The sequence below is a fragment of the Lipotes vexillifer genome, unplaced genomic scaffold, assembly GCF_000442215.2.
Source record: "Lipotes vexillifer unplaced genomic scaffold, Lipotes_vexillifer_v1.1 scaffold240, whole genome shotgun sequence".
NCBI lineage: Eukaryota > Metazoa > Chordata > Mammalia > Artiodactyla > Lipotidae > Lipotes > Lipotes vexillifer.
The window spans coordinates 9,184,660-9,246,966 of NW_006797481.1; the positions used below are offsets into that span (position 1 = coordinate 9,184,660).

General features: G+C 41.9%; 1 pseudogene; it reads right to left on the reverse strand.

Moving 5' to 3' along the window:
- Window positions 1–43,355: 43,355 nt before the first annotated feature.
- On the reverse strand, window positions 43,356–45,656 carry LOC103069349 (cytoskeleton-associated protein 2 pseudogene; annotated as a pseudogene).
- Window positions 45,657–62,307: the final 16,651 nt, after the last annotated feature.

Consider the following 62,307-nt stretch of genomic DNA (forward strand, 5'->3'; position numbering starts at 1 on the left):
AGAGGACTCAATTATGTGCCGGAGAATGAAACTTTCACTGAGCGATTCCTGACTGCACTGATTCTCCAGGAGAAAGTGACTCTTCATGTCTGTAAAGGGTCATAGTCAAGCATCTCTGAGTCTGACATATACTGTATGTATACACTTATCACGGTGAAAATAGTTACAATTGATTGATCACCCGTGTGCAAGCACTTTCCATTTATGCCTTCATTTAAGGGAATTCTCACTCACATTCATGTTGAGCGGGGTTTAACACAAACCTCACACCATTGAAAAGGAAACAGCTTCACAGATGTTAAGACCTGAGGTCTCAGCTGGATTCCAAAGTCTGTCTTTTCACCCACGAGGCTACCCTGCCTCCAAGTAGACCGTTCTATAGATCAGGTTTAATTAGGAGACAAAGACTTTCCCAGTTTCATAACTTCAGGTTTCTCTTGAGGGAGCCCATTATTTTTTCTGCTTTTCGCTACTCACGTGTCATTGAGGTTAAATGGCACCACTGAGTGTTTACAGTTACATTTAGGATGTATTGCTAAAGTGATGATTTGAGGAAAGCCAGTAGCCTCATAAAAGTCCTTTATGTGGCATTGGGAGATTTACAGAGCTGCTGTTTTGCGGTACGCGGGCCTCTCACTGTTCTGGCCTCTCCCGTGGCGGAGCACAGGCTCCAGACGCGCAGGCTCAGCGGCCATGGCTCACGGGCCCAGCTGCTTCGTGGCATGTGGGATCTTCCCGGACCGGGGCATGAACCCGCGTCCCCTGCATCGGCAGGCGGACTCTCAACCACTGTGCCACCAGGGAAGCCCAAGCTGCTGTTTTTAAAAGCATCTCATTAGTGGAAGCATCTATACTGGTTTCACAATACAGAAATGAACACTGTTAATTGGTGACCTTCTAGATGCATGAAAATAAGTTTTTAAGTGAAAGACTTAGTAATAAGAGGTGGGTTTTCTTCCCAATGATATATTGCAGATTAAAAGATATACCAAGTAAATGATTGATATGAAATATCATCCGGGCATCAAATGCCCCAATAGATACTGAATAAAACAGGTTGTGTTCCTAGGATGTACTCAGAGAGGCAGGAAGGTAGAGAGCCTCATGGCTAGCTATTACTGAAGGCTTACTAAGTGCCAGACCTTGGATCAAGGATTTTACATGTGGTCTCATCTAATATTCACAGTGGCCTCACTCTCTAACTCTGCTCCATCGGCCTGGAGGCCTCTCTGACTCTTTCTGATTAGAGACAGATTGTTTTTCAGGATCCTCTTCTGCCCATCATGCAACTGTCTTCATGCTGGTGGCATCCCTTGAATCCTCCCTCTAAGCAATTTGATACATCTAGTGGCTGCAGCCTCTGCAGTAGACAAGATTCAGTTGATTGCCCACATGAAGCATTGGGGAGCAAGGAGAATTAGGCTACTTTTTCTGAGCCAGGACATCAGGGCCCAGGGAGATTATTTGCAGCGGTTACAGTAGCATTTCCCCAGGCAAGGAATGCTGTTTCCCCATCTTCCTTGATGTAGTTAACTCTTGCCTGTCATTAAATACCCAGGTCTGGTATCCACCCCCAATCCCTGCCCTGGGGTCTTCCCTGATGCCATCTCAGGCTTCCTTTCTCTTGTACTCTTTTAAGTGTTCCCTAAAATGTCTTTTACAACCTTATCAGATGAGCAATGTGTTCTTTTGCTCTATGTTGAAATGTATGTAGCCAGATCCCAAAGATTCCCTGCCCCTCCTTCTGTACGCCCCGTCATGTCTACTCCACCAAGGAATACCTTGAGTGTTTCACAAATGTTTGGTTTCTTTTTTTTGTTTTATTTTTTTTTGCGGTACGCGGGCCTCTCACCGTTGTGGCCTCTCCTGCTGCGGAGCACAGGCTCTGGACGCGCAGGCCCAGCGGCCATGGCTCACGGGCTTAGTTGCTCCGCGGCACGTGGGATCTCCCTGGACCGGGGCACGAACCCGTGTCCCCTGCATCGGCAGGCGGACTCTCAACCACTGCGCCACCAGGGAAACCCATAAATGTTTGGTTTTGATGTACACATCTAAATGTACAGGGAAGGAAAAAAGTACAGAATTCATGACTCACATTCAAAAATTGCTCTAAGTTAATTTTCGTTCTTTGAGGTTTGCCAGCAAGCCAGGCTGCCTAGTGAGGTTGTTTATTCGCCCTCTTGTCTGAGTGATCTGCCCTTGGCAATAGCTCTTTGAGAGTGGGGAGTCTTAGCACTGTGATTTTGCTCTGTTAAGAATCGCTGCGGCTTGAGGTTCCCATGGTTTCTAGATGTCTCCACAGGATCTCTTTCCCACTTTGGCAGAGTTCCCTGAACCAGACCCTGGGACAGGATCCTGATTCTCATTTTAAGGCAGGCAATGAAATAGAACAGGTTAGGAAAGAGACCAGAAGGGCTTCTAGATAGGTTGTCCTTTTAGCTGAGCCCTTCCAGAGACATCTCATCCCACGTCTTGCTACTAACGGGAACAATTGTGAAAGACTCTGAAATGGACCAAAGGTTACTTGAAATCCTTTTGATGGAACCTAAGTTTTGTCTGAGAATCCTTGCAAGGTTGTCCGGATTGCACAGGGGCCTGAGCCTTTCATTGTCTTTCACTCTTTTGCAATTTTGTAGAGTCAGAAGTTAACCTATGGAGACCTGATGGTGATGCAAATGATTCCCAGTCATAGAAATGCAAATAAATGGAGTGAAGATGCTTTTGATATCCTTCCTATGGAAGAGGCCAGTGTTGTATCTATTAGAAAATCTTCCACATTCCCGAATACCTACAGACATACGTGTCCTTTACCTTCTCCTTTGAACCAACTATGACATCTTACTGGTTCTCTCATTATTAACTAGACTAAAAAGAAAATCTTTGATGTGTTCTTTTATTTTTGTATGTGAGTCATGATTTTTACCATTAAAAAAAAAAAAGTAGGGGCTTCCCTGGTGGCGCAGTGGTTGGGAGTCCGCCTGCCGATGCAGGGGACGCGGGTTCGTGCCCCGGTCCAGGAGGATCCCACATGCCGCGGAGCGGCTGGGCCCGTGGCCCATGGCCGCTGGGCCTGCGTGTCTGAACCCTGTGCTCCACAGCAGTGAGAGGCCCGCGTACCACAAAAAAAAAAAAAGAAAAAAAAAGTACCTTTTAAGACTCCTATACCCTATCGGTTGGTGTAGTAGAAAAGCACTAAATTCCGAGTCTCAACTGCTGGGTTTAAATCCCTACTTTGCCACTTGCAGGTTCAGTTTTTAATTTGTAAAATTATTTTACTGTTTGTAATGCTGTGATTGAGAATTTAGAAGGATTTATAGAACTTTTGGAGCTGGACTGAAATAATCTGATATATTTGTCATAACTTGGAATTCACCCCCTAGCTGCTGGGGGCTCCTGAGGCCTTTGGTGATCTAGAGGAGATACAGACAGACCTGGCAGGGAGAAATGACAAAGATTCTCTCCTTGTCCAAACTCTAGGCTCCTCTGAGCTCTTTTGCAACTAGTCCTCACCCTTCTGCACGTTCTCAAGAGCCCAAGTTTAGCAAGAATCCTGCTAAGTCAGGATTATCTGGCCACTCTTGATGTCTGACTGGATTTCTCATCCCCCCCCCACCCCCATCCTCCAGGTGATGTCTGAGTGCCCGGTCTGCCTTCAGAAGGAATCCTGTTAGGTCAGGCTTAGCCAGAATCCCGCGGCCACCTCGCCCGCCACCCCTTACCCTCGATATTTTCTCTTAGTAATTTTCCATCCCCCAACCCTCTCCCACAGAACTCTGCTCCTTGCCTATAAATTCCCCCTTCTTCCTTGTTATTCAGAGTTAAGCCCAATCTCTCTCCCCTACTGCAAAACACCATTGCAGTAAGCCCTGTACCTGTTGTGATGGTCTTGAATAATGTCTGCCTTTCTGTTGTAACAAGTGTCATGAATAATTTTTTCTTTAACAGGACATTTAAATTACCCCATGCTATCCCCATAATATCACCCAAAGACTCTATAGAGAAGAACAATAAAACCTTTAACCTCATATTGAAGGAGAATATTTTGATCTAGGTTTAGGGAGAACACAGTAGGATTTGATGTGTGTATTTCTTGAGTATCATATATTCTTTATGACCTTTAGGGCAAACAGCAAATTTGCACATTTTCTGACCGTCTCAAATATTCTTTAGAGTGAAGGTCAGCAGCTCACTTTTGAAGATCTTACTTGTATATCTCATCCTATTCTGTGTCAGGGCCAATGCTAAGTAGGGAATAAGTATACAGCGAAATTCAAAACAAAAAAAGTTGATTCCTTCTGAGTATCAAGTCTAGAGGGGAATCTAGGCCCCTAAGGCCTTAAAAGGTAAATATATGTAGGAAGACTTTGGGAAAGTAGCAGTCAGCCTATTAATATTAGCTATAGTGATCAAGGAAACAAAAGGAAAGTTTACATACAGATTTCTGGGTTAATGGGATTAATGAGAAACGGGGGAAATTCTTTGCCTGCGTTGTTTACTCTTTTCTATTTTTATATTTAGCTCTTATAGCCCTCATATATTTATTTCCTAAATTTATTCACACTGACGTTTACTCATTTATTCGGCAGCGAAATACTAAGGACCTTTTAACACACCAAGCTCTGTGCTAAGTACTGGAGAGAAAATGATGATTCATAAGGTCCTTACCTTAGATTAGCTCAGAGTCTATTGGATTTACTTGCTATACATCCCAAGAGAATTATGTGTTTTTTTTTTTTAATGCTTAGCCCCAAAGAACAAGTCGATGACCGTGGAATTTTAGGTATCAGTTACAGTCCGGGAATGGAGACATTTAGCATGTGTGCTGGTGTTATGAGTCCCTAAACTCCCTGCAGAGAGCAAGCTATCTGTTCCTCTTCACCAGTAGGCCAGTCTTGTCTTAGGGAGAACAAGAAATCGGCGACCCCGCAAAAAAAAGGAGGGCTTTGGAGGGTTTTGGCCCAGTTATGACTTACAGTGTGACCTTTGGCAAGTTACTTAATTTCTCCAAACTTCAGCAGTTTCATCTATAAAATGGGAATACAAATGTCTATTTCACAATATCCTGGTGAGAATTAAGCACAATAACTTAAGCTATTGTAAACATATGCAGAATAAACAACACAGGCCAGCTCTGGGCACTGCTCAGCATTTAACAACAGTTCCTCAAACCATTATTTTCTATCCCCACAGTAGACAGACTCCAACCCACAACTGTCGTTTTGTGGCCAATTTCTTTGGTTCAGTATGTTCATCTATGTTACTCTTGTCTGAGTTCTTGGGAGGGAATGAAAATCATCATAACATTGTCTCCAGTTGGTGTTTGACCTCTTCAGCTGGTGACCAATAAGGTCGTGCTCCTTTTGAGCTGGGAGAACGTCCTTATTGAAGACTGTTGGTGCCTCGCTGTGTCCCCTCAGCCTACTGGGAGTCAACAGATACCTACCCTGCGGCCCCCCTGAGCTTCCTTGTCTGAAGGCCTTCTCTGGGTGCACGATATAGTCTGCCTGTAGGGCAAGCTGGACACCCCAGGGAGGTCACGCTTCAGCAGGGACCCTCAACCAGTGAGGAGAGATGGGAGTTTGTGGCTACTTAATTCTCCAGCTTCTTCTTTCATCCATGGGACAACTCTAAGTTGTTTCTACGCCATCTCTTGGGCAATGCCCAGTGGGGTTGAGTACAAGTTGTCCACACAGTAAGTTGTTTAGCAATACACCCTTTCCTGCGGAATTTCCTCCCACCTCTCACAGTGCTTTATGAGATTATCTTGAACCCAAATCCTTGATTCAGGGTCTGATTTGGGGGAATCCAAACTGAAACCATCCTTAAGGCAGACCATACTGGGACAGCTAGAAGTATAATCCTGAGTGAAGGGCTTTACTTAGGTCTGGAGCACTCTCCTCTGAGCATCGCGTCTAGCAAGATTGAGTCTGCAAACAGGATCTGTGGCCAAGAATCAGAATCCAGACAGAATGGAGATTGGATCTGGTGTAGGCAGGGGTGCTCTCAACTTGTCTTTATGTCCTAGCCCCGGCGTACAGGGTATCAGACAGGTTTGAGACAAGGAACCAGTGGTGCTAACAGTGGGATGTTGGAAGTTGCAGCTGGGTGGTATGGCTTCTTCAGCCTCCTTCCAGGAGGAAGAACTGTTCCTTTTGTCCTTCTTGGACAGAACAATTGATTTTTGGTGGCGGCATTGAGACTGCAGACTTTAATATTTCATTGGCAGGTCCCATCCAGAAATGGCAAACCCCTTCTCTGCATGGGATTCAGTGCAAAAGCTGCTGGCTCATGGGTGCTTGGGGACTGCAGCAGATATTGGGATCTGTGCAGATAAATTTTTTAACCTTGATGGAATCAGTGGGAGTTTAATAAGTAACCGAGATTATGGCAAAGGAGATAAATATGTAGGCGACCAGGAAATATAATTAGAACATTTCCTTACTTCACTAGACTTGGGAAACTAGATGAATTCAAGAGTGAAACATATTCTAATTTCAAGGAAATACATGGATGAGAATGTGATGACTCTCCCCACCTCCGCCACTTTCCCCCCTTCATCAAGAAAATAAAAATGAGCATTTTGTGCCATGATGCAGGAGCAATTTAATTGGGTACTGATGATTCAATTTAGCTTGTAAATTAGCTGCCAGAGAAACTACAAGTGCCAAAAGAACCAGCTTTGCTGTCTTTTTGCTAACTTGTTGACACATTTGATGCAAATTAGGTATCGATTTATGGGACCACAGATGACTGACTTCACAAAGCTACATGGCACATGTCCTGGAGAATAAATGACACAACTCAGGCCAAAAAAAAAGTTCATCAGCTAATCTCAATGCAGTCAGCTCCTTCAGGGCTATGCTTCATGTCAATCTTACAGAGCAGTGGAGATCAGATCTCTAATCTTTGTTACCTTGTTAAGTGGTACCTCAGCTTTTAGAAGTGTCCTTTATCTACCTACCAAAACGCAGACTTTGTCATTGAGGTGTACTCCCAGCGGATGGTGAGCATCCTCTGAATATATCTCAGCTAAGCATTGGGAAGCATTCAGCTATACACTTCGCAATAATTATCACATTTAACCTCCACAACCACCCTCTGAGTTAGATACTCTTTTTGTTCCCTTTGTCAGATGAAACAGACTCAAAACAGTAACTAACTTGTCCAAGCTCATGCACCAGCAAGGGGCAGAACAGGAATTAAAATCCATGCGGTCCAGCTAGAATTCCGGTCGGCCACCTCCCACAGAGGATGCTTGCCACCCTGACTACACTGCCTGCCTCTGATTCTGCTTTAACCGGATAGCCCTACAGGCATCCTTGTTAACAGTCAGACAGCTCTCCCCGGCTGTATTTCTAAGCTGTCATTGTCCAAGAGGCCTTTAGAAATGAGAGCTAGTGGGACCCATCTGTGGTTCTGAGCCAGACCTCATCCACTGATCAAGCACTTCTTTAGTGGATGTTGAATCTCTTTCCTCCTATATTTAAAGTCTTTCATATTGGCTGGGCTTTTGATAAGCATGACAACATAGCATCCTCAGTTTGGAGAATCCACTTTGGGTAAAGGTATGGAAGGTGCAACCATGTGTCCACCACCACGCTAGCCCCTGGGCTTGAGATATTCATGAGAAGCCTCATTGCCCAACCTTGCCTCTTTTTTTTTTTTTAACATCTTTATTGGAGTATAATTGCTATACAATTGTGTGTTAGTTTCTGCTTTATAACAAAGTGAGTCAGCTATATGTATACATATATCCCCATATCTCCTCCCTCTTGCGTCTCCCTCCCACCCTCCCTATCCCACCCCTCTAGGTGGTCACAGAGCCCTGAGCTGATCTCCCTGTGCTATGTGGCTGCTTCCCACTAGCTATCTGTTTTACATTTGGTAGTATGTGTATGTCCATGCCACTCTCTTACTTCGTCCCAGCTTACCTTTCCCCCTCCCCATATCCTCAAGTCAGACCCTAGTAGGTCTGTGTCTTTATTGCCATCTTGCCCCTAGGTTCTTCAGAACTTTTTTTTTTTTATTCCATATACGTGTGTTAGCATACGGTATTAGTTTTTCTCTTTCTGACTTACTTCACCCTGTATGACAGACCCTAGGTCCATCCACCTCACTACGGATAACCCAATTTCATTTCTTTTTATGGCTGAGTAATATTCCATTGTATCTATGTGCCACATCTTCTTTATCCATTCATCTGTCAATGGACACTTAGGTTGCTTCCACGTCCTGGCTATTGTAAATAGAGCTGCAATGAACATTGTGGCACATGACTCTTTTTGAATTATGGTTTTCTCAGGGTATATGCCCAGTAGTGGGATTGCTCGCTCGTATGGTAGTTCTATTTTTAGTTTTTTAAGGAACCTGCATACTGTTCTCCATAGTGGCTGTATCAATGTACATTCCCACCAACAGTGCAAGAGTGTTCCCTTTTCTCCACACCCTCTCCAGCATTTATTGTTTGTAGATTTTTTGACAGTGGCAGTTCTGACTGGTGTGAGATGATACCTCATTGTAGTTTTGATTTGCATTTCTCTAATAATTAGTGATGTTGAGCATCCTTTCATGTGTTTGTTGGCAATCTGTATATCTTCTTTGGAGAAATGTCTGTTTAGGTCTTCTGCCCATTTTTGGATTAGGTTGTTTGTTTCTTTGATACTGAACTGCATGAGCTGCTTGTAAATTTTGGAGATTAATCCTTTATCAGTTGCTTCATTTGCAAATATTTTCTCCCATTCTGAGGGTTGTTTTTTTCATCTTGTTTATGGTTTCCTTTGCTGGGAAAAAGCTTTGCAGTTTCATTAGGTCCCATTTGTTTATTTTTGTTTTTATTTCCATTTCTCTAGGAGGTGGGTCAAAAGGGATCTTGCTGTGATTTATGTCATAGAGTGTTCTGCCTATGTTTTCCTCTAAGAGTTTTATAGTGTCTGGTCTTACATTTCGGTCTTTAATCCATTTTGAGTTTATTTTTGTGTATGGTGTTAGGGAGTGTTCTAATTTCATTCTTTTACAGGTAGCTGTCCAGTTTTCCCAGCACCATTTATTGAAGAGGCTATCTTTTCTCCATTGTATATTCTTGCCTCCATTATCAAAAATAAGGTGACCATAGGTGCATGGGTTTATCTCTGAGCTTTCTATCCTGTTCCATTGATCTATATTTCTGTTTTTGTACCAGGATCATACTGTCTTGATTACTGTAGCTGTGTAGTATAGTCTGAACTCTGAGAGCCTGATTCCTCCAGCTCCGTTTTTCTCTCTCAAGATTGCTTTGGCTATTCGGGGTCTTTGTGTTTCCATACAAATTGTGAAATTTTTTGTTCTAGTTCTGTGAAAAATGCCATTGGTAGTTTGATAGGGATTGCCTTGAATCTGTAGATTGCTTTGAGTAGTATAGTCATTTTCACAATATTGATTCTTCCAATCCAAGAACATGGTGTATCTCTCCATCTGTTTGTATCATCTTTAATTTCTTTCATCAGTGTTTTATAGTTTTCTGCATACAGGTCTTTTGTCTACTTAGGTAGGTTTATTCCTAGGTACTTTATTCTTTTTGTTGCAGTGGTAAATGGGAGTGTTTCCTTAATTTCTCTTTCAGATTTTTCATCATTACTGTATAGGAATGCAAGAGATTTCTGTGCATTCATTTTCTATCCTGCTACTTTACCAAATTCATTGATTAGCTCTAGTAGTTTTCTGGTAACATCTTTAGGATTCTCTATGTATAGTATCATGTCATCTGCAAACAGTGGCAGTTTTACTTCTTTTCTGATTTGGATTCCTTTTATTTTGTTTTCTTCTCCAATTGCTGTGGCTAAAACTTCCAAAACTGCGTTGAATAATAGTGGTGAGAGTGGGCAACCTTGTCTTTTTCCTGGTCTCAGAGAATGACGTTGGCTGTGGGTTTGTCATATATGGCCTTTATTATGTTGAGGTAAGTTCCCTCTATGCCAACTTTCTGGAGGGTTTTTATAATAAATGGGTGTTGAATTTCGTCAGAAGGTTTTTCTGCACCTATTGAGATGATGATATGGTTTTTCTCCTTCAATTTGTTAATATGGTTTATCACACTGATTGATTTGCGTATATTGAAGAATCCTTGCATTCCTGGAATAAACCCCACTTGATCATGGTGTATAATCCTTTCAATGTGCTGTTGGATTCTGTTTGCTAGTATTTTGTTGAGGATTTTTGCATCTATGTTCATCAGTGATATTGGCCTGTAGTTTTCTTTCTTTGTGACATCCTTGTCTGGTTTTGGAATCAGAGTGATGGTGGCCTCGTAGAATGAGTTTGGGAGTGTTCCTCCCTCTGCTATATTTTGGAAGAGTTTGAGAAGGATAGGTGTTAGCTCTTCTCTAAATGTTTGATAGAATTCGCCTGTGAAGCCATCTGGTCCTGGGCTTTTGTTTGTTGGAAGATTTTTAATCACAGTTTCAATTTCAGTGCTTGTGATTGGTCTGTTCATATTTTCTATTTCTTCCTGATTCAGTCTTGGCAGGTTGTGCATTTCTAAGAATTTGTCCATTTCTTCCAGGTTGTCCATTTTATTGGCATAGAGTTGCTTGTAGTAATCTCTCATGATCTTTTGTATTTCTGCAGTGTCAGTTGTTACTTCTCCTTTTTCATCCAACCTTGCCTCTTAATTTGTGAGATAACACACGCAAGCAGCTCCACTCAGCCTTTCACCCCCCTGCTCTGCTGGTTAGTAGGGACATGGTATCTGAAACCCCTGACTTTCTGGTGTCCTTCCATAACTGGTACTGTTCCTTCCTTCCTAGTTAAGCAAATTTGAGAAAAGAATCATCATCCTCACAGTTGACAGTCTGGCTTCTACGTACCTCAGTGAGTCTCCCTTTCCATTTATGAACTTGGCAACAGAAATCACCAGAGAAAAGTCTGCCTACTAATGACAGCTGACGTCATTCATCATTGCTTTATTGCTTTAAACACACTCACCTGGTAAGCCTGTGGTGACTAATGAATTCAAAGAACTGCATACCCTTTCTCTTAGGGTTGGGAGTAGTTATTTATCACTGCTCCTAAATGGTTGATATCTACTGCTTTTTGTTGTTGTTGTTGTTGTTGAAGTGCACATTTACCTGTTTTACTCCCAGGATGGAAGATTTTTAGGATTCTGATTGAGGATTCAGTGAATTTCACCCAGCCCTGGGGTCTGTATTCCCCCAGTGCTTTATCCCTGAGATAGTGAGTCCCAAGTCTGCTTGATTATCTGAATTGTCTGGGAGGAATATTTTTGTTCCCCACCTTAGAAATACAAAGAGTCAGGAACAGGGATATCTGTCATTTTGAAATGATTCCTCTGGGTTTTCAATTATAAGCAAGTTTGAACATCACTGTCCCAGGGGTCCTTGGACAGTCCAGCACCTCTGCCCTGTATAAGAGTAAACTCATTCCCCATGAAAGTGTGTAAAAATGTATTAGTTTTCACCCCAAATCATTCATGCATTGTTTCATTCATTAAATTATTTGGTTGGTGGTACTTGAGCTGATCATTGTGGGTCAAGTATGGGTAAAATAATCCTTACTCCCTCAGAGTTCGAAGCCCTATTGTGTATCTTGACAATCAGCATCATAAAATAAAAAGAGTATCCAGCCTACACTTCCAGATATAGGTATGTGATTAATTCAGAATTGGCTTGATTATTTCTACCTGTGTGAAGGGCTGAAAATTTAATAATTATGGTTGATAGAATGGCCAGATCCTCTTTCTTTCTGATGATGCTGCATTGCTCTGTAAGTCTAGGCCTCCTGGGATCTCATCAGTATGTGCTCAGAATCTTGAGATGCATACCTCTTGGTCTGGAAGACTGTTTCCCCATCTTGTTTAAGAAAGTTGGAAAAGGAAATTGCTGCTTCTTGTACAAGTGGTGTATTCTCGGTTGACTTGGCATTGATGGAGCATTCCAAAGACTCATTAAGAGAGCCAGGGGCTGAGTGGTCTTAGTGCCTTGATACCTCAGGAAGTCACTTGGACAGGTTTGCATATGCTTTCCTATGACCATTCAGCGTTCCTAGTCAGTATATTCACATATTCGAGCCTACGTTTCTCATACTAGGCGCATACTTTTGTACGTGGGTTGGAGTAGGTGTGCCTGCCATTCACTAAGCTTCCATCACGTTCCTGGCACTGTGCTAAATGCACTGCATACCTTTTTTCAATTCTTAGCACCTCTTTGTGAGTAGGTGAGTGGGTAGGTATTGTTGGCCCCATTTTACAGATGAGGTTATTTAAGTTCAGAGAGGTTACATAGCTAGCTGAATCAGCACGGCCACCCACATCTGTTTGACTCCAAAGCCCATGAACTTTCTTGTGACAGTGTCACCCCAGCTTCACACGTATACACAAGCATGATACCTCCACTGGAGACACATTCAGATGACCCTTTATAAAAAAGGAAAGCTTAATGCAAATTTAGGGCCAGAACCTATAGTCCAAGGTACAGTCTTTCATCTGAAATAAAATCTTTAATTTATTAGAGTGCTACCTTCCAGTTAGAGATAATGTACTTGAAAATTTCAAGGATGAGCAAATTGCAGTCTTGAGTTTCCAAGGACCTGTCTCACCTAATATTTTCACAGAAAAATAGTTCTCCAAATGGCACTGTTATTTAAACTGACAGTTCACTTCCCTTTGCAATAGAATTACAATAGGTCTTACATTTTATCTAATGAAGAATTCAATGAAAGCTATTTCCTGTTTACAGACATCAGTCTCAATGAGAGCTTTAATTTATGTACAGATACCCTGCACAAACTCCATGGTTCGGCTTCTCCTGACCTCTGTTCCCCAACAGAAATCAGGCCGTCTTTCCTCCTTAGCTATTCCTTCCACTTAAAAGGTCTGCCCCCTCTCTCTACTCAGTAAATGTTGACTCATCCTTCTGAACCACCAGCTTGGGTCTCCATGCTTCAGTGACACCTTCTCAGAAAGCTCTGCTCCCAGTCACCTCACCACCCCCTCAACGCCTCGAGCTCAGTAATATCCAATAGGAATATAACACAAGCCACAGATACAAATCACATACATAATTAAAAATTTTCTAATAGCCACAGAAAAATGTAAAAACAAACATGTAATGTTAATTTTAATAATTTATTTCACTTTACCCAGTATATCCAAAGTATTATCAGTTTAATATGTAATCAAGATAAAGGCCATTATTAAGATATTTTGCATTCTTCTGTTTATATGAAGTTTTCACAATGTGGCTTGTGTTTCATGTTTACAGCACACATCTCAATTTGGCCTAGCCACAAAGTGCTTGGGAGCTACATGCACCTATTGGCTACCATACTGGAGAGCACAGCTTGAACCCTGCCTGCTGGGGCATTCCCGTGGCATTGATTTTATATTCTGCTAGGCATGCCATTCTCAAGGTGGCACAGTGATGAAAAGAATGAACCTGAGTTAGAACCTCTGCCATTTACTAATTATAGGATCTTGGGCAATATTCAATCTCTGTAATTATACTAGTATTATACTACATTACAGTTATCATAACTTTGGATTCTTGCCATTGATACGTGAACATCCTCTTCTTTCACTCCTATTTTAGACTCTGAGCCCCTCTAGGGCAGAGTCTCTGTTTTGTTTTTCCTTTATCAGAGAACCTAGAGCAATGTCTACCAAAGAATAAAACATCAATACATATTTATTAAACAAATGAATGAAAACTACATTTTACTGTTATTAATTTTTCATATGTGTATAACTGGCCTCCACAATAGTAAGTGGATGGCTTTTGGAGTTATCCAATGAATTAATGACAAAAAATTAAACCATCAGGATGTATTGGTAATTAGATATGGAAGATGAAGTGTCAAGAATGGTTTCTGACTTGTGATTGTATTACTGGAGGCATTTTTCATTGAGATGCAGATTATAGGAGACAGAAGAAAGTTGGGGGGAAATGCTGGTTAAGTTTTAGACATGTCGGATTCAGGTTTCAGTTGGAAGTCAAAGTATCTATATCCAGCAGGCAGTTGGATGTTCAGGTTTGGAGCTCAGAAGAGGACCTTGGAGTGGAGAATGGCTTTGAGAACCATCCTTCAAATGCTGTCCTTGAAATCATGGGCAAGGACAAGATTCTAAGTTTCTGCCTTTGACCATCTTCTCTGCCTAAGAGAACACTGTATGCTAGGGTTGACCAGAGGACGAACAGGAGATAAAGACTGAGAAGGACATACTAGATATTCAGGAGGAGACCCAGGAATGAGTGGTGTCAGAGTAGCCAAGGGAGGAAATCCTTAACACTTCATAAGGCCTGGGTTGGTCAAGCTCATTGTTCAAGTTCTATTCCATTTTTAAATTTCTGATTTCTTAGTCTTATTTCCTTCTTCTTGGATGGCTTTCAATTTCTCACGGCTCTTTGATTTCTGATGCTGAGTGTTTTCTCCCTGGTGTAAGTCATGGTGGTCCCTTTGCTTAATGAAGAGCCTAGAGAATTGACAAGGATCCCAAGAAGTGAGATGCTGGCTTTGATCGGTCTAGGTGATTTACAGTAGCTGCCTATTGAGGTACTAGAATGGATTTCCTATAATGGTAATAAATCAATTTCCTCTACTGTTTGAGAAAAAAAAAAAAAAAAAAGGCAAGGAAAGGGATGAAAACAAACATTTGGTGCTTATAGTATTCAAAACACTGTGTTAGGAGCTTTATGCACATTATCCTATTTGATTATTACCAATCACCTGGTGAAAGTGATATTATCCCCATTTTTCATATGAGGAAGTTGTAACTTAGATAGAATAACTTACTGAGTAAAAAGTAGAGGCCGTACTTGAACTGGGATCTCTCTGCTTTAGAAGTCCAGCGTCTGTTCAGTACTTTCACCTGATGATTTGATGGTGTCATTTTTACTTTACTGTTTCCTATAGAAAAATAAATTTTGAGGACAGATGCCTTTTGGTAGATTATTCAGCCTGTGTACAAATGCAAATTAAAACTCCCCAGCTGGGATTTGCAGGAGCTCTAAATTAACAAGAGACCCAAGTGAATATATCCTGTTCATTAAAAGATATGATGCATTGTTCTTCCTCAAAAGGCATAGTTTTCTCCGGAGTATTTCAGGTCTGAGTTTATTTCCTTCTAGCTTCTCCTTCTCAATGGGCTACAATTTTAGCTGTTCCCTGGGAATGACGTTTCCGATTTCCAAGATTTCAGCTAAATTAGTGTCAAGGTTATATACTGCAGTATCTGTACTCATTTTTACCTGAGAGTCTAGAGGAGGCAAGAGGAAGTGAAGATGTACAGTAGAAATTTTACACTATAGTCAAGTTGGCAGATAAGTGTCTTAGAGCGCCATGACCAGGACTGGGAGTTTGCTGAGTACCCAGGTACTGATGGGTTATCCATTAGAACAATTTTGCCATTGGCCATAGGCTTCTGTTGCTTCTCTATCAGAAGATGAGCCATGTAGACTCAGAAACCAGCTGTGTGTCGGGTCCTACCCCACTCCCCACCTCTTATAGTATTACTTCTTGACTGGCTGTATGTTCAACTTGCTTGGGGAGTGTTAAAAAAAAAAAAAATCCAGAGTCCAGGCCACTCCCCAGAGCAATTAAAACAAAATTTGGAGGGAGGGGGGAACCCCTGCATTAGGGTTTATTTTAAGTGCTCCTCAGGTGATTCCAATGTGCAACCAATGGTTGAGTCACAGTGTCTTTGAAGTTTGAGCTCTAGAAAAATGGTTTTCAACTTTGGCTGCACATCAGAATAATCTAGGCAGCTACTAAAATACACACTCCATGCCCACCCCCCCACCAAGGATTTAATTGGTCTAGAGTGGGGTTTAAGCATCAATAGTTTTAAGGAAGTTTCTAGGTAATTCTAATATTCAGCAGGGGTGAGAACCACTGGTCTAGAATGAGCTTTGAGCTTTGAGTAGTGGTCCCCAGACTATTTCTCTTACCTGAAGGTACCTATGAATCCCCTGAGGATCGTATTTAATATAGGTGGCAGTACCTCACCCCCAGAGATGCTGATTCAGCTGGTCTTGGGTAGGGCCTGTGATTTTGTAGTTCTAACAATCTTGCAGGTGACGCTGCTCATCCCTGGACCATTCTATACACAGCTCTGGCTGAGCATCTACCTTATAATGCATAGCAGCCAGTGAGCTTCCTGGTGGGTTAGGTAGAGTTGGCAGATGGGAACACACTTTCTCCTCTTCAGATACCTGACAGATATTTCATAGTCATCAAGGACATGAGGTTTACAAGTTCCTGAGTTTGTTCTCCATCTCTGCTTCAATGTTTTCTTGCTATGGGATATAGGCCAGGGCAAGAGAAGTTATTTATGTCTCCTCAGCTGTAAGATGGAGATCATAATAGTACCTACTTCATGAAGTTATTGTAAGGATTAATAAAAATGGTGAATATAAGGTTGTTAGCACAGTGCTGGGCACATCCCAGGCATTCAGTAAACAGTAATCAATATGGTTATGCATCCATTACATCCGTGGGATATCGGATTCTTCAATAAATTTTAGCCTCAGGACCCTTCCTTTAACTTACAAAGAAGCTCCATATACCTAGACTGGATAAAGTTGGGTCCATTTTTGAAGAAGAGATGTGTGTACAGCACCTGGAATCCCTGAGCTTCTCCCTTAGACTTCTGTACCCTTAGCTAAGGCAGCATTTATGACATCTTTTTGAATATACTAAGTCTAGACCAACCTATTTATCTACAGAAAAATCCATAAGTGACTTACCCAAGGAAATGCAGCTAGTCATTGGTAGAGCCCAGACCCCTGGGTCTGGTTTTAGTAGGTTCTCATCGGTCATCAAATAACAGAGGAATTGGAACTTAAGAGCTACTACTAGAATTGTGGTTTTTTTTTTTTTTGTGGTACACGGGCCTCTCACTGTTGTGGCCTCTCCCGTTGCGGAGCACAGGCTCCAGACGCGCAGGCTCGGTGGCCATGGCTCACAGGCCCAGCCGCTCCACGTCATGTGGTATCCTTCCGGACCGGGGCACGAATCCGTGTCCCCTGCATCGGCAGGCGGACTCTCAACCACTGCGCCACCAGGGAAGCCCAGAACTATGTTCTTTTTAACAAAGAGGGACTTTTTTTTATTAACTGAATGTTAATTTATATCAATACATGCTTATAGTAAGAAAAATAATTAACACAAAAGGAAAACGTAAACCCTTTTCTCCACTTTTATGACTCCCATCCCCACTTATAAAAGGCAAACATCATACATAGTTTCTTAGGTGTTTTTCAGAAATTTTCTGTTTATATAATGATAACATATAAAATATTTACAAATATTTTATCCAAATGGGAACAAACTATACGTACTATCTTGTTTCTAGCTTTCTTGCCTGTAATAATTTATCTTCCAAATCATTCCACACAATGCATATAGATTTACCTTATTGTTTTTCATGGCTACAAAATATTCATTTTTTTTCCATTAAGCCTCTGTCTCCTTGGTGATGGACTTGAGATTGCTTATCGTTTCAGCTGTGGCAATACTTACATACTTGGATGACTATCTATAGATTCCTAGAAGTAGAATTTGTAGGGTGAGGACATCTGCTCATCCAGTGTTCCCTCAGCTTTGCCACACTGCACTGCAGTTTTCTCCCATGGGTCTGTGAGTTAATCACCCTTGGACAAAAATAAAGGAACTTCCAAGGCCAAAGTACCAGACTCATTCCACCAACATTAGCCCTTTCGTCATGGTCCAGCTTATAGAGGCTGATGGTTTCAGCACCAGTAATGGGCATTTTGTTCTGAGGACTAAATAGAGCAAATGTTCTACCCTAATTCCCACCAGAGGACTAAACAGATATTTTCAGGCCCAAATGGCCCATGTCTCATTCGCCTCCCCCAGCTCCCATTCACTCAGGTTCTCTTGTCTGACCAGTAACTCCAATGTCTCCTAAAAAGCAGAAAATTACATTATTTCCCATTAATAATTCTCTCTAACCACTCTGGGGGTTGGCCTGAAAATGAAGGTCTCTGAAACACGCACCCTGATCTGTGAACTTTCTAGTGGACAAAGGTGTTCAGTGATTTTTCAAATAATATGGCTAGAAAAGGAGGGATAGTGTAAAGGCATGATTAATGCCACTGTGTTCCCAGATGCCTCCCTTCCTAGGCTCATCACTGTAATTACCTGCCTGATCCTGGACAAGTCCTTCTGTTTGGCTCAATCAGCTATTGATCATTTATTTAAGAATTGCATACTCCAGGGAAGGTGGAAAAAAACTTCTCTAAATTAATTTCTTGAGCCCACCATGGTCATGAATAAATTTCTTTCATTTCAGACAGTTTACATCAGCAACTGCTTAGGACTGGGAATTTGTTTACCACTTCTGACCCGCTCCTCTGAAAACTGGTTTCTAACCACTCTGCAAGTGGCAGTCTTAAACTGACACATTAAATTTTCAAAACTGTGTTTGACTTATTGTCTCCTGCTTGCAATGTAACTCAGTGTGTTGACAGATGCATGCTGGTGCTCTGGGTATAAAACTGGAAGGTTCTCAAACACTTTGCTGGTGGGAGCATGTGCTTATCTCCTAGGTTGGGACCCTGGTTAATAGTTTTCTTAACTAGAGGATGCAGGCATGTGGTGACTTTTGAGTAATCATAGTTTGAAAAATAAGCAAAAAAAAAATTATCCAAGCAGACCATTTTAGAACTGGCTTATGTTTATTTTTACTGGAGCTCTCTAAATGTGAATCTTTATGAGCACTGACTATAGTGTAGTATAAAACTGCTTCTAATAATTTAAAAATATTTCTAAATGTGCAGCCTGAGTCAGAAAGGTTGCCATGATAGAGTCCTTCCTTTCTTTATAGTGTATGGATCTATGTACGTGCGTGCACTACACACCTACCTGCTTTGTAAGTGCTAGGCAATCTTAGTGTTAGCATATTCCTATTAATCAGCAAGCATTTTCATTAATTACTCAGTGCTAACAATTCCTTCAGGTTTTAAAACAATCTTTCTTTGACAAGGAATTTACTTAGAAACATAATGCCATCCCTGCATTTAACAGGCAGGCCAGAAGTTTCCCTGTGCGCACACCATTCAGGTTGGTTCAAGCACTTTCATGAGTTAATGTATATATAAAGCAGGACTAGAATATTGTATAAATAGAGCTTAAAAAAAGTTTTCCCAGATCCAGGGAAGGAATACAGACTGTGACAAGAGAACCTAAATGTGTTACAAATGTATGAAATAATTTTACTGAAGGAGGTAGGGGGAAAATGTGCTGACCTAAGTAACTTTGGAAATGTGTGGCATCTGTGAGACTAATGGCAAAAGAAATTGCACACAAGAACTTTAGTGGGTAAAGTTATTTCCCATCAAAGTATGGGTTATAAATTCTGATACTGCTCTATATGTATATGTGAACAATAAAGTTAGTGGGTGGTACATCGTGGGAACCATATTTCTCACTGTTAGAGTGATAATTTACAGATAAACAAGAGACGAGACCAGAATGATGCAGTGATAATGGATTAGAGTTGGAGACATCAGTACTAACTCATGTTTAGCTTGATATAGATACAGATGGTTGCAAATAGAAATATTCTTAAATATGTGTATATACATGGGCTAGTTTATGCTCATATATTTGTTTGCTCCATCATCTGAGAGGGCTTGAAAGAAATGATACTCCAGTAGCAGTGAGCATACCTAGCACTCAGATCTTGATGTCTAAAACCACTCTCCAAAAAAAAAAAAAAAAAAAAAAATAGAGGGCTTGAAAGAAATGATACTCCAGTAGCAGTGAGCATACCTAGCACTCAGATCTTGATGTCTAAAACCACTCTCCAAAAAAAAAAAAAAAAAAAGTTAGGGGAAACCAGGGTTTCCTGGAGAAATATCTGTTACTAGGACTGGAGCAGGAAGTACGCAAGATGATCCTGAAACATCCTGTAGTGCCTTAGAAAGTAAGGAAGTGTTCAAAAACAAAACAATGGGAGCATGTCAAAGGAGAACAGGAGCCAACCAAAAGAGCACTCAATGTACAAAGTAGGAAAAATTTGGGCAACAAATAAAGTAGATTTGAATTAGAACCCAAAGTGTACAACAAATATTCATGAGTTTAATTGACTTAAATAAATGAGTGGATAAATTAATAAATGAGTGGATAAATTAATAAATGAAGAAGAGAAAAATCTGTGTAGAAAGATTTCAAATAACTTATATAGATACTCCACCCTAAAAAGGGGAAGCATGACTCCCCACTCCTCACGTGTGGGCTAGGCATAGTGATCTCCTTCCAAAGCGTACACTATGGAAAAAAGGGACTAAATAAACTTTTCAGTGGAGAAAACTGGCAAAGACTACCTGACCCACATGATCAAGGTCAACATCTGTTGTGATGTTATGTTGGTGGTTTATGTATACTCTATATGATGTGATGAAAATGGCATTTTATCTCTCTTATCTTCCTCCCTGAATCTGTTATCATGAGAAAAAAAAATCAAACAAAGTCTAATAGAGAGGCATCTGACAATATACCTGACCAGTACTCTCCTCAAAACTATCAGTCATCAAAGACAAAGGAAGTCTGAGAAGGTGTCCCAGCCAGGAGCCTAAAGGAGACATGATAACTAAATGTAATGCGGTAATCCTGGATAGGATTCTGGAACAGAAAAAGGATGTTAGGTAAAAACAGGAAATATGAATACAGTATGGACTTTGGTTAATAGTAATATATCATTATTGGTTCATTCATTGTAAAAAATATACTACACCGATGTAAAATGTTAATAATAGGGGGAACTGGATCCAAGAGTTATGTGAGAACTCTGTACTATCAATTTTTCCATACTATCTTCTCAGTCTGAAACTGTTCTAAAAATATAAGGCTATTAAAAGAAAACCCAAATCTTAATGTCTTGAAACAACAAAGGTTTAATCCTTGTTTAATTATGTTATGTTCATCTGAGTCCAGCCAGAGGTTAGTCCATACTGCCTCATTCAAGGGTACTTGCTCTTGAGCCTCAATATCAAGGCTATAGTCAGTCAGCATGGAAGATAGTACCATAAGGGAACACTGTGCACCAACCCTTCAAAGAATTCTGGAAGTGACTGTCACTTCTGGTCAAGTTTCATTGGGCAAAACAAGTTGTATGACCACATCTAGTTTCAAGGAAGTTGGGAAGTGCAATTTCTCACATGCCCAAAAGAGGAGAAGCATTTTGGTGACCAGCACTAATGACCAGCAAACTATCTCATTGCTTTTTTTCCCTAATACTATTCTGCAGTTCCTCCTTCTTAAAAACATAGTCTCTCCCCACCTCCCAACCCAGCACTCAATCCTTCGTTTGTGGGAAATACTAAAAGAATGAAAATATAGTTCTTGCCCTAGAGGAACCTACACTTTGGTTGGGAAAAGTGAGATAATTATGCAGTGACTCGGGAGACATCCCAGTGACTCAGAAGACATTCATTCAAAAACTGCATCAAATGAGGAGTATGGCTTTATATATACTCTGACCTCTCCAAGGGGAGACTTCCCTTTGGTTGGAAAGGGGTGTACTCTTGACAGGGAGGCTTCACAAAAGAGTTAGACTGATGAGTGCACTGGGAGAAGGAAATAACTGGAGAAGATACAGGAGGTCAATAGTGAAATTTTGGGTGCCAGGTAAAAAAAAAAAAAGATGGCAGAATTGCTCCACTGAAATATCAGACCCTGGATGAGGTTGGGCTAAATACACTCTATCTGCCTGTAGCACCATGCCTGGCACAGAAGAAGGGTTCTCACAGAATTTCACTGGCTTGAATGACATTTGGATACCATGAGTATGCCAGGTAGTGATGATGTGTATGGACAGGTTGGAACCAGTAAGGGTGTTTGACTTGGGTCTCACATGTGTTTTCCCATGTAATATTCACAGCAACTTTATGAGGTGGGCACTGCTATTCGTATGTCAGAGGTGAGCAGGGGCTCAGAGAAGTGGAATGACTTGTTTACGTTCGCAGAGCTACAGGAGAGCGTCGGATTCAAATCTAGGTCTCTCTGATTCCCAAACTCATCCCTCTCTTCACTCAGTCTCTCCCATACAAAGTGGTGAATTAGACGATGACAAGTGATTGGAGTGAGGCTGGAGGGCCAGAAGAGTAGCTATTGAAGTGGGACAGGCAAGGGTGCTGAGAGCCGGCACTGAAGTGGTGGTTGTTGAGATGGACTGGAAGGGAAAGAAGTGCAAGACTTACAAAGAAACAGTCATGCTCCCTGGGGACACCATAGACTGCATTTTCTACTGGGGCCTCCAGAGACGTGATAGATCCTTTTAGGCAACAAGTGGTTCAAAAGGTGATTGGTCCTAAAGCCAGTGGGTACCAAGACATCTGTCTCTAAGGGAGAGGCTGCACAGGACACTGATGTTTCGACATTGTAATGTCTTTGTTTGACTACTGGTTAAGCAAATGCTGTACTCACTCCATCCCCACTGCCCTGACGTCTGTTGTACAGATGGATATTAAGTGAAAGTAGTTCTTACTGTTAGCTTGCAGGAGGTGCCTCTTAAGGTTTCAGTGCTTCTGGAGGACTAGAACTGGAGGATATCTGCTTCTCCTCTTTTTCTTCTTAGGGGACAAGTTGAGGCCAAATTTTCGAACTCTTCCCAAATAAACCAAGGAAAGAGTCATTTTGTTTCAAAACGCACTTCTGTATCAAAGGCTGCCGTTTATCCCTTCTCCTTCCAGCTGAACTGATTAATATTCAAGCTGGTGCTATGGCTTACTGTGTATTTTCCAGCCATTTATGCTAATTGGAGCCTCTCGGTTGTATTGAAAGATTCATAAAAGTATCAGGAGATACTTTATACTGAATTAAAAACTATTGGACTGGGTGTCTCGAGGCTCCTGCTCAGAAAAGAACAATTATTAAAATGTATTATTCAATTAAACATGGAAATCTATATCTATCTCCCAAAGTTGGGAGTAAGTAAAAGTGCTACCAGTTAGAATGGGTCCATTAAATCTGACAGGTGTAGCATATTGTATTTTACATGAAGTTGGGTAAGAGAATAGGAAGTAGAGAAAGACTAATAATGGGGTTTAGAATGTGCTACCCCCAAATGTGGCACCTGGCATCCTGAATATTTTAAGCTGAAAGGGTTTGAGCAAAGTACAGAAGCAAGAAGGTCACTCTGACCTCCTCCCTCCCTCCCTCCACTTTCTCCCCTGAAATAGGTTACAAATCCTCATGTGAGAGGTGCCCGCCCTGTATGCAAAAGGAAAGGAACATCCTTATCTCCAAAGACAAAGGGACTCCAAAAAGAATCCTATCAGACCTTTGCTAAGTTTCCCCTGGTTGACTACACTGACCTTAAATTCCTTAACCTACATATTCGTCCACAACTGTCCATTCTTCATCAAACCGAGCACAAAAATTCAGATCGTCTGTTTTGGAGGGATCTTCATTTCCTTATGAAGGCCACTGTGTCACACAAAACTTATATTAAATAAACTTGTATGCTTTTCTCCTGTTAATCTGTCTCTGTTAGTTTAATTTTCAGACCCAGTCAGGGACCCTAAGAGGGTAGAAGAAAACTTTTCCCCCCTTTACACTAACAAAAGGCGGTGGAAAAGTTCTAAGCTGTTCTGTCTCTCTACTCCCTAATAGGTAAAAACAATTCCAGTTGGGTAAGAAGCCCTCTGGACTTCTCATACCTTAAACTAGTCAGTGAACTTTCAGAAGAGGTCAGTCATCTACTCAGTTAGAAAGTCACCTGCAGATACTTACTGCAAGCAGTCAACGGCATGCCAAAGAAGAGAGTCAGAAAAAGAGGCCAGAATGAAGGCTTCTTAACTGAGAGCTGACTTCCTGGACTCAATTTTTCCTTCTCCCAGGAAACATTAGCCAAAGAAGTCCATTCTCCAAATAACCAGCATCATCCATGGCTTAGGCCTCCATCTACACCGTCCGTTCGTCACTCTGTTTGATGGGTTTTAAACTCACCTGAGCATCCTATTTTGCTGCAAACTTGTTGAGCCTAGGTATCCAGCAAGTCCAGAGTCCCCTGGTACAGAGCCCTGGGCCCCTGGTCCTGAGTACATCAGATGTGTGCTGACTGCTGCTTTCTGCTTCCTGGCTTGGCCAGAGCTTTGTAGAACACACATTACGTAAGAATGGAAAATAGCTAGGAGGAAGGAAAATAGATTGCATTATTTTCAAAATCTCTACCCAGAAGGATTGTTTGCTGTCTAAATAAAGCAGCCTGCTCTGATGCACCTAGAAATTTGGCATTTAGGACATATAATATAGAAGCCAACAGCCACTGCCTCAGGAGTCTGTCAAGTCTGAGGAATGGATATTCCCCAGGCCAAGGTATCTGGCATGTTGTAGGTCCTCAATAAATATTGAATGAAATCTGGATCTGATCATCATCTCTGGAGAACGGTCTCACTATTGGCCAGGGCTAGAGTTGCTTCAAGATTTAGCAAATACATCTGAAAAGTCTTCAGAATGAGAACTTTTGAGGTTGGCATGGCCATTGTTCATTTTCTCAAAAAGCATTTCTTCCACTGGAGCACTTTTGACTCTTGGCTTGATTTGTTTGGTTTATTAAATAGGTGTTGAGCACTCATGTAGCCCAGGTGCTGTTCCAGGCACTGGAAGACAGAGCCTGATAACCTATGCCCTTGTGGATTTTCGAGCCTGTGACCCAAATATACTAATAAGTAGCATATTTACTGAGACTTCACCAGAGCTCAGTTTTTCTATGCGAGGCACTGTGAGAACGACAGCAGAAAACAAGTCCTTATAGTTTACTGAGGTTACAAAACATACATGTGAATAATGAGGGCCAATTTAACTCTGATGTGTCTTGTGTAGCACGTGGGTGAAGGTCAATGGTGATGTCCACATTCCTAAATCCTATCTTTTTTTTTCACGTCCCATTGTGCTTGAGCTTTTATCAACAATTGACAGGGGTCATCATTCTTTTTTCTTTTGGGTGGTGGTTTTAAAAACCTGACTTCAACATTTACACACTCCTCCCATGAAGAGGTAGGGTCTGTGTCCCCTCCCCTTGAATCTGATTGGCTTTGTGATTGCTTCAGCCAATGGAGTGCAGGATAAGTTAGACTCTGTGACTTCTGAGGCTAGGTGGTGATAGGCTTTTTCTGCATCTCTGGGGACACTTGCTCTAGTGAAACCATCTGAAACTTACGATGTTCATGTTGGAGAGGCCCTAATAATAGTCTTTTCCTGCTTCTCTGGGGACACTCACTCTGGGCAAAACCATCTGTAATTCATGAAGCTCATGTTGGAGAGGTCCTGTATAGGCACTCTAGTCAACAGCCTCAGCTGAGTCCCCAGCTGAAACCAGTGTCCACTGACAGCCATGCCAGTGAGCAATCTGGAGGTGCAGCCCAGTTGAGCCTTCAGATGACTGCAGTCGTAGCTGACATCTGATTGTATCTGCGAGAGAGACCCCAAGTGAGAGCTGCTGAGCCAAGCCCTTTGCAAATTCCCAGCTCACAAAACCATCAGCAAAATAATGGTTGTTTCAAGCTGCTACATTTCGGGGCTATTTGTTTTGCAACAATAGTGACTGAAATACCCTGGCTTACATGATATCAGATTCTCCTTGTTGCCTACTAAACCTCTCTCTACTTTTGGCCTCCTATGTCAGCTCATCCAGGCCCACATGCTGACAGCATGGAGATGGCCTTAGGATCCTGGTACTTTCCTCTGACTTCCAGTTCCATGGATCCAGTTGCCTAGTTGAATATCTCAAAGATGCATTATTGCCTTCTTTGGTTCCTTGACCACACAGTATTTCCTTCTACCACAGGGCTTCCATGCTTGCTGTGCCCTCTCCTAGAATGCCCACCACTATCGTTCATGAAGCCCTCATCCCTCAGGTCTGAGATCACGTCTCTAGAAATGGCTCTTTCTCAGAAAAGCTTTCTCTGAGATCAGGTTCCCTTGTTTTATGTTCTCATGGAGCATTTCACTCCATTTTTAAAAGTACATTTGTCAGTGCTGTATTTCCTTTTATAACTAAGGTTTGGCTCTAGTACTACATGTAGTCCATGACAGCAGGGATGGCATCTGAATTTTGCTCACCATTTTTACCCCAATGCCTAGCACAGTGCCTGGCTCAGAGCTGTCACTCAATTATTATTCACTCATTCATTCCACTCCCAACTCTAGTCCCATTGCACTCATTCATTCATTCATAACTTCAGTGATTCCCTCCCTCATTCAACAAATATTAATCATGATAAAGGCTAGTTAAATTCCATTATGTCCCAGTGCCTGAGCCAAGCACTTTGTAAATGCCATCTCCTTAATGTCTCATGCTAACAACACTACAGGGAAAGTATTTATTATCCTCCTTTTACAGAACGGAGAACTGAGGCAGCGAGAAAGCAGTTATTAAGTGGCAGAGCAAGGATTTGCAGCCAAGTCTGTCTGGGTTCAAATCTCATGTTCTTGAGCACTGCTCTTACAGGGAGTAGTGAAGGGCAAGACTGAAGCCAGTGGTCACCTCCTTTGCTCATCTTGTTGGTAGAAAGCAAAACATGGATTATAGCTGCTGTCCCCAGGGATGGCTTGAAAGGCAGGAGAGCTGGTGGGGCAAGAGAGCCCTGTGCCCCAACTCCCTTCTCCCAGCACCTAGCATCTTACAAAGTCTAAACCTTGTTTCTACCTGCCACCTTGGCTTCCTGCTTAGGTAGGCCTTCAGATGTTGGGAGGAAAACTTTAAGACTCTAGCCTGCCTCTGCTGGAGTTCAGAGATTAATGGAAGCAGGAAATCTACCTGGCAAGTAGCAGAGCAATCCTGTTGCCAGATAGGCCTCTGCTCATTATTTGCTGAACCAAATGACTCCGACACAAATTTGTCAGTCTGGCTAGCAGGCTGCAGCTGCTACAGGGCCCCTGACTGCCTGGTAACCTAATGGAACATGGCATACTTCATTACCCTTCAGGTTTTACACTTATTCTGAACCTAATTATTGTTGTTGCCTCCTACTGCTCAGGGTTGAACTGGCTGACAACTTATTATGGTTGCATCAGCCTTTTCGGTCACCTAAAGATGTGTGTCAGTTGTAGCATCCAAGAGCTTAAGGGATTAGTAATGAGCAGGAGATGAGTGAGGCTGAGCAGAGAGAGATGGCCTCTGATTATGAAGTTCGATGTGTTAGAAAAGTTGCTTTCCAAGTACGAACTCTGATACGGTTTCCCGAGGGAGTGTGTTGATTCTGAGAAAAGGTTCCGAACAAATGGAACAGAGAGAATGACCTCACATGAATACAGAGCTTGGCATTTACTGTCACAAACACAACCTCATTGGACTTTCACCCTCTTATTGAAAGATTTGTTACTTTCTGGTGCCAGACCTATGTCCCTTTCAGAGAGATTCGGCTCGCTCTTTATAGAGCCACCTCCTATGCAAGCACATCTAGACAGATCACTCATATGAAAATTATTTATATCCCAAACAGGGACACTTTTTGAGAATGAAAGGGGGCATTAAAATAATCAATAGGCATTAATTGATCTATAACAAGTATAAACTTGGACTCTCCTGGGCAAACTGGAACAGTGGCACAATGGACACGTTGATATCTCCCCCCAGTAAGAATTAAGAACACCTCTGCTAGGAACCCCTAGTTTTTAAGAGTACAGGGAGGTTGTGTGGCATAAAATGTGGGACTTGAACTGACCATACAGATTAGTGGCTTTCAAAGTCAGTGCTACTGGAGATCCCAGGGTTTCCATAGCAGTCAGATGAGAAGAAAAGGTGGCGGTGGGTAATGGAGTTGGGTAAGAATCTGGGTAGGGCTTCCAGTTGCCCCTGGCCAAAAGACCAGACCAAATATAAAGCTGGTTGAAAAATGTCACCTCATCATAAATGATTCACTAAACAATACAGAACAAATGGCTTAGAGTTTTCTCAACAGTAGCCAACCTAGGACTTCAGCCTCTTCCCATCCCTTGCCATACTGGTCGTTAGATCGCTGAACCAAAAACGTAATTTATAGCATCCAGCCCTCCAAGTTAAGATTTGGGTGGGAGATTCTAAAAGCAAATAGGGGTCCAGTGAACAGGATCAAAGAGAACACACCCAACTTGTTTAAGGGCAAACATCAAGCTTGGAGAAGCAGGTTGAGATGGGAAAACAGAATGCTGCAGAGCTTCATAGAGCCTATGACAAAAAGGAGAGTATTGCTATCAAGTGTCCTAGAAAGAGGGTATTCATGAAACACACAGGAAACATGTCAACTTTAGACAAGCAGATCCTTGATAGCTTTAAAATATGTTCTCTGTAAAATAAGCTCTGCAAAAAAAATTAGATGTCAATAATAACAGTAGTTAGCATTTGCCAAACACTTATTCTGTGCCAGGCACTATTCAGAATATATTAAATGTATTTTTTTTCATTCAGACAAGATATAGGAAGAAATAAAAGGAAGCTGAATGAATTTAAATAAAATTGAAATTAAAATTGCAATGGCAGAATTTGAATCCATATTAGAAACACCAAAGCGTTGATTTGATACCTGGGAAACATCTAATCCTTTGTATAGAAGACAATTTATTTTAAAATGCATATGAAAAAGGCAAAAGGATGACAACTGTTAAACATCATGACATCAAAATACATAAAGCAAAGGCTAATAAAAGTGCAAGGAGAAAAATGACAGAAAGATGAAAATGAAGTAGGCAGCTCTCACACGGTTATTTGCATTTGAAAGGCCAAGAGATAAAAGTAAATAAGTAATTAGAGACTTTTGAAAAATAAAAGTTTAAAGCTAATTTAATAAACATATACCAAACTTTATACTCTACAAAGAATATACCTTTTTAAAATTTAAATTCCAACAAAGCACTTACCAAAAATATATATATATATTAGACCATATAAAAGTTCCACATGATTCCAAAAGTATCAGAAATCAGATAGATCATATGTTCTTTTTTCAGGCAATAATTTACTATCCTAAAGGAAATAATATTAAAAATTAATAACAAACACATATTTTGCAAATCTACTCATTTGAAAAATGCACATATTATAAATAAGTCTTGGTCAAAGAGAGAAGCAAAACAAAAATAATTAAAATTCAGAAATTAACAATAATAATATTAAGTATGGGAAAGTATAGTCAAAGCTAAACTCAGAGGCAAATTCTTATCCTTAAATGCTTCTATTCTTAAATGATACAAGAAAAAAATAAGCTAAATACTAAGTACAAGAGATTGGATAAGAAAAGCAATAAACAATAGGAAGCAGGAGATAGAAATTAATGTAGATAAAAGAAAAATTTTTTGTTTTTAAAAGTTAGATTTTTCTAATTCAAGGAAACTGATATATTTCATACTGTATAGACTATTATAGAATATAAAGTAATTTTACCAGTTCTTTTTGTGGGTTTAATCTAATACTAAAACCTGAGAGTAGGACAGATCAATCCAAATAATATATTTGTGTATGTTATGTATATTAAAATAATTTATAATGTATATTTACGTGTATTAAAATTATACTATCGTGATTTATTCCAGAAGTGTAAAAATAGTTTAGTAGTAAGAATCTATTAATCAAAGTCATCTACATTAATGGGTCAAAGGAGAAACATGATTTGATAAGAATGTAATTCAATATCCATATGCATTAAGTTACAAGTTACATATTCAGTAATTTGGGAATTTAAATCCAGATTTCCTCTACACTGGCAGAATTATTCATCTGAAACCTATAACTCACATTATATTAATGTTGAAATGATAGAGATATCCCCATTGAAGTCACAAGTAAGATGGGATATGCTCTATCACATCTGTTTAGAGAGTGATCTAGGGAGAAAATGTTGGCAAAAGACACCTCTGGTAAAGGACTTATCCAAAATATACGAAGAACTCTTAAAACTCAACAATGAAAAATGAACTATCCAATTTAAAAGTGGGCAAAAGATCTGAACAGACACCTCACCAAAGATGATATACAGAGGGTAAATAAACATGAAAAAGATGTTCACCATCATACATAATTAGGAAATTGCAAATTAAAACAACGGTGAGATATTACTACATACCTACTGGAATGTCTAAAACCCAAAACACTGACAACACCAAATGCCTGTGAGGACGTAGAACAGAAACCCCTATTTGTTGCTGATGGGAATGCAAAACGGTATCAGAAGACAGTTTGGCATTTTCTTACAAAACTAAACATGCTATTACCATACAATCCAGCATAGTAATTCTTGGTATTTACCCAAAGGAGCTCAAAACTTATGTCCATACAAAACCTGCACACAAATATTTATGGCAGTTTTATTCATCAGTGCCCAAACTTGGAATCAGCCAAGATACCCTTCAGTAGCTGGGTAGATAAATGATCTGTGGTACAACCAGACAGTGGAATATTATTATTCAGTGCTAAAAAGAATTGATCTAGCAAGTCACAAAAAGACATGAAGGAAACTTAAAGGCATATAACTAAGTGCTGGAAGCCCATCTAATAATGTAACTTGGTACATGATTCCAACTATATGACATTCTGGAAAAGGCAAAACTATAGAGACAGTAAAAAGATCAGTGGATGCCAGGGCCTCAGAGGAAGGAGTGATGACTAGGAGAAGCACAGGGGAATTTTAGGGCAGGGAAACTATTCTGTATGATACTATAATGGTGGTGACATGGCATTATACGTTTGTCAAAACCCATACAACGTAAGCTCAAAGAGTGAATCCTAGTGTAAACTGTGGACTTGATAGTGATGTCTTGGTTCACTCATTGTAACAAATGTACTACTGTTTCAGGATGTTGATAGTGGAGGAGGCTCTGTTTTTGGGGTTGGGGTGGGTCAGGGAAGCAGGGAGATCAGGAGTACGTGTGAACTGTGGCCTTTGCATTAAATTTTGCTGTGAAGCTAAAACTGCTTTTAAAAAATAGTCTATTGATTTAATAGCAAGAAAACAGAAGTGATCCTGGTAGTTCTACTCATGCGATAAGAAGAATTGAAAACATATTTTAAAGGGGGATTCAAAATTACCCTTATTTGTAAATGGTGATGGTCTTCCCCCAGAACCCCAAAGATGGCTTTTATGGGGTCAACTCTAAGCCAGACTTTCATTCTCCCCTTTCATCCCTTCTCTAAATTTTTTAAACATATTTTCTCCCTATCTCCATATCCCTTTGTTCAGTACAGCCTCTTCTCTGCCTCTCTCAGGGTACGGATACAGTGGAATGGTATGGACACACACACCACACGCATGTGCACACACCGTTCATGGCCGATAGCTCTATTTCTTCGTCTTGCCTCCAATAATGATGGTCGTGTCTTTCGGTCACTCATTCATCCGCTCAGTAAGTGTTTATTTAATGCCTAACATGTGCCACGGTTCTGAGGAGGAGATAATGAGCACAGGTAAACCCGTTCCTCCAGCTCCTGGAGTTTATTACTGGAGTTCGGTCCAGGCCAGCAGGAGAGGCAAACAATCAAACAATTGCACTAATGACTAAAGTCACTGTTATTCACGCATTCATTCCAGAAACGTTTAGCATGTGCTGTCTTTCTAAGAGCTGGTGGCACACAAAGATGAAACACTCATGAACAGCTCATGAGGAGCAGAAGAGCCAGGGGGCAAATACCTATAGAGGACCATCCATGGACCAGGGCCTGTGCTGCGTGCTTCACGGGTATTAGGCCACTGAATCTGCACCACAGCCCTGGAAGGTAGACATGATTGCCCCCATTTTAAAGATGAGGAGATTCAGACTTAGATTGAAGCAAATTATCCAGATCAAGGTCTCATGACCAGAACTGGAATTTAGGCCTGTCCAACTCAAAAGCATGCTTAATCTAAGTAGCTGTAATGTAAACTAGGACATAAGGGCATTCATTAGCTACAACGGAGAATAGTCGCTACGTGGCATGAACAGTGTGGGTTGCCCTCAGAACCCAACACTGAGTAAATAGCAAGCACGATGCCGCTCCATTGTTCCCAGCCCGTTCAGAACCGTGGAAGTGGGCAGCACCCTGACCCCTGTGCACAGTCACAACCTCTGTGGTTCCTCTCTGTCTTCACTCACCCGCAACATCTCCATGTACTGCTTGGACATGTACACTTTCCACCTACTTGGCCCAAGTGTTAATGAGCTGAAAGAAAACCAGTTGTTAATGAGAAACGCAAAACACACAAAGAGCACTTTACTGAAGAATAATAATGAAGCACATTTGGCCGTGTGTCAACAAACATAAAAACAGGAGGCTGACTGTGGTTATTATCATGTATATTCCCTTCAAAGAGTTCCATGAAACTCTTACAATTTGCAGAATTAAACTATAGTTTGCATGTAAACAAGACCTTAATGTTTCCTGGAAGATCCCCACATTTAAAATAACAATCTTGAAAACTGAAACCAAACATCAGTGCCTACAAATGCTGTGAATTTTAATCTATGTATCTTTAAGACATTTAAAAACCCACAGAGTTTAGAAGAAGATGCATCAATTAACATCTTTATTGAATATGCAAACTGTGTCAAATCACAGATACTGTGTAGGAGGTGGTGTGAACCTGCTGTTTTAGCACTTGGGCCACATTTATGGGCCAAAAATAAGTTACATAGAGATGTCTTGGTAAAAATGGCAATGAGAATTGTTCCTGGGAAGATATGGTAAGCTGCATAGAGCTCAGAAAAAAACATTGACTTAAAAATACATTTCTAGTGTTACAATTTATATACAGTGAAATGCACCAAGTCAGAGATGTTTAGTTTGCATGTGACCAAACCCACCAAAACCTTCAGTTACATTGACTTAATTGCCACGAGTGTGTTGCCTCGTGCAACTGAAAGTACTAGGGCTTCAGATACAGCTGGATGCAGGGGCTCAGGCAGTGTCATCAGGACAGTCTGTTTCTTAGCTCTGCTTTCTTTCTTTGCTGGTCTCAGCCATCCTCTCTCCTTGTGCCTCTAGAAGTTCCAGGTTTCTCTTTTCCTGAGTTGAAGTCCAGACAAGATGAGAACTTTTTCTAGCAGTTCCAACTAAAGTCAGAGGATTGCAGCTCTTTGGCTTGGGTTGGGTCATAAACTCCTTTCCAAAAACCAATCACTGTGGCCAGGGGTTAGTAGAGTCGGTTCTATCCTCCCCCTGTGCGCTGGGCAACAGGATAATGGGAGTGCTAGTACCAGAAAAGGGAGGGATGGATGCTGGACAAGAAAGTCAATAAATGTCCACAGAAACTCAGAAGGAGGCTTTGATCTTATGTGAAATGGTGATGTGATGATGATATTAGTTAACACAATCACTACTGCTTGTTAAACACCTACGTATTCCGAGCTCTCTCTACAAACAATCCTGATCACAACTCATAAGATAGGGGTTATTATGCCCATTTTACTAACAATGACACTGAAACTCAAAAAGATTAAATGAATTGCCAAGACTGAGTAGCTAGTAAGTGGGGAAGTCAGGATCCTTTTTAACACGGGTCTATCTATCTTAGGACCCTAGCTCAGTCTGTTGTGCCTGTCCCTAAGTAAGCATTTCCTGCTTCTGATTTGATACGGAAAAATGGTGTGTGTGTGTATATCTGTCTGTATTGAGAATTCAGAGACAGAGGGCTGAGGATGCAAATCATAAGGGGAAAGAAGATGCTTTCAGAGTGGGTACCCCTGACTGGGTGGGTGTGTCCCACCAGCAGCGAATTTTGCATCTCTGGAAAAGCCCAGGCCCTTTTGTGGCTGAGAGACCCATCTGTGGGAGCTCTGAGAGGTGGGCAGGCAGTTTTTCCACATTACGTATTTCCATGGCTTTGTTTTCTATGGCTTTGTCTTCCTTGTCAAGTTCCCAACAGCTGAGAAACTTATTAAGACAGAATCACGTTGCATATTCATCAGACGACTTGTTAATCATCCGCTAAGGCCCTCTGGAGAGCAGGAGTCCTGGAGCTCAAATGAAGAATAATAGGCAACATGTCCTCACCCGCTCTTGAGTGATCTGTTATCAGCAATTATGTAAAAGTTTTCGGGAAAGTGGATTTAAAGCAGAAAGAGAGTTTGTTGTTTGTGGCTACACTATGCTTTCTTTTTGATCATCTATTTGTTATCTTCCTCTGTTCCCACTATACAGGTAAAGTAGGAATACAGAAGGGAAAACTGAGACCCAGAGAGTGAATGATGGAGAGCTTCAGTGTAGGACACGTTAGAATTCAGGTCTCTTAACCCCTCATTCAGCGTCCCTAGGGGTAGGGATTGTTCATCTGTCCTTTTCTGCCAAGAAGCTGCTCATTAGAACATGTGATTCTCTAAGATGCATGCCCTTTGTCTCTTTAGTTCACCAGCAAACTACAAATTTCTAGAACAGTGCCTGGGCCATTTAAGAGAGTCAAAAAGTATTTGCTGAATGAATCCAAGTTCTCTAGACCTCAGGTAGGCACCTTACTTATGATAGGCAATGAACATAGTCCATTCTCAATCTGCTTTGATTCCCAGGAGTAGTGTCCTCTGTAAGGGCTCCCAAAGAGCCCCAGTGAATGCCACTGATTCCCACAAACCTGGTCTAATCGCACCCGCTTGTTCAAAATGCTTCTTTTGGTTTCTTGGTAGATCTCAAAATTGTGCCTCAAAATTGCGCCTCCTGTCTGCTGTGCTCTCCCCTCACCACTTATCCCAAACGATGGGCCCAGCCCCTGCCTTAATTCTTCCAAAGCACAGGTAATGCCAGACTGAGGTATTTGGTACCAAGATTTCTCTTCTGTAGAATGACTGCAGTGACGGTAGAGCCCACTTCGTAGTGATTATCAGGAGGTCATGAGATAATGTGTGTGAAATATCAGGCTCCCATGGAGTAAGTCTAGTAAGAGTTAGCCATTGTCATTATCACTGAGAGGCGCTGGAACCAGACTACTGGGTTCAAGTTCCAGCTCTGCTATTTAATAACTGTGTGATCTTGGGCAAGTTGCTTAACTTCCCTCTGCCTCAGTTTCTCAACTGTAAAATTGGGATAATGATAGAATTTGCCTCATAGGGCTTCGATGAGGCTTAAATGAATCAATATCTTGTAAAGAAGAGAGAGCATTTCCTGACACATAGTCAGTGTCATAAATGTAGCAGCGGTGATATCCGGGTAAACCCAGGACCAGATATCAGATATTGCAGCTCCTGAAGTCCTCTGCTCTCAGGGGCCCCCATTTCTCTACTTTTCTTTTACTTACCACATTCTAGGAATTCCTCACCGTGACCCTACCCAGCCTTTCACACATCCTAGGTCACCTGCCTCTCTCTTCAGACCTGGTCAGAGGAAGAACAAAAGTGTTAGAGCCAAAATGGCTTGGTCCACGGTGAGGATGGCCTGTTACGCTCTTGACTGAAATTCTCAACATCTCAGAAGTATATGCATTTGTCCATATATATGCATTTATGCCCAGAGGCATCCAGGCTTTGCTGAGCACCCATCCTTCTTATATGTACGCTTCCCGTTCCTTGACCTTGCGTCTGTCCTTCTGGGTACAGCCCTGATCCACCTCCTTTGAGAGTTCTCTCTTTCTGTGGGGAAGCATAATAGGCTAGTGGTTAAGAGAACAGTCTTTATAGGCAGACAGCCTCAGGTGGAAGTCTTGACTCTGATTTCTACCCCAGGCAAGTTGCTTTCCCCTCTGCTCCTCAATTCCCTCACCTGTAAAGTGGGTATAACAAAAGGTACCTCATTGATTGAGATGTCTAAATAAGTTATGTGAAAGTACATTTTTGTGAAAGTAGGTAGTAATATGGCAACTGTGTATAAAATTAATGGCCTGCAGTCATCCCTCTAGTTCTTTACTCTGATTCACTACACAACGAACAACAGATCAGTCATCCTCATACTTTATGGGATATTAAAATCACCTAGGTAGATGTTAAGGCTCTGAGGCTCGTGTAGTATGCCAGCCTAATTAAATTAGAATCTCTGGGGGTGGATATCAGTATATTTTATGTACACCAGTTTGGGACCAGTACTCTAGATTGCTTTCCAATCTCTTTGAAATGGTGTGAACCATGGAGTTTGGCCCAGCAGTGTGATCCAATGCTATTATATCTAAAGGGATCTTGCCCGTGAGTGGTGTTTTGCCCACGTGTCCTGTCAGCCCAGCCAGAGTGGAAGGGCCAAAGGAGCTGACCAGGGCACAGGCCTCCTTGTTTTCGCCATCCCCAAGCCTGGAAAGATAGGTGGCTTGAATTCAGCACGTTCTTGTTCTTGACAAATTAATTGAAATAAAAAATAGGCTTCAACTGGTAGAAAGGAAACCTGACAGTCCATTTCAAAGAAGTTGAAAGCGAAGAACAAGGGCTCTGAAGTTAGGCTGCATTGGCTTGAAATATAACAACTCACTAATTGTGTGACATTGGGTAAGTTAAGTAACCTCTTTATGCTTCAATTTCCCCATCCATGAAAGTAAGCAAATAATAAGACCTACTTCTTAGAATTGTTGTAAGAATTAAATACAATAACAATAAATACTTAACATAATACTTGGATCAGCAGTTAAGTGTTGCCTGTTACTATTATTATTATCCTGAAGAGTTGTTCTAACCTGCCTCAGAGTTCAGTTATAGGCCTATGTAATAAGCTGGTGTGATCATAAGATCTTTATTGGATCTTTATTTCTCAGTTTCCTTGGATGGGGTCTAAGACTGTAGAATTGCTTTATTTGAAATTCTGTGATGCCTCAGGGTATTTTTTCGGTTTTTTGTTTGTTTGGCTGTTTTGTTTTTTGTTTTTTGTTTTTGAGTACTCAATATCACGCCTGACACACATTAGGACTCAAGAAATGTTCAAATGAAAGAATATCCCTGTAAGAGTCAGAGAAGGGAATGTGTCTATTTCAAAGGGAAATACAAACACAGACAAGACTCAAGGATGGAGAGAGGAACAGATGCCCCTGGCGTGTTGTCATTTAAATCATCATAGGATGCCACATGTAATTCCCGATGCTGACTTCCCACAAGTCTGCCTTACTGTTTCAGAACAATTTTTTCTGGATGTTTATTTTTATAAAGTCTCCCCATCTCAGCCTTTGCTGAGTCCCCATGTCATCCTCACTAATTCATTTAGTCATCAAAGTGACAACGCCTAATTATAAGCTACAGTGAAACAAGTCTAGAAAGGGACTCTGTGGCAAGCTCCCCCCTACCTGAGAAGAGGGGCACAAGTCAGTGTGTGGCTCAGATGCTCCCTGCTTCTGGAATGCATCAGCTCAGCTACCAGGTCTATGGCCACGTCATAACATATTTGTCTTACAGACACTACAGGTTCTGCTTGGACTGTGGGTTTGTGTATCTTTGAAAGGGAATGTAAACTTTTTGGGGAGGGGACATTTATCTAATAGCTTGGGGTATCCAACTGGTATGGCCTGAGACCCGGGTAGATTGCGGGTGGGAGGGGACATTTATCTAATAGCTTGGGGTATCCAACTGGTATGGCCTGAAACCCGGGTAAATTGTGGGTGACAGTACAACTGCATTACAGGAGACAGTAGATCAGGGTGGGTTTTTTTTTTTTTAATTGAAGCAATAGTTGATTCACAGTGTTGTAGGGTGTTTTTCAGAGACAAGGCTTTGAAGCCAGGCATGCTTGGGTTTGAATCCCGGCTCCTCTCCTCACATAGTTCTGTGATCGGCAGCAGTGCTACACAAAGACCACCCTCAGTCTATAAACTGTTACCAGTCAGGGAAGAGATCAGGAGCTTGTGCCAGAATGTAAATCAGCTACATCACTAAAAACACCATTAGTCTGCTGACTTTTTTTTTTTTTTTTTTCCCCCAAAGCAAAACTTTCTCAATGAAGGAAGCAGCAGGGCATTGATTTACATCCTAGAGTAGGTTTCTTTTTCCCTTGCTGACTGATAGCAAAGAGCTCACAGAGCAGCATTTTGAATAGCAGCAACCTCGGGCAAGTTACTTAACCATTCTGAGGCTGTTACCTCATCTGTAAAATAGGGATAATGATTCCTCCTAAGTAATAGGCCTGCTGTGAGAATGGAATGAGATAGGCATGTCGAGCGCTTAGTGGGATGCCTGGTGCATATCAGGTACTCAATAAATGAAAGCTATTATTAAGCAAGATAAGGTAGTCCTAATACTACCAGATGATGTTAACGCTGTTATCTGAAACAACAATGAAAACAAAAACTTGTGTTCAGGAAACAAAGGGATCAATGGTTAAATAAGTTTAGAAAGCTGATTGAGCTCTGGGGGACAGAAGGAATTCATCCTAGATGTATGCTCTATTTCTGACTCTTTGGGACCAGAGCTATTTTATTTTTGGTTCACCAAAGCCATCAAACACTGTGTTTAATAAACGCGTGGAAAGGCTGAAAACAGATTTTTCCCATCCTGTCATCAGTAGACTCAAGACTGACCCTGGTATCTTATTTCTCCTATTTCCATCCCCTGGCCTGTCTTGAGCATGAGTTATTGCCTCTTCTGGGTTACCTCCACCTGGCTTCAGCTCGACACCTCCCCTCTTAACTTTCTTCTCCCATACCTTTCTGCTTGAATCCCTTTTAACAATCTGGCAGCAAGAAATCTTTACATTAGCTGCAGGCACTCTGAACATCCAAGAGAGCTTTTGACCCTGTGACCCCAGCAAATGATTCTTTTGGGGCCAACTGACCTGGAGCAGGCAAAAGTTCTTTCTGGAAACTCACAAGTCTTTGGTGGCAGATAGAAGTACTCATCTACAGGGTAAAGTTTCCCCATGAAATCTCAAAGGGGTCCGTGGAGGATCCGTGGAGCTAGAGCTGTGTTCAAACCCAGCAACTTTCAAGCATTTTCATTCTACAGTTTCCATCATGTTTTTCCACCTCAAAATGTTAGGTTTTTCTTTTCTTTTCTTTTAGTTAAATAATCATGCACTTGCTTTAGATCAGGTATATATTAATCTGGACTCTTGATTAAAGGTGACAGAACTCAAATTAAAGTAGCTTGAGCAAAAAGAGAATGTGTCGGTTTCCGTAGCTGGGAAGGACAGAGGAGAGGCTAACTGGAGGTGTGACTGAATCTGGGGACCTAAATAATAAGTATCCTCAGGGCTTCTCATCTCTCAGCTGTGTTTTTCCTTCTGCTTCTCTTTGATTTCATTTTCTCCTCCTGCAGATTTATTTCCTCCCAGTAGATATAACTTGGATGACAGCAGTTCTGGGGGTCACAGCCTGTAATCCAGGGGACGGAAGGCTTCTGTGTCTAAACACCCAATTATAAAATCCCAGAGTCACCTGCCCATTCAGGATCAGAGAATTGAGATAGAATAATCACACTGGGGCTGGGTCATGTGACACCCCTGCCCATCTTCCCCATCCCCTTTACAGCCAGGATTTGGGGGAATTGTGAACTGAAGGCCCCACCAGAAATACTTGGAGTCAGGGAATGTCCAGGTCTTCAAAGGAAGGAAGAGACTGTTAGAAATGAAGGAGGGAAGAGATGTCAGGCTGATTTACAGAACACATGTGTGTTACAGAACTCTGCAGGGGGAGGGCAAAGCTTAAGACAAAGACGTAATAGAACTTCAAACAAAAATGAGGGAGCAAGTTTAGGTCTTATTAAGGTCACTCAAATTACTCAGTATAAGCTAAATACCTTGTCTGTCTAAGGAATTGACTGGTCTTTCTGATGAAAACCACTGTTTAAGTCACCTTGATCTAGAGAGAAATCAAATTCCCCACATTTTCAACACAGGCCTGCATTTTCTCATCACTAACTAGACCTCGCTGATGAACCCAACTCTCATCTCTATCTGTCATTTCTCTTAATAAAATGCCTGCCACATGATACATGTTTAATGTATATTGGTTATTTCTGTCATTTTGACTTAGGTTATTACAAGAACAGTCTCATTAAATATTTATAATAACTATATATATATATATATATAAATATAAAATAATCTTATGTTATAATTGCTCCTAGTCTCACACGAGGAAACGGAAGCTCAGAGACTTTGTGATCATAGATCATATCACAAATGATGGCAGGGTTGGTATCATCCAGGTTTGTCAGACTCCAAAGCCAGAGCTCTTAATCTGTACATAATGAATTTGATCTTCGGTAGTTGGCACATGAGAGGAGAAAATTGTCTTTCTTGACCTAACTCTAGTTTCAGGTCCAGAACAGTAATTTGTACCACCCCAGCCTTTAGGCACTAACTACAAAGCATTCATTTTACAAGCACCCTTTACTTAATTTTTAAGACTATTTAGTAGAAGATTCTGTCTTGATATTCCAACTCAGTAACATACAAAAAATCTCCCCACAGACATTTCTTGCTTAAATACAGATGCCACATCTGATTTAATTTGAACTGCAGAAACACGATAGGGCTAGTTTTCAGCAGTTCCATTTGGTCCTTTATCGGTATCTTTTGTTAATAGCCATCTCCTCCCGTGTTGTGGATAATTTCAGCATTACTGAAGCTCCAGGTTATCTCATTTCTCTTGTTTCTGGTTCCCTGTGCTTGTTCATTGTCTACCACCTGCCAAGATGTTTGTCTTCATTTTGTATGTGTCAGCAGCTTGAGAGCCTTGAAAGATGTAATCAAGATTTTTAAAGAAAAACTAAATACCAAATTCTCTCTGGTTAAGGCAGTGACAGTGATTTTTCTTCCCCTGCTTGCTTGACTCTTAGGTCCTCACTGACCTGCATCTATATTTGGAAATGGCATTACCACTTGTAAGAGAAAGCAGATTGCCTACTGAAAAATCTTGGATCAGATGCACACATTAAATATATTACAATTTTTTTTGTCAGTGATATTTCAATAAAGTTGAAAAAAAATCTTTGGATCGGAGAGATCCATTGGATCCAGGATTCCCCATTCTGGGTCCCTTCTTTGGAACTTCATGGTTCTCTTCCCTCCTCCCTGAGTCCTTCTTGTCTTTTTCCCTGGCTCCTCTAGTCTCTGTCATTTCTCAGGTTTCTGTCTGATGTATTAGGATGTTTCAGCTGCAAGTAACAGCTTACATTGTAAGGACACGTGTCTCACATGTCAAGAAATCCCCACATCGGTCAGTTCCAGGTGGGTTAATTTAGCAGCTCAGGTCACTTCCCTCTTTTGTTCTGTCCCCCTTAGCAGGTATCTTGGTGCTTAGGCCTGTCCTCTTGTTGTTGCAATTGACTTTGAGTCCCAGGTGTTACATGATACAATCTGGCTAACAGAAATAGACATGTTTGTGTCTCACTCTCCTGTCATCATTGAGGGACGCTTACCCAGAAGCCCTCAGCTCTCACTTCAATGGGAGGAGCTACATCAATGTAGGAGGAGGGAGGGAGTAGGGAGGAGCTGCCCTAACCTTGCAGTTTTAGACTAATAAGGATTTATGTTCTGTGGCAGGGAAGAGGCCCTGAACATCTAACCGCGTGGGGTGAGAAGAACAAAAAAATCTGGGTTCTATCACTAAAAGAGCTGAGATACAGAAGGTAGAGTCTGTCTCACTCTCTTGGGCAGACTTTAGGTGTGGTTAACGATATTGGCTGTAACTAGCAGGACGATGACTCCTAATTATTTATCTTTAGCCTGGGTTTCTTCTGAGAATCAGAGTGGAAACTCCAAATATCTGCTTAGCACTTGCATTTAGATATATAGATCTTCCTTTTGGATAACCTACAAGCTTGCAGTCATATACAACTTAGATCGCACAAGCTCTTGCCTCGAAAAGATCACATGACTTTTCAATTTGCCTCTTTCATTTTTAGGACTTTATCCAGGCTGAAACCCTAAGCAGAGGTTAGTTAAATGAACATAGGTCATGCCCGTGAACCTTATTCCATGCATGCTATGGGCACCTTTTATGGGGGCATTGTTTTTGTGTTATGCCTTACATGAGCAGAACACCTCAGTGAGAGATCAGGGAAATAGAGGAAGTCCTTACTTTGCATGGTAATGTGGGACTGTAAAAATGATCCTGCAAACTGAATCCACACAAAATGGTCTTGATAATCTACGTGACAATTTACTATTGTTCTATGACCTTTAAGAATTTCCATCAAAACATTAAAAGCTCTCTTACTGTTACTTATGAAAGTATAGGGATATGGGAAAAATAGAACTAATATTCACTTAATACAGTGTTACTTAAAACATCAGAAAGATCGAGAATAAAAATGTGTTGCTTCTTGTAAAAAAAAAAAGTTATAAATAGTAGTTTGAACAGTGCCTGCCTTCTTCTCATCATATAACTCATAATACTGCCTGTGTCAACATCTTTTCTGTGCCTTGTCAAATTGTCTTGCTTCCTTCTAAGTTTGGAGTAGCTTCCAACATTTTATCCATTGCACTTTAAAGGTTGTGAAACAGCGCTAAGAGTTCTTTTGAAGTGAAGGTTTTTTTTTTTTTAATATATAGATGTTTTCATTTATTGTATACATATTAGGTACACAGTTTAAAAGGAATAAAAACCCTACTCAGTAGAACATAAGGCAATAAATAGAACAAAGATTGGCACTATTATACAAATGGAATTAATGAACATAAATAAGAGTAAGTATGTGATTTTCAACCACATTCATATTATGCAGTTTTAAAACTACCTAATCTTTTACAATGACTAAATCCTTAATTGAAACTCTAGAGTTGGTAAAGGATGTATGCCATTTAAGTATTAGTTCAGAGACTTACAAAACAATTTTACTGGTGGTATTTATGTGTGGGAAGCAGAGACCTACTTACTGTGCGTGACTATCATGTTTTAGGAGACATGAAGTTTTTATATTACAAGGAAGAAATCAATTTTAAGTATTAGGTATTTTAGAAATACTACCTAAACTAGGATGACATTTATGAAATATTATATATTCGTTCTCTAACTCCCTTCTATTAGTCTATAAACTATATCAGACGAAGTGATGGAAGTTAAAATTTTTAACATCTTAGATAGTCAAGTTAGAAAAGGAACTAAAGAAAGGAACTCAGATTTAAAGTTCTGAATGCCCACTAGGCACATTTTCTTGATTCTAACAAAGTATCTTCTCGTAGAAATGGAGTATCCCTCTTGGGGACCTCGGCTACAATAAAAAAGAAAGAGGCCAAGAGACCACAGATGCAGACTCACTGGCATTGCTGGAGAGTGACAATGAAGAACCAGGGGCAGAGTCCCAGGAACACAGGAGACCACAGCAGTCTGGGCTACTAGAATTGGGTGACAAAGCAAGCTAACTCTGTCTTGACAAAATTTACCTGTCTTAGAGAAAAAGTCAGTCTATTGAGATTGACAAGGTAGGATTAGCTTTCCGACGCACAGAAGGCAACACCTGCTATAGAGTGGACATTAGTAAGAGCTGACTGCCGTCAACACTTAGGTACTTGGCAACTCCTGACCTAAGGGACATGCAAAGCGACAACAGACCAACCAACCAACTCAGAATAATACAACCCCACTCCTTTCAGAGCTTCGGTTCTCTTCTGTCTTGTCAGTCTCTGAGTACATGCGGCACAGGGCTGCTCTGGGGCAGAACACAAAAGCGTCAGTTTCACTTTCCAACTCTGTTAACTTTTCCAATGAAGGCGCACAAGGATAATGGTCTTTTAACATATCTGGCAATTTAGAAGTCTTCTCTTGAAGACATCGAAAACGTCTAACTGGTGTGAGAAACTTTAGCTCTTTAAATGCAGAATTTGTTTAGTCAAACTGCATCTTCTTTTTCACACTTTGCACGTGTGGAGTAGTAGACACATTATATTTAATTAAGCAACCTGCCCTAATTTCTGTATTGCGGGTTTTTTTGATTTTTGTATTTTTTTTTTTTTGCGGTACGCGGGCCTCTCACTGTTGTGGCTTCTCCCGTTGCGGAGCACAGGCTCCGGACGCGCAGGCTCGGCGGCCATGGCTCACGGGCCCAGCCGCTCCGCGGCATGTGGGATCTTCCCGGACCGGGGCACGAACCCGTGTCCCCTGCATCGGCAGGTGGACTCTCAACCACCGCGCCACCAGGGAAGCCCAATGTGTTGCGGGTTTTAACATCACTGGTTGGACCTTTTGTTTTGCTATCTTGCTCTTTTTTCACAACTTTGAAATACTACATTTGTAAGATGCTTATTTGTTTTTCTGACCCCAGATTAACACTTATATCATCAATGGTGGCTTCTTGGATTTGTTCCTTGGTTGCACAAGACTCCCCAATATTTTCTCCAAATTTAACTTTTTCTTGACTCTTCATTGTCAGAATGTCAACAATTGCATGTCGCATCTCTTCAATAGGCTGAGCTCCTGCCAGAGTGGCCTTCTCATAGATTGCAATAATATTTTCAATAGGACTCGTACGTGGTTCAATACGAGCAGGCATATCCAATGTTTAACAAGTTTTTTGGCATCTGGAATATTTTTAATCAGGTCATTCAGTGTAACCAATACTTCTGCTTTTGGATATCCCTCATTAATCAGGTTTAGGCATTCAGAAAATGTTTACTTTTTCAGTAAACAATCGTTGTTTGTCTTCTTCTGCCATGGTGGTCCAGAGGTACCCAACTGGCTTTTCATTTTGTGCTTCGGGCTCAGGCTGGGTAACCACTGAGCTCGGAGGCCTATTCATCACTCTTCCTTTGCTAGCTTTCCACTCACTCAGACGAGCCTTTCTCTCCTCTGCAGTTTCTCTGCGCTGAGTCCATCTACTATCAATAGCTGCTTTCACCGTGGTATATCTGCACTGGTCAATGCTTTTTGACTTTTCTCTCAGTTTTGTATTAGAAGACGAAGCAGGCCTGGCTACCATTTCAGGTGTCATGCTTCTTGACAGTGTCTTATTTCTATGTCCTGAGAAGAACCGGTTTTGATAATAGACGAAACTGTGTTTAACTGTAATAATTCTTTCTCTCGAGGTCCTTTCCAAACTGTAACACTGGCAGACGTCCTACTGATGCCTTGTTTCATGGCGTCCTGGTTATTACTGTGGTGACTTCTAATAGAAGGTCGCACAAGTTGACTGCTCTGAGATGTAGTGCTCTCAAATTTAGTGGCAGTCGTCGTATGTGAGGCTCTATCACTTTTCACTGTTACACTGCTGGTGTCTACAGGCTGAGACTTTGTGGCTTTAGAGACAGTAGCTGAAAGTTTCTTCATTGTTGCAGAGCTCATCTTTGACTTGTGGAGGTTTTCTAAAGGAATTAATCTTAGACTGAACAGTTTGGCCACGATAAGATCCAAGGTTTCTTGGGCATGTTAGCACCTTGCTTTGGTTTTTCTGTAGTCATTTGTTTCTATTTACTGTTTCTAAGGTGAAATGATTGGCTTAACGTCATATGTTGACTTTGGGGGTCATCTTTAATTGGTAACAACGGCAGAGTTTGATTATTATCCTCAAAATTAGGTGTATCAATTGCTGTAGTTGAATTGGTTAATTCATTAGAAAGTTTTAAAGGAATACAGTTCTCTTCCATTGCTATATTATTCTTTATCCCAGTAGGTCTACCGACATTCTCTTAAGGCAAAAATGGCTGATAAAGTTTCAGAATTTTTGTCTCTTCTTGGATCTGGCCTTCAGATGTCTTCACTCTTTTGTCTCTACCACTGGATAATATCTGATTTTCCTGTTTGTATGCAAAAAAAAGTTTTTCTTTTTAACAGATGCTCCTTGAGTTTTTGTCTTCTTTGCTCTCTGAAAGTGGACTGGGCCGTCTGACTCGGGGGCAGCTGCAGGTCCTGGGGCATGGCTGGGGTGCTCATCACAGCTCCGGACAGGGGGACGTGTCTCCAGCTCGACTGCCGCAGACTCCCTTAAGCTGGCGCCACCGCACACTCTCAAGTGAAGGTTTTGAAGGTGCCCATTTCTTTGGGATATTATCCTCCCTTTCCTCATTCATGTGGCTAAGTCACCGTCACTAAGTTCCCCTGGCTGCCTATCTAGAGGCGCTGCAGTAGCGGCAGTCAGCATCCCACTGTCAGCCATTACTGTGCTATTTACATTAGATTTGAATTTTGCTCCTGGTGTTTCCACTTGTTATTTCTTTGCTGCGCCTTCCTTTGGGTTGGCCAACTTCCTCTTTTGAGTATCCATTTTTGTCAAACGTCCCATGGGTTTATCACCAAGAGACAAGGAGGCAACATCACTCCAGGGTTTGCTGGCTGTGAGTGAACTGAATTACATGTGCAGTGACCAATCACTGCCAGCCTTTGAAAGATGTGAGTCGATTGGCCACTGACCATGGGCCATATCTGTTATTGACTGATGAGCTGGTGGCAGAGTTTCTGCTTTATTCAGTTTCTCACAGTTCGTATGCCATGGTAACTGAAAATGGCGCTGTGTTGCTGGGGGACTGGTGTTGCTGCACTGTACCACATGGTACCTGAAATCTGTGTACTACGTTTCAGAACTGCGCAGAGTGAAGGCTGCCTGTGTGGTAATTCAGGACATATCCATTCACTGGCCACTCGCTGTCAGTGTTTATTTCAGCTTTATACTTCTGAGACACCCCAGGCCAGCCCTTTACTTCCAGGTGGCTGTTAAGTAGGCAAAGCACAGTGTTCCATCAAATGCCCATCCTTGGATGATATACCTGGTCTCCAGCTTGAGCAAGGATGTATTTTAGCCTTGAGCCTGTGCAGTTGGCATGGACTGACAACAGCTGTTAATTAGGGGGGTGATGTGCAGTGTAGCACTGCTGAGAAGCAAGAATGCCATTAACAAGTTGAATAAGCCAAATGACTACCCCCATGTCAATCAAAGATGGTAAAGGGAACAAATATGTAGTCTGCAGGTTTTCCTCTTTCTTCTTTGTTTCTGGTCCATTGGTAAGAGTGAAAATTCACTCTCTCTTAGTGGTTTAGCCTTCAAAAGCTAATCTAATCCTATCTAATCAACCAAGTGCTAGGGAAAGGCCTGGAAGACTAGCACCGACTTGCTGTGTGACCTTACACAGAAATCTTAGCCTTCGTTTACCTGCACTATATTCCTCCCCCCGCTTTCAAAGCCTCTCCTTGCCACAGGTATGTTGCAGGCCCCTTTCATACCCTTCAAGGTGAACTCTACCTTAACCTCTAGTGGTTTGAAGTAATGAGGAAAATTTGGGGCTTGCTGACTTGGAGCTCATTGAGATAATACTCTTTTCTTTTAATAAAAATAAAGAGTATATGCATCTCCTATTTTTTCTTGTATCTACTTAATTATATGCTTCCTTTTATGTGACAAAGAGAGCTATTAGGTTATGGAAAGAGCACAGATTTTGGAATCAGACATGGCTGAGTTGGGACCTAGCCTTGTACTGAGTGTACTTGAGACATTTTATGTCATCTCACTGAGAATGAATTCAGTATGTGGTGGCTGCTATCATTAACTGATGGTCATAAGCTGACGTATGGGTCAAATAAGCTGATGTATGAAAAACATTTCACATGGTAATTAGGGCATTAAATGTGCTCAAAAATGCTATTTCATAAACTCTCTATTCTCCTTGCTACTTTAGCTTCTGGTAAATTCACAGACAAACCTCAGTTGTTCAGTCGTAATGATTAACCAATCCTAAATATTTGGTATAGCTAGATTTCTTCTTCTTTCTTTTTTTTTTAACGCGGGTCTCTAAATGTTGTGGCCTCTCCCGTTGCGGAGCACAGGCTCCGGACGCGCAGGCTCAGCGGCCACGGCTCACGGGCCCAGCCGCTCCGCGGCATGTGGGATCTTCCCGGACCGGGACACGAACCCGTGTCCCCTGCATCGGCAGGTGGACTCTCAACCACTGCGCCACCAGGGAAGCCACTAGATTTCTTCTTTGTATAACTATTTTTTCTTTCTTTCTTTTCTTTCTTTCTTTTTTGTAGTAGTTTTGTTCTTAACTGTTTTCTTTTGGATGTGCTTTAATATTAGAAACCTCCTCAATCATTTGTGGATGTAGTTGGTTGTACAAAAAGAATGAATAAATTGTTGGTATAGGCATACCTCAGAGATATCGCGGGTTCAGTTGCAGCCCACCGCAATGAAGGAAATATTGTAACAAAGTGAGTCATGTGAAGTTTCTGGTTTCTCGGAGCACGTAAAAGTTATGTTTACACTATACTTGTAGCCTACTAAGTGTGAAATAGCATTATGTCTAAAAAAACCCAAAGTACATACCTTAATTAAAAAATATTTTATTGCTAAAAAAATGCTAAGCATGGTCTGAGCCTTCAGCAGGTCGTAATCTTTTTGCTGGTGGAGGGTCTCGCCTTGATGTTGATGGCAGCTGACCGATCGGGGCTTGGTTGCTGAAGGCTGGGGTGGCTGCGGCAGTTTCTTAAAACAGATGACAATGAAGTTTGTCACATAAAGTGACTTTCCTTTTCCGTAGCACGCAACACTATTTGATAGCATTTTACCCACAGTAGGACTTCTTTCAAAATTGGAGTCAATCCTCTCAAACCCTGCCATTGCTTTATCAAATAAGTTTATGTCATATTCTAAATCCTTTGTTATCATTTCAGCAGTCTTCACAGGTGTAAATTCTGTCTCAAGAAACCACTTTCTTTGCTCACCCATAAGAAGCAACTCCTCTTCTGTAAAGTTTTATAAAAGATTGCAGCAATTCAGTCACATCTTCAGGATCCACTTTTAATTCTAGTTCTCTTGCTATTTCCACCACATCTGCAGTTTCTTCCTCTGCTGAAGTCTTGAACCCCTCCAGGTCATCCATGAGGATTAGAATCAATTTCTCCAAACTCTTGTCAAGGTTGGTATTTTTGACCTCTTCCAATGAATCATGAATGCTCTAAATGGCATTCAGAATGGTGAATCTCTTCCAGAAGGTTTTCAATTGACTTTGCCCAGATCCATCAGAGGAATCACTATTTCTGGCAGCTATAGCCTTCCAAAATGTTTTTTTTTTTTTGCGGTATGCGGGCCTCTCACTGTTGTGGCCTCTCCCGTTGTGGAGCACAGGCTCCGGACGCGCAGGCCCAGCAGCCATGGCTCACGGGCCCAGCCGCTCCGCGGCATGTGGGATCTTCCCGGACCGGGCCACGAACCCGTGTCCCCTGCATCGGCAGGCGGACTCTCAACCGCTGTGCCACCAGGGAAGCCCCAAAATGTATTTCTTAAATAATAAGACTTGAAAGTCAAACTAACTCCTTGATCCATGGGCTGCAGAATGGATGTTGTGTTAGCAGGCATGAAAACAACATTAATCTTGTTGTATATTTCACCTGCCTCAGAGCTTTTGGTTAACCCAGTTGCATTGTCAATGAGCAGTAGTATTTTGAAAGGAATCTTTTTTTCTGAGCAGTAGGTCTCAACAGTGGGCTTAAAATATTCAGTAAACTATGTTGTAAACAGATGTGCTGTCAGCTAGGCTTTGTTGTTTCATTTACAGAGCAAAGGTAGAGTAGATTTAGCATAATTCTTAAGGGCCCTAGGATTTTCAGAATGGGTTATGAGCATTGGCTTCAACTTAAAAGTCACCAGCTTCATTAGCCCCTAACAAGAGAGTCAGCCTGTTCTTTGAAGCTTTGAAGCCAGGCATTGACTTCTTTCTAGCTGCAGAAGTCCTAGATGACGTCTTCTTCCAACATAAGGCTGTTTTGTCTACACTGAAAATCTGTTGTTCAGTGTTACCACCTTCATTAATGATCTCAGCTGGTTCTTTGGGTAGCATGCCACAGCTTCTAGATCAGTATCCGTTGCTTCATCTTACACTTTCATGTTATGGAGACGCCTTCTTTCCTTAAACCTCATGAACCAACCTCTTCTAGCTTCAAACTTTTCTTCTGAAGCTTCCTCACCTCTCTCAGCCTTCATAGAATTGAAGAGAGTTAGGGCCTTGCTCTGGATTAGGCTTTGGCCCAAGGGAATGTCGTGGCTGGTTTGATCTTCCATCCAGACCACTAAAACTTTCTCCATATCAGCAATAAGGCTGTTTTGCTTCCTTATCATCTGTGTATTCACTGGAATAGCACTTTTAATTTCCTTCAAGAATTTTCTTTTGCATTAACAAGTTGGCTAACTGTTTGGTGCAAGAGCCCTAGCTTTCAGCCTGTCTTGACTTTTAAGAGGCCTTCCTCACTAAGCTTAGTCACTTCTAGCTTTTGGTTTACAGTGAGAGACTCTTCCTTTCACTTGAACACTTAGAGGCCATGTAGGGTTATTAATTGGCTTTATTTCAATATTGTTGTGTCTCAGGGAATAGGGAGGCCCAAGAGGAGGGAGAGAGATGGGGGAATGGCTGGCCTATGGAGCAGTCAGAACACACACAACATTTCTTTATTAAGTTCTTATATGAGTACAGTTTGTGGCATGCCAAAACAATTACAATAGTAGTATCAAAGATCACTAACCAGAGATTGCCATACAAATATATAATAATGAATAAGTTTGAAATATTGTGAAAATTACCAAATGTGTCATGGAGACATGAAGGGAGTAAATGCTGTTAGAAAAATGGCACTGATAGACTTGCTTGATGCAGGGTTGCCACAAAGCTTCAATTTGTAAAAAACTCAATATCTGCGAAGCACAGTAAAGCAAAGGGGAATAAAACGGGGTCTGCCTGCATTTCATTTCAGCCCCAGTGATGTACAAGTCATTTTGCTCTCCTTTTCTCTGGTCTGGTCACCTGTTGTGATGTATAGTAACATTCTTCAGCTGGTGGAGAGCTTTACCTCTGAAATAATTCAGTTTGCCCTACAGACATTTTGTTGTTGTTCTATAGTTGGCACAGTATCAAAGTTTGTCACCATGATGTTTTATTTGCCAGCCCCTTGTAGACAGCCTAGAACAAGAGCTGGTGCAGTTTGAAATGGCAGAAATAATGCTTTGTATTCAGCAAAACCCATTACATTTACTCTTCTTGGCTCACAGGAAAACTACCTTTTGTTTGCAGTTAGGCTGAGGTCATGACTGGGTTCAGGCAAATAGAATGTGGGTAGAAGTGATAGTCTGGCCAAAAAACTTTTCGGGAAATTGATAACATTACGTTCTGATCCCCTGGTGACTTCTAAGGCTGTATTTTTTATTTTTATTTTTATTTTTTTCCCCTTTTTTGCGATACGTGGGCCTCTCACTGTCGTGGCCTCTCCCGTTGCCGGACGCGCAAGCTCAGCGCCCACGGCTCACGGGCCCAGCCGCTCCGCGGCATGTGCGATCCTCCCGGACCGGGGCACGAACCCGTATCCCCTGCATCGGCAGGCGGACTCTCAACCACCACGCCACCAGGGAGGCCCTGTATTTTTTTAAATGGAGAATGATGATATGGAAGGATACTGGTTATCACTCAGAGGAAAACCACCTCAGAACCACGTGGACCTGCATCACAAAATGATATGCACATGCAATCAATCCTTGTTGGGTTAAGCTTCTGAGCTATCAGGGCTTATTTGTTACCAAAGCATAGCTTATTCTATGCTGACTAAAACAGTTCCCTATCTAACTCATGGGACTTTTCTGGAGATAAAATGATATCGCACTCCTGTTAGTACTTTATAAAGTGTATAGGAAAGCAATATGTGAATGTATCACGTTGCTATTTGTGGAAAGTGCCCAGGTTTGGAAGGTAAGAGACCAAAAGCAAACTCCTAGAAGCATGTCAAGCCCTCACATCTCTCCTGTATTTAGCCCTGTCATCTGCAAAGTACAGTCCTAATCCTTGTCATGACTACCTCTCTGGGTTGTTTCAAGATGCAAATGAAATCATGGATGTGTAAGAACTTGGTAAACTGTAAAGTCCTGTCAGATTAGAGGCACTGGGGGCTTCCCTGGTGGCGCAGTGGTTGAGAGTCCGCCTGCCGATGCAGGGGACACGGGTTCGTGCCCCGGTCCGGGAAGATCCCACGTGCTGCGGTCCGGGAAGATCCCACGTGCTGCGGTCCGGGAAGATCCCACGTGCTGCGGTCCGGGAAGATCCCACGTGCTGCGGTCCGGGAAGATCCCACGTGCTGCGGTCCGGGAAGATCCCACGTGCTGCGGTCCGGGAAGATCCCACGTGCTGCGGTCCGGGAAGATCCCACGTGCTGCGGTCCGGGAAGATCCCACGTGCTGCGGTCCGGGAAGATCCCACGTGCTGCGGTCCGGGAAGATCCCACGTGCTGCGGTCCGGGAAGATCCCACGTGCCGTGGAGCGGCTGGGCCCGTGAGCCACGGCTGCTGAGCCTGCGCGTCCGGAGCCTGTGCTCCGCAATGGGAGAGGCCACGACAGTGAGAGGCCCGCGTACCCCAAAAAAAAAAAAAAAAAAAAAAAGAGGCACTGGAATGATTTCTCTAGAGCTTCAAACCCATCTCAGGATTACCATAGAAGAGGGATGCCTCACTACCCTCAAGTGTTACTGATTTCTAGAATGTCAGCACAGATTCTTGTTCAACAAAGCGTGAGCCCAAACCTCCTGGATGTAATCTGAAACATTTGGCAGGCTTTTTCTGCCTGGAACATCTGCTTGAAGCTGAAAATAAAGGTGGCTGTAATTCTAAACACAGAATGTCTGGAGGAGAGAAAAAAGAACCTTGAACAAAGATTTAATCTCTCCTGAAGACAAGGGTAGAGGAGGGGAGGAGGGTATGTGACTGCAGTCTGGTGTAGGAGAGGGAGAGAGGTCAAACTTCACTTGGGGGCACAGCTCATGGACCCCAGGAAGGCCGGGGTCATGGCTACATACTCAGTTGCCTACGGCATATATTTGCAGGAACAGAAGTCCCCGGGATTCCAGTCCACTCCATAGCTGGCCTCTCAAACTCCCTCGGTGAAGCATCTTTTTAGCCAGCCCCTTTGCTTCCTATCTAGATCCAAGCCACGGAACAGTTTTGTTGGGGGGTATTGTGCCGAAAGTTAATGTTGTCCTAAGGAAACGTTGGGGGAATGAGGAAACTGAGATGCAGTTTTGATGTCATGTGGAGACACAGTGTGTGATTCAGAGATGAAACTTTGAGGCCAAAGTCAACCAACAGGCCCTTCAACCCAACTTTTCCACGTAAGGGCTTCATTGCAAGGGCAGCTGTGTCCTTGAGTCTCAGTGTTGACCTTTGTAACTCTTTCCACATGCCAGGCATCCTACTAAGTGCTTCACAAATGTTAGCTCATTTATTAGTCATAAAAAGGCCCTAAGAAATAGGTACCAAGGCCCGGAGAAGTTGAGTTCTAGGTCACAGAAGTAAAAAGTGGCACAACCAGGATTCAAACCTAGGCAGCAGGCTCTGCAGCCCATGTTCTAAACACTGAACTCTGCTGCCTCCTCCAGAAGAGGAGTGGAATATGCTTGTTGACCTCAGAGCTCCAATGGCCTCTTCCGTATCCTGGAATTTTTCTGACTTAAATTCATCAGATAAGAGTCAATTTAAAAAAAAAAATCAAACAAGAAATCCACGTCTTGACCAGTCCATGTTGTGCAGATATGTGCACGGAGCTAACAGAAATAAATTGCAAATCCTCTTTGTCAGTTCCTTGCTACTGGAAACAGCCTCACTCTTTGAGGTTCCGAAGCGAGTCAAACACATACACCGGAGACCCCTCAGGGCCCAGAGCGTGGAAAGCCAGACCCGAGTGAGCTCATTACCTATCACTTGGCTGTTGGCTGAAATAAATAAATAAAAAGAAAACCCTCTGGAGTTATGCTTGCAGTCGGGATGCTAACATTCATTAACATATGTTCATAAAAATGCGTGTGTGGGGCACATGTTCGTTGCTCATCACAATGTTTATATGCACCTCGTTAATTACCAGTTGCCGGGACTTCCCTGGTGGCTCAGTGGTTAAGAATCCTCCTGCCAATGCAGGGCACACGGGTTCAAGCCCTGGTCCGGGAAGATCCCACATGCCGGGGAGCAACGAAGCCCGTGCGCCACAACTACTGAGCCCACGTGCCACAACTACTGAAGCCCGTGCACCTAGAGCCCATGCTCCACAACAAAAGAAGCCACTGCAATGAGAAGCCCACGCACTGCAACAAAGAGTAGCCCCTGCTTGCCACAACTAGAGAAAGCCTGCACACAGCAACGGAGACCCAACGCAGCCAAAAATAAATAAATAAATTTATTAAAAAAAAATACCAGTTGCCTTTAGGTGTTTACTTGAAGACAGTCAAGTACTATGTAATCAAGTAGTGCTGACAAATTACTTTTGTGAGGAATCTGGAAAAAGCAAAGTGTGAGATTAGCAATTAGTATTTGTCTCCGACTTTCGCTGATAGCTGGTTGCTCACCTTGTAATGATTCGAGCCTCACGCAACTGGGTTTTCAGTGAGTCTTCTCTCTGGACTCCATGTCTCCATCTCCCAAATGAGTATTTTTCTTCCGTCTTCCCTTCCTACTACTAAGTCAGCGTTGTAAGTGTGGCCCAGACCACCTGCATCTGGTTTGTTGGGGGGTGGGGGTGGGTTTACTAAAAGTGGGGTGTCCCTGGCTCCAGCACAGGCCACTGAATCAGAAACTCTTTACCAATTAGGCCTGGGTGGGCTGACTGCGTGAGCCAGTCTATACGCCTTAGCTCAGAGTTGCTTTCATTTTCAGAAGTGTTCTGATTTTGATGATAAACTCCATGGGCACTCCAGGCCTGAAGCTCTGCATTGTCACACGTGCCCCAGGTGATTCTTATGCCTATTAACGTTTGAGAACCACCATCCTAAGTGTGGTACAGGGCTTGGACAGGATAAAACTGTCAGTAGTAGTGAGTATGATGGAAGAAACACTCTCAGATGTCATTTATAAAAATCATATTCTTACGAATATCACTTGTCTAGAAGAAGGATTCTATAGGGAGAAAACCATGCAAAATACGCTATCTTACATATTAATTATGAGACTGTTTCTCTGATTGGCCTCAAACAAGTCAGGAAATCTGGCAAACCCATGTCAAGGAACACAGTAGAGTTCGTCCCTGCCTAGAAGTTCTATGAAGGCAGGGTCAGGTGTGGCCTGAACACAAACCCATGAGCTTCTTCAGAACTGGCCTCAAAGAGTGGCCACCGTGAAACAGCATCCTAGCGTTGTCCACAAGGCTGAGAAACTTTGTGGGCAGAATTCACAGACTGGCAATCCCTGGCCGCTAGCCACCCACAGCTGTGTTCTGTTCTGCACATAGTGATTTACACATTTTGTGTCATTTCCAGACATTTGAAAATGGGAGATTTGGGGCTTCCCTGGTAGCTGAGAGTCCGCCTGCCGATGCAGGGGACGCGGGTTCGGGCCCTGGTCCGGGAAGATCCCACGTGCCACGGAGCGGCTGGGCCCGTGAGCCATGGCCGCTGAGCCTGCGCGTCCGGAGCCTGTGCTCCACAACAGTGAGAGGCCACAACAGTGAGAGGCCCGCATACCGCAAAAAAAAAAAAAAAAAAAAAAAAAAAAAAAGGGAGATTTTATGTCCAAAAATTATTTCTAATTTCTCTGGAAATACCAGAGGGATTGGCAAATGTGGATTTTGTTCCCACGTGGCAGGAGTTGACTAGCTCAATAGTGACCACGCTCTCTGCATGGAGTTTAGATTTTTACTTCACTCTGGTCCCCAGCCAGCCTGCTTCCTTCATTTCCATCTCCTGCCAAGCCCCATGGCTGGGATGTTGCTGCTTCTGCTGTGTGACCTGGGAGTTCTCAACCTTGGCTGCATATTAGAATTAACTTGGGAGCTTTAATTTAAAAAAAGGAGGAGGAGAAACCAGAGGAGGGGAAGCAGGGAAGAAGAGAAAGAAGATGGAGAGGAAGAAGAAAGCAAGAAGCAAAACAGAAGGAAAAGACTGGGCTTATGACAGATTACTACTGCAGAACCTCACTTGTTGGGCCTAGGAATCTGTATTCTTAAGCTCTCCAGGTGATTCTGTATGCCAGGAGAGGATTGAGAACCACAGGTTCACCCTGAGAACCTTTCCAGAGGCTGCCTCAAGGGAGGATCCCAGCAGGTTCTTGAGTGCCTGAGGGCTCATCTGTAACTACTGTGTTTAAGAATCACCTGGCGAATTTGACCTCAAGATGCTACCCCCAGAGATTCTGTTTAAGTGGGTGGTATGGGGCCAGGGTTTGTATTGTTCACAGGTGATTTTGATACAGGTAGTCCAGAGCCCACACTCCGAGCGGGATACTTGCCCAGAGCTCTCCTTCCCTTCCTTCTAACAAGGTGTTTTTCCTGTGGTTTTCAAAGAATCCCACCCTGTTCTTTTCACCTGACTTCAGTGAATAGCTGGTCTCTGAGGGATGAGCTGTCGATGTTTGAAATTTAAGTGCAAGGAACACTTCTTGGCCAGAGCTCATTCTCCCCTTCTAGGCCTTTTTGGCACCATTTGAACTTTCAGAAATGCTGTCTCTACGATGATAAAATGGTGCAAATGGAAACTCATCAGAGGAAAGGGCACTCACGTTTTCCCTGACTCTGATGCAGTTTGTTCCACTTCGTCATTCTTGATGTGGCTGAAAGTCCTGATAAGTGTTTTCTATTTGATAGTTCCTTTCGAGGTAAGAAAGAAAGAGAAATGGGAAAACGTAGGAGAAATTCTTGTGACATTGGGTTAGGTAAAGATATCCTAGATAAACCACCAAAAGGGTAATCTATAAAAGAAAAAAATGATAATTTGAACTTTATCACAGTTAGGAACTTCTGCTCTTTGAAAGTTACTGTTGACATGGAGAAACTATTTGCAAATCCCATATTGGATAAAGAACTATTTCCAGCATGCATAAAGAGTTCTAGAATTCTCAAATATTAAGAAGATGAAAACAAGCCAATTTTAAAAACAGGCAAAAGATTTGACTAGACCCTTCACCTTATAAGATAACAAGATGAAAAATAGGCATGTAAAAGGAAGAATCTCACTATCTTTACTCATTAGGGAAATGCAAATTAAAACTACATTGTGATGCTACTACATACGTATTAGATTGTCCAAAATTAAAAAGACTGACCACGTCAAATGTTGGTGAAGATGCAGAGGAACCGGAACTCTCCTACACAGCTGCTGGGAATTAAAATGGTACAAGCACTGTGGCAAACAGCTTGGCAAGGTTTTAAATGATTAATCCAGTGCAACAGGATCCAAACATACTACCTCTAGGTATTTACCCAAGGGTAATGAAAGTATATGTCTATATAAAGACTTATACCTAAATGTTCATAGCAGCTTTGTTTGTAATATCCTCAAACTAGAAACAATCTAAATGTTCATCAACAGGTTAACACACACACAAATTGTGGTATATACCAGTGGAGTACTACTCAGTAATAAAAATAAACTGTGGATACATGCAGCAATATAGGTGAATTTAAAAATAATTACGCAAAAAAAATACACCCCACAGTATATACTGTATTGGTTCCATTTATATAAAATTCTGGAAAATGCAGTCTACGACAGAAAGCAGATCAGTGGTCGTTGCCAGGGAGAAGGGTGAGGAGAAATGGGAGGAAGGGATTATGAAGAGAGAAGAGAGAACTTTTGAGGGTGATATGTTTATTGTTTTAATTGGCTTCCTGGGTATGTACATACATCAAACTTTATCAACTTTTGTACTTTAAATATGTGCAGTTTATTGTTTGCAGTTTTACTTACACAAAACTGTTTAAAAAGAGAAGAAAAACTGAACAACAACAAAAAATTAGTTCTGTGATTTAAAATTTTTTAAACATTTTTATTTGATGAATATTTTGCTGTTATAAGTGATAGAAAGTTGAACACAGACTGGCTTAGGTGAACCTGAGTCCTCTAGAAGATGTTTGTCTCACTAGAAGGAATAAAAATGAAATTATGGAAGCTAAAGCTTAGAGAATTTTCTATTCAACTGTTCTTCCCCATCTGGCATGTTCAGCAATAAATGAACTTAACTCACTTTCCCATTTCCTTTCTAAAAAGTGTTTTCTTCTCAAAGCTCAGAGACAGAACAAGAGCATAGCTTCTTGGCTGGGCATAAGATGCTATTTCCTCCAGCAAGTGGGCAGGACTGTGAAACAAGGAAGAATGTGTTTTCTCCCTTTTATTAAGGTCTTTGGCTAAGCTTTTTCTTTTCTCTTCCTTTTGCAGAGGGAAAAGTGTAGGTCAGTTACTTAGAAGGCAGGTCACACCGAAGAGCTAGAAATTATAAGGACTCTTAAGGCTCCATGAGGACAAAAATTCATCTGTGGCTCTGGATACCAGATTGTGGTGAAAAGACACAATGCCCTTTTCCGCCTACCAATGTGCCATGTGAAAAAAACTTTCATTTCGGTCATTAAATATAAAGGACAGGGCAATGGTAGTGTCTAGACAGTCCATGATGTGGGTAATCAAGGGGGTGCTGACTGCTAAAGAGAAGATGAGTTTTCAACTCATCTGGTCCATGAGAAATGGATGTTAAAAGATCCACTGCATAGATAAACAAGGTAAAATTTCTGGAGAACTGATAATATTTTTCTAATGAAACTTAAACTTCTAGGCATTCATTCCTCCCACCAGGAATAGTTAACTTTTATCATTATCTCCACTGTGTCCCAGAAGGGATACTGATTGCTCCATCCATCATCCCTCTAGAGAAGTTAATCCACCACAGCTTCTGGAAAGGTTAACCATCCATATCACATGACCTTTCACCCTGGTCACAGTGATTGGATCAAGTGTACACCTGACCTAAAGCCAGCCAGTGGCATCAACCAATCAGATCCTCTATGGGGAATCTGATTTAAGATGCAGGGACCCATCTGACTATAGTCAGATGGTGGTGGGTACTAATGTTGAAGGGTTGCAGTATGTTGAGGTGTTGAGAAGGCTGAATGGGGGAGGTCGTGAGGTTCCCGGGGACATTGAGTTTAGTGTCTATTCTTCACTTTTGTAGTTCCAGTCCTCCTGAAAGCTCTGCTACCTTTCTTCGATGTCTGTGTTCTCACCTATTATATCCTTAAAGAAAACCGCTCATTGATTTAGTGTGAGTAGGTTCCTGCCCTTATAATCCAAAGAGCCTTGACTACCATTGATCAACATCATAGGGCTAGAAGTACCTTACAATATACAAAAGAACTTTCCTAAGAATACAATTTATTTCTCCCAATAAGTTTATGAGATAGAAATTCTTATTTTTATTTTGCAGAAAGGGACCTGGGGAAATATATTTCAAGGAGAAGAAATAACTTGTCCAAGGTCACACAGATGGTAAATGGCAGATTTGGAATTCAAACTTAGGTGCTCTGAGAGGAGGTTGCCATTTCTACCATAGCTAACCGGTTGTAGTTACAATATAGGTTTGGCTTTGTGTAATATAGGTTAAAAAGAATAAGAGGCTTAAACAGTGTTTCTCCATGACGAAACAGTTTCTGAGTAGGTAGTCTAGTGCTGGTTTGCTGGTTTTGTTCCCTGTGATTATCCAGAGCCCCAGGCTCCTCTGTCCTGATGCTGTACCATCCCCAGGGTGTTGGCCTTGCCTCCTGTTCCAATATGGCTTCCCTCCATGACCATGTTCTAAGAAGCAGAAGGAAAAATGGGGATGCACAGAAAGGGCATATTTCCTCTTTAAGGGTATGTGCCATAAGTCATGCACATGGCTTCCCATCACATTGCACTGTCCATGATGTAATTACTTGAACGTATGTAACAGCAAGGCAGGCTGGAAAATGTAATCTTTATCAGCAGTAGCCATGCCCTCTGCTGATAATTGGGAGGTGCTATTAGTGCTATTGTCATGGACGAGGCTCAGGAGATAATGGATTTCGGTGACAACTGGAAGTCTCTGCCTACACCCCTAGGTCCTCAAAATCCAGATGGTCTCCTCTCCCCGTTCAGAAGTGGTTGTGCAAATTCACACTAAGATAAAAATGACTGGCAAGGGACGCTGTTTGAGAGGAGATCCCACAAGCAGAGGACACAGGAGCACAAAAAGAAGGAGCAGAGCACGGGAAAGAGAGAGTTGGGGGGAACTCCCATGGGGTAAATGATACAAAATAGGAAGCTAGGGGAAAAAAGTCAAAATCTGCCAATTGCACAGTTTTGCAAAGATCAGTTTTATTCCGCAAATTCTTTCTGTTCTGTGATTTTGAGGGTAAATGTGGGTGTAACAGTAATAGGTCAGTTAAATCAGCTGCTATCTTTTCCACTAGGAGTAAATAAAATTTCCACACCAGATGCTGGACACCCCAGACTGGTGAATTAAAGCACACACTGGCCCAGTCCCACCATTCTCTCAATAGTTTTCCTGTCTTTTTAGTGTTTGTCTTTTTCTCTTAATGAGTGAAACTCAAAGAAACCTCAGATGCCTCATTCCTTCCATAGCAACAATGTTAACATTTTAGGTTTCAACCCTAAAGGTGGGGATGACATTGTTAAAATTCTTCTTTTGGTCAAGCTTAATGTTGAGGCCATCATGTCCTCCCGATTTTGTGCTGAGTCTCTTCCTGGGTCGAGAGATTTGATGATGTCACTCATCGGCTTGAGAATTGGTAGAGCCTCAGACACCACGTGGGTGAGCCCATCTTAAAGGCCTGAAAACTCAGACGGAGAGGGGGAAATTTCATAATCATTTCTGGTAGAGCTGAGGCTAGAATTCACATCTCTTCACTCCCACGCCTATGCTTTCTGCCATACCAGCAGCTTTTGTCCTTCTGGCCTGTACTTTATTAAGAATACTCTTTCCATCATTTATAGGGATGACCCTAGAAGAACCAGCAGGTGTCTCCATTACTCCCATTGTTAGACCTTCCCTTTTCTGTAAAAAGAAGGTTCAGAGAGCTTCAGCCCACCCACCTAGCACCACTCTGTAGCTGTGGTAAAGCAGTGACTGTGTGGGTTTCCCAGGAGGGGCCTGATCCTGGTGGCTGAGGCAGTAGGAAAACCTATGGAGAGTGGCTCAGGATGGGACTGTATCTCCTCCTTGCCCCTGAGGCCAATCACTAGTTCGAATCAGCTTTCTCACATCCTTCCTGAGCCAGCATAACTTCTAAAAGTCAGAAACCCAGGAGTGGATTTGGACTAATTAGCCTGCGGAAGCCCCTGTGTTGATTTTTACAACCTCCAGAAATAAATACCATGTGAATTCGACATGATTAATGTGGACGCAGACGCCAAAAAAGTAATAAAGATTTGACACTTATTAAAAAGTGTTGCCAGGAAAGTATGAATGATTATTTCAATAGAAGTGTCGTGTGGTGCATATCCCCCTGCTTTCCTTTAATTTCCCCACAGATAAGCTGCTGTGCCTGCCATACCCCTATGAAGCAAATGAGAAATTATATTTGGAATTAAATTTTAAAAAGAAACTGCAATTGTTTTAATTATAAGTAACCCAGTGTGGGTCCTGAGCTAGACAGGCTCTCAGGCACTGATAAATTGGGGTGTCAAAATTGACATGGGGGGCTTCCTGGGGGCGCAGTGGTTGAGAGTCCGCCTGCCGATGCAGGGGACACGGGTTCGTGGCCCCGGTCTGGGAAGATCCCACGTGCCGCGGAGCGGCTGGGCCCGTGAGCCGTGACCGCTGAACCTGCGCGTCCGGAGCCTGTGCTCCGCAACGGGAGAGGCCGCAACGGTGAGAGGCCCGCGTACCGCAAAAAAAAAAAAAAAAAAAAGGGACTTGGCTTTGCAGCAAATATTTATGCCAATGCTCAATTCCCATGGGGAGGAGCATATTCATTATTAATTATTATTAAATTCAAAAGCAGGTTGAGAGCCTTTTTCATTCTAGCATCCATAGGCCTTCTAGCTATGTAAATCCTATTAAACCTAATGGGACTCTTCTGATTAAGGCTTCATGCTCTAAATCCAGAAGATGCTCATTGCTGCATATTCTGAGGGAGCCTCCTGAGGTCTATTGGGTAAATAATCTATATATTAAAAAGTCCTTAAGTTATCATTAGAACTCAAAAAGTCCCCTCCAGCACATGTACTGAATGGAATCCACACTAGGTACTAGGAATTCCAATGTAACTAGTAACCCTTTCTTATTTTTATTTATTAATTTCTTTTTTTGCGGTATGCGGGCCTCCCACTGCTGTGGCCTCTCCCGTTGCGGAGCACAGGCTCCGGACGCGCAGGCCCAGCGGCCATGGCTCACGGGCCCAGCCGCTCCGCGGCATGTGGGATCTTCCCGGACCGGGGCACGAACCCGTGTCCCCTGCATCGGCAGGTGGACTCTCAACCACTGCGCCACCAGGGAAGCCCTATTTTTAATTTTTATCGAAATATAGTTGATTTACAAAGTTGTGTTAGTTTCAGGTGTACAGCAAAGTGATTGTTTTACATATACATAAAATATATATATATTCTTCTTTTGACATTCTCTTCCATTATACTCAATATCTTGTAACAACCTATAATGGTAACCCTTTCTAATTCCGCATAACTGAAATAACACACTTGTCCTTCCTACCTTACACTTGTTTCTCCTCTTGTGCTTTTAATATCAGTTAATGGCACCACCATCCACCCCGGTATTCCTCCCTTCTCCCACTTCTTAACTGAAGCAGACACCACTAATCATCCAGGTGCCATTTCCTGC